The sequence below is a fragment of the Aptenodytes patagonicus genome, chromosome 7, assembly GCF_965638725.1.
Source record: "Aptenodytes patagonicus chromosome 7, bAptPat1.pri.cur, whole genome shotgun sequence".
Classification (NCBI taxonomy): domain Eukaryota; kingdom Metazoa; phylum Chordata; class Aves; order Sphenisciformes; family Spheniscidae; genus Aptenodytes; species Aptenodytes patagonicus.
Genome location: NC_134955.1, coordinates 54,984,321 through 55,055,759, shown reverse-complemented (window position 1 = coordinate 55,055,759; position 71,439 = coordinate 54,984,321). Strand labels below are relative to the sequence as shown.

General features: G+C 39.7%; 3 protein-coding genes across 9 annotated transcripts; 2 read left to right on the top strand and 1 right to left on the bottom strand.

The window, feature by feature from the left end:
• Positions 1-33,507: 33,507 nt before the first annotated feature.
• CPSF2 (cleavage and polyadenylation specific factor 2) lies at positions 33,508-49,087 on the bottom strand. Its single transcript, XM_076345314.1, has 15 exons — positions 49,008-49,087; positions 48,156-48,341; positions 46,516-46,675; positions 46,319-46,424; positions 44,457-44,586; positions 44,014-44,129; positions 43,306-43,493; positions 42,606-42,896; positions 40,929-41,029; positions 40,386-40,586; positions 39,551-39,703; positions 38,752-38,977; positions 36,565-36,864; positions 35,449-35,583; positions 33,508-35,343 (listed from the first exon to the last, which is right to left on the bottom strand). The coding sequence occupies exons 2-15, from the start codon at positions 48,302-48,304 to the stop codon at positions 35,251-35,253; spliced, it is 2,349 nt and encodes a 782-aa protein (XP_076201429.1). The 5' UTR covers positions 48,305-48,341; positions 49,008-49,087; the 3' UTR covers positions 33,508-35,250.
• A 123-nt stretch (positions 49,088-49,210) lies between these two features.
• On the top strand, positions 49,211-52,040 carry NDUFB1 (NADH:ubiquinone oxidoreductase subunit B1). 3 transcript variants are annotated; one of them, XM_076345315.1, is made up of 3 exons: positions 49,211-49,291; positions 50,332-50,476; positions 51,700-52,040. In XM_076345315.1, exons 2-3 carry the CDS (start codon positions 50,337-50,339, stop codon positions 51,734-51,736), a joined length of 177 nt encoding a protein of 58 aa, XP_076201430.1. In that variant the 5' UTR covers positions 49,211-49,291; positions 50,332-50,336; the 3' UTR covers positions 51,737-52,040. The 3 variants fall into 3 exon arrangements, with proteins under 3 accessions (XP_076201430.1, XP_076201431.1, XP_076201432.1); XM_076345316.1 differs by having other exon boundaries at positions 49,217-49,291; positions 50,335-50,476; XM_076345317.1 differs by lacking the exon at positions 49,211-49,291 and adding an exon at positions 49,298-49,345.
• Positions 52,041-52,689: 649 nt separating this feature from the next.
• ATXN3 (ataxin 3) lies at positions 52,690-70,234 on the top strand. Of its 5 annotated transcripts, none has more exons than XM_076345308.1 (11): positions 52,690-52,741; positions 56,528-56,692; positions 57,211-57,255; positions 58,615-58,700; positions 59,116-59,182; positions 61,530-61,617; positions 61,870-62,002; positions 63,118-63,293; positions 63,718-63,841; positions 64,598-64,677; positions 65,334-70,234. In XM_076345308.1, the coding sequence occupies exons 1-11, from the start codon at positions 52,718-52,720 to the stop codon at positions 65,426-65,428; spliced, it is 1,083 nt and encodes a 360-aa protein (XP_076201423.1). In that variant the 5' UTR covers positions 52,690-52,717; the 3' UTR covers positions 65,429-70,234. The 5 variants fall into 5 exon arrangements, with proteins under 5 accessions (XP_076201423.1, XP_076201425.1, XP_076201428.1 ...); XM_076345310.1 differs by having other exon boundaries at positions 63,722-63,841; positions 65,334-65,398; XM_076345311.1 differs by having other exon boundaries at positions 52,710-52,741; positions 56,532-56,692.
• Positions 70,235-71,439: the final 1,205 nt, after the last annotated feature.

Genomic DNA, 71,439 nt, shown 5'->3' with positions numbered 1-71,439 from the left:
AAGTCCAATGTTCCTAAAATAAGGTCCCAAAGTGTCTTGTTTGGGCTAGCTCTCAAGGTCAAATCGGAAACTTGTTGAGACTGTGTTCAAGTTTGTTACAAAGTGAACTTCAGGCTCCACTGTCCTTTAGCACTGCCATGCTTGTTATTTCAAATCTCAACATTAGAAGGTTTCTTTTATGCTTTCATGATTTCATGTAATTGTAAAACTTAAAATTAAGTTTTCATAACTGTGGAAAAAGCTGATAAATGTAATTCAGATTCAAAATAACAGAAATGCCCGTTGGAAGAGACCCCTGGACAGCTCTTGTCTAATCTCTCACTCAAAGGAGGATCATTTCCAACACTGGAACAGGTCAGCCATGGCTTTGAATAGCTGGGGCTTGAAAGCCTCCAAATTTGGAGATTGCACAACCTCCCTGGGCAGCACGTTCAGAAGCCAAAATGCAGACATAAGAGAACCCAAACCATATATTTGCCAAGCCTGATTTATGATTTTTAACAGAAACACCTGGCATGGATACCTTCAAGAAGAGTTTTCTAGTATAGATAATAGACCATAAGGTCAATTTTCTGTGTTATCACTGTCTGTGGACTTTCCTTAGGCCACACAGTTGTTAGGATACTCAATCAACAAATATTAGATCAAAATAGCCAAAAAGAACGCTGCACATGAAGGCAACTGTTAAAAACTAAACTAATTCAAAACTTGAGTATCATTTTTGTAGGAGTCCAGAGGCTTTCTAATATTTCCAGTTAGCTAAACTGGAAAGCCACTGTTATGAGAGACTTTCAGTCAGTTCTCAGAAGTCTGACAGATTTTTTTTACCCGATTATCCAGAGGTGTTCTCCAAGCAGCAGTGCATTCAAAACTAATCTCACTTAAATAGCAGTTAACTGTGTCCTGAAATGAAGAGGGCATAAAACTACTGTGAGATACCACACCAGTGGGCAGTACGGTGCAATGGTCCACCATTGCTTTCCCAGTTTCTGGTCAGGATTTAAATGGGTGAAAGCAAGGTACAAATGTTGGTGAGTGACGTGGGGCAGAACGGAAGCCCCCATGTCTGCTCGCACACACTTACAAATCCAGGGTAGTCCTACTGCAACCAGTGGCACTGAATTTAGGTAAAGTGAGCACAAGAGTGGGACAAGCCCTCCCATCTTACTTCCACTGATCACTGAGAATGAAAAATGTCTGTGCCTGTGGCTATCAATGTCTTAAACACTACACACCTATTTGCCAGTCAGTGTAAACCAGCTTTCTCGAATGCCAAGGGACTCGAGCCTGTTTACATCAGCAGGGTGCTGAGGCCCACTATATTTTTAAGCATGAATGTATGTGCCAGACCCTCAAAGTACAGGTGAGTAAAATGACACAGGTATGGATTGTGTATAGCATGGAAAAATCTGGCCACCTTTCCCAGGAAGCGAGGGAGTCCTGCTAGTGCTACTTCAGGGCACAGGCCTCAGGACCACTGGCGTGTAGCTGCAGGTCCTCGCTGCTACTGAGAAAGCAAGCACCCGAGTTGTTGAATAGCTACGTGGCACCCACCAGGTTCAAGACTAAAAAGCAGCAGATGACACAGCAAGAGGCATTATAGAAACAAAAAGCTTTTTTACTTTTTCCTGAAACTAATAAGGTTTCCTGAAACTATAACAAAATGAAGCCTTGTACCACTGGGAGCTAAGACATCTTTCCCGGACGCTGTGCCTCAGGGCAGCGCTGCAGTGGGACTCACCTGCACTGTTGGGAGCTGCAAGCATGGGGGCCACGCACCAGCCATTGCACTTGCAGGACACCGGCAGACATGGGGACTGCTTGTTTTAGGGATTGTTTGTATTTACTATATAGACAGGAGCGAGCAGATTAAGAAGCAACTAGGTTTAGCCTGAAGGACTTTTTCACAAACTTCCCCAGGCCCTGGAAAACCACTATAATTCCCAAACACTGCTGGCTTCCCACAGTCTGCGCTGCCTCACCTACCTGGCGTTATCAGAACTGATCCTGAAAATCACCTGCCAGATCAATCACATTAACTTGCCAGCGCAAGTTCCAATTTTGCGCAGTAAAGATGCAAATCCCAGGCTGGCTTGAAAGCACGCAGATACAATGGGAGCACAGGGTTTGGCAGGGGGGACACGCAGTGAAACTGGCTGGGAGCTGCTTTCTCAGTAGTCAACATAATGAATGGTTTGCAACTAGGGACAGAGCCATGGGAAGCAGCTACTGGCAAAGAAAGCTTCCCATGTGTTTAGAGCAGAGGAGGGAGGCTGTGGCCTTTGGACAGATGCTCTCCCTTTCTGCTGCTTCTGTGCTCAGTGCTGCTGCCGCCGGATTGCTTCCCTCTCTGCTCAGCCACCAGGCTGGTTGTGCTGGTGGGCTTAGAAAAGTCACCGTTCAGTGCTGTTATGGACACTCTTGAGATAGCTGACTGTGCACACTTATGGTAGCACACCCAGTTTGTGACAGGAGGAACAAAGTGCTCTCCCATTCCTCCAGCATCATCCAGTTCCCTCAATTCAGCTTTACTGGGCCTATACACAGACATATAGAAGTAGCACAGTCCGTGGACACCTAACACAAGGATGGCCAGCATTAGACAGCAAGAACATTTTCCAGCCTCATCTGCATTTGTCAGGCATCTTGCAGCCAGGTCAGCAGAGTGGGAACCCAACAAGGAAGGGTTTCAGACTTGGCCAAGTGTTCAAGTAGAGGGGAAATGCTTTCATTTCTTAACTTTCCCTTAAAATGATGCGCACGATCTGTTCTGGGAACACCCACCCAGTGCAAATCCCTCCGGAGGCTGCCTGCCAAAGCCTGTGAAAATCCCTTCTGGGAGCTGTGTCCGCTATTTCAGACACAGCCTGTTCATAGGAACATAAATCTGCTGTCCTCACTGATGAAGATTATTTGAGCTGGATTTAATGTGCCAAGGCACATCTTTCTTAACTTGGCTCAGACAACCACCTGCTACTTCACATGCATTTGTTGCTCAGTACAGATCTCTTAACAGAGTGACCCATGCTGTTGATAGCAGCTGCAGAGGGCTGCACACTTACCTTTTCCCCACTACCTAGCACAGTCTATGCATATAACTGGTGCTAGCGAAGAAGCCATTGCTCTCGCTCTGCCTGAGTATTTTAGCTTGGGATTCTCTCCAGTTGCAGCATTATTCCAACATGTTGTCAAATCTGGGGCAGAGAATACCTGACGTTTAGGAAAGAAAGTAATAGAGTATGGCACTACTCCCTAAAAACATAATAGAGATGATACTTATGGAAACTTAACAACATCTGTAGAAAGTTAGGTGAGTATATATACAATTTACAAGAGAGTGGGTTTCTTTTGCTGAACCTCTGTCTGGAAGTCCATACCAGCGACAAAGTGTCTCCTGTATTTCACTAGGTGGTCAAAACCACTGGAGGAGGATTCTGAATTCTATAGGACGTCTCTCTCCATTACTATAATTCCTATAGTAAAGAAGGGAGGCAGGGGGAGCAGGAATAAAACCCATATTTTAGCACTTCTTCTGCTGGCAACTTGTTGAATTGTTTAAAACCGAAGGAATCCCCACATTTTTTGGGACGTCAGAACATTGGCACACACAGACTTTTGTAAGATTTGGCATAAGACGACACTGTTTTCACCCATACCCAAAGAGTACTGCATACTGCCAGCCACTCCAAGCACAGTGCCATTTCAACATGCTGCTGGCACCAACTCCACCTGCTGGAAATAACCTGACACCCCAGCTGCATTCGAGTTTTCCGAGTGCAATTGCTGTATTAGAGAACTTGACTCTGCTAACATCCTTGGGTGATTTCTCAATATTACCCCCCCAGAATCAACGAGTTCCCGGTGCTTTAAGGTTTCATATCTTTCTGAATTAACTGATCAGAAGTCAATCCTTGTTCTAATGCAACGGTTTAACTCTGTCCATGTTCTTTATAATTTATCCATGTATATCAGAAAAATAAAACATATGTCAAAAATAGAAAGTTTATCCTACGCTCGCAGTTTTTAGCTAATTTTAAAGGCAGAATCAATTCAAACTGATTTAGTTTATCTATTTTGATATAAAGTAGATGAAATAATTGCAACGAATGATTATTTGTATCTCTCAGCCAAGGCTCCTGGAACACATTACAAGCATTAGGCATAATAATTCATGTTCTCAATTCCCTACCAAGGGATGATCACATACCCACATTACCATCATCTTATGTACAAGTACTCAGCACAGAAGATTTCACGTGGTTGTTCCAGTTCTGAATCCACTATTTATAAGGCTCAGAACTTTGAGTTGAAGCAAGCCTTCACAAGATATTCAGCTTCAATTTGAAATCCTACCCAGTGGGGAAACTACCCTGTCAACTGCTATTGCGCTCAGTTGTTAATTACCTTCACTGTTAACGTTCTGCATCTTACCTCCAGTGTAATTTCATTTCCAAGAGATGATGGGCTATTATCATCCCTTCAGCTGCCAAGCAAAGCACACTCTATTAGTAGAAGTGTCACAATGTGGATGTTTATCAGCCAAATAAATTATCACTTAACTTTCCCTTTAAGCTAGCTGTATTTTTATCACTCTTGCATTCCTATTTTCCAATTGACAAAGAGAAAAAAGGGAATGGTTGAAATCTAAACGAGGCAATAGCAGAGTCAAGCATGCCTTGCAGGATCTTGATGCTCAACCTCTGTCCCTGACACTACTTTCTTCTAAGAACAAGCTGACATTTCTGCTTCTCTCTCAATACTGTTTAACAGCAACACAACAAGCTGGTACGTGTTGGAAAGTCTGAGCTTGCAGAGAGCAAGATGATAGAAGAATACATACATTATAAAACCAATATTTTAAACAACTAGGAAACTGTTCACTCAGATGAACTAATACAAAGGTATCTTGTGATTTAAAGGATAAGAAATGGTCATTATGAGTTTTACCGCATATTATGGTCAAATCAAAATTAATTATTTGCAGAAACAATTCTTTGATTCATCTAATCTGAGAATCAGCAGTAACATCAGGGTTTTTTAAATCATCCAGTGTGCTGGATCCACAATTTGCTACGTGTCCTACAACATATTTGCTGAAATCAAACACATTCAATCATTGGAAGTATCTGGAAAACACGTAATTTTATTTTTTGTTCTGAGCTTTTCAAAAGAGACTAAATGAACACTCAATGCTCACAGATAAAAACAGGCACAGGAAGGTTCATGTAATGCTGTGTTACTTAGTTCACTAAATTGCTTGCATTTTTCCCAATAATTCGGTGATTTGATTTTCCTAGTATATTTTTTTGCAATAGACAGATTAAACTCATACTTTCTGAAGATACCATCAAAACACCTTCATTAGCATTCTGTATGATTCTAAGTTTTTCTCATGGCCATATACCACTGCAGTAGCTATGATGGCCTAACAACATCAGAGGTAAAATTTGTTGGTAAAAGCAGAATCTTTTATTAGAAAAAAGATGTATTTATGAAAAAAAGGTTTGTATTTTCAAAAGATATCACTTAATCTAATAAAAGAGCTGCTCTCTTTCCAGCAAATCTTCAAAATGTCTTGAGTCAGGTTTAGATCATTCAAATATCACAAAACTTCTTTGCAGTAGTAAAATGGAAAAGTAGTTGCAAACATATTCCTCAGAACATTTCTACCTCTGTATACATCAAACTTTGCCTTCCAAATTATACGGAAGTTCCTCTAACCTTATACTATTCTCAATGTGTTATGGTTCCTAGAAGATAGAGGCTGTAAGTTTGACTCAATATTAGGAAAAATTCTCTACAGTTGCAGCACTCTTTCATTGACACTCAAGATGTCACCCATTTACTATGTGAGTGGAACGACTAGGGTTTTTTATTTTAAAAAAACCAAACAAGCAAGCATGAAATCTCCCAAGAAGAGCTTTAAAAATAAATTTCCTTTTGATTAGTCTGTCACTTTTAGAAAGGCATTTAAGCTTTATCAACGTGTGTCAGGTGATCTCCTCAGATGTGGCAATCAACAGCAGGCACAACTTTGATGCAACACCTCACATAACACAGGAAAAGGGCTTTTTGGATTTTGTTCCAACAATTAAAATCTTCAGCCTTTTGCAGGAGCTGAACTGCTGTGTGAGTAAGCTCAGGACACAAAAGACTCAACAGCTGAAAGTGCACTTGAGTGAGATCTTCAACGAGCACAGGTTTCACATCAAGTCAGGACTGTCCAGCTTATGGTTTTGGCGAGACCACTGTACCAACGCTTGCATAGTAGAGTCTCTGTTATTGCCTCTCTTTTAGTGTGGGCATGAAATAATTATGTACATTGACTGCTGGGACTTCTCCCGTCTCTGGAGTTTTATCAATACCGAGGAAATGTTGACAATTTGATAATGAACCATTATCATTTGGGAAAAATGAGAGGGAGGTTGAAAGTAAGCATCTGGCAAATGGCATTAAACATATTCTCTCATCACACATTATATGGGCTCAAATCACACAGAGTATCTGCTGCAGGTCTGATGCTCAGCATACACATTTCCATCATGGGTTACAAAACTTTTTTTCTCCGTTTGTATCAGCGTTTATTCTGACGCAACTCGGATAACTGCTCCAAAATTACTTGCTTACCAGCCACTGCAATACTGCATCATAGGTATGTCAAAACCCTAACATCCTGTGGCACTGGACATTTTTTTCCTTCACATCTTTTACCTCAAAATCCTTTCCCCCTCCCTGCAATGCTCACCTAGTGACTTCCTTTTATGACTCCAGCATCAACTCCTCCCCCTAAAAAAGGCCAAGATCTTGAGCATAATGAGTCGTACTTTGCGCCTGTGGAAATTCTGTCAGCTTATTCATATCATACCTGCTAAAAATCAGTCTGCAACCATATGAGGACACAAGAACAGGCATTCATTGAAAAGACTTTAAAGTATCTACTTTTGCACCTGAATATCAGATTGAATTGTTTTGTACCATAAAGACAAGTTTTTGTAGTCCTTTTCTAAGTTATGTTTATCAACATTATCTGCTAGTTAAGTAAAAAGGTCTATGTAATTTTTCAAACAGCTGCTTTTTGCCAAGCAATGTGCTCAGTGAGTTTTAAGTTAGTTTATTTATGGAACTATCATGAAGTATCCACTCACTCACTTCTTTAAGAAGTCCTTAAAAATCCCTCAAACAAACAATAAAGAACAGAAAGCAGCAAATTTACATTTTTTCCCCTCCCATTTTTCCAAGGTAACCTACCTGATAATAAGCTTCCATTAAACATTAATAAAACAAAGGTTACATAATTCACTATCCAGCAAGGACTAAGCAGGATAAAACCAGATACTAATGATGGTTTGTCTGGGATTAATGGTAAGCGTTGGATTAGTTGAGGACTTCTTGGTATCTGCGTTTCCCATCTCTCAACAAAAACTCCAACTGCAAAAGACTAGTGCCACCTTTGGATGAAAATTAGTATTAGATCTCTCAGTCAGTCTGATTTTCTGTTCTCTACAGACATTTTTTGATTAGATATTTTGTCACACTTTCAGAAAGTTTTGTAAGATTTAATCAGAAAAGCCTTTTTTCCTTCTCTCTCTCACCTTCCTTTTTCCTTTTGCCTCCCATTCAACTTCAATTTTTAAGCAATAAAGAGAGAAAGAGTCCTTCCCTCTTCTCAGTGCTCATATGTTACCTTATCTCTTTGGAGTTTATCCTTGGAAATGTATTAGAAAGTGTCCTATTAATCATCATGATATTTGATTAAGGCCCACTTGTGAGCTATTTCCACAAAATTGTTAAGCATTGGGGGGGAGGGAATCAGTGAAACTTTTAACCTAAGTTTATGTAGTTTACCTAACTTTTTGAGTCTTTTTTGGTACTTCACTGATTTCCAGACTATCCTTATTTTACCTTGCTTCAGATAGCCAGAAATGTTAATATCCTCATCAGTCATCAGACCTGCAGTACCTAATTCATCAAACAAGGAAGGACTGCTTCATTTTGAAAGACAGTATCCAGATGTGGTGTACTGGGTCTGGCTGAAATAGAGCTCAATTTCTTCATAGCGGACCATGCCCTGCTGTGTTTTGAGTTTGTGACTAAAACAGTGTTGGTAACGCACCAGTGGGTTTGGCTATTGCTGAACAGTGCTTGCACGGCATCAAAGCTTTCTTGTCACTCTGCCTCCTCAAGCAGGTAGGCTGGGGGTGGGCAAGGACTTGGGAGGGTACACAGCTGGGACAGCTGACCCAAACCAGCCAAAGGGATATTCCATACCGTATGATGTCATGCTCAATGACAAAAAACTTGGTGTAGGGGGGTGGAACATCTTCCATCATAGCCATTGCTCAGAGACTGGCTGGGCATCAGTCTGATCATGAGAAATGGCAAGTGCACCTTTGCAGCACTTTCCCCCTACACTCTTTCCTTCACTTTTAAACTATCCTTACCTTGACTCAGGCATTTTCTTGCTTTTGTTCTTCCTATTCTCTGCCCCACCCCACTTGGGGAGGTGGTGAGCAAGCAGCTGTGTGGGTGCTTAACTGCTGGCCGGGGTCAACCCACCACACCGGGATTTGCAAAACTTCTGTCTCCGAAATAGGCACACGGAAGCATGCAGTGTCTTATTTCTTAAGGCAAAATGGTATACCATTACCGACAATCAAATCTACTTTCATGTTTGGTATTAACAAAGAGTGGAGATTGTAAGCTAAAATCCCAGAGAGAGGCAAATGATGCCGTTTGCTAATTGGCTTTGGTTTTCCATCTCTGTGTGGGTTTTATAATTACATGTAAGCTTCATTTGATTTCAAGGGCTCTGCTTTTATTTCTAACAGTAGCACTTTCCAGTTTTTATTGGATGATCCCCTGGAGACCTTGCACTAAGAAAAAAAAAAATGTGATCAACCAAATGCTTCACTTCATATGTTCGGGCATACTTCTACAGCAAAACGAAACAGATGCCATTTAATCTACCACACACAGAGGCAAGTGACAAGTTGAGAAAGACAGTCTGGAGTGAGTCAAATCAAAAGAAGGGACTTTTCTTGAAGATTTCCCAATGCAACCAATTAAGTCCACTCCCTGCACACTGCGTGGTCTTGCTTTTCAATTTTTCATGATTTCTTTTTTCCTAACAATTTCCCTTATTCCCTTAGGGGTGAACGGACAAGTGTTTGCTTTCTGCTGAGGAAATGCTCTGACATCAACGCCCCTGTATGGCCATTCTAGTTTTAAAGCCTCTGATTGCAAAGCTGAAGAAAGTTTGGCCAGCTGACTTTTTTTGCTCTCTACAAGTATCTCCTACCACTTTAAGAGAAAATTCAGGTTCATCTGCAAAAAAATTGTTTCACACATCCAACACATAATTGAAGTGGTATCACTAATACCACGTGAGCCATCACATAACAATTTATTGGGGAAAGGGCTCATGTTCCCAGTTCAGTTCTTATGACTGTTCTTCATCTCGTCTACATGTTTGGCTCTAGCCACGAGTTGCAGTGAGATGTCTGCTTTGTCAGAGGCTATGCCTTTGAACTTACCCATCAAACCTAATTGTAATTCCCTGCTATGACAGGAGGAATCAGGGACAACAGTTATATTCTAACCTTACTGTAACTCATCCATGAGGGTCCCCAGTGAATGATTCGCTGCATAGTCACTTTAACGAGGTTTGATAACTTGCTCCATCAGAATGAGTATCTGATTTTAAAGTCTTGTGGAAAGAAAAGTAAGGAAAGAAATTAAGAGAGAAAACAGTCCATTTACATGCTAAAAAAATAAAAAATACGCTTGTATCCCATCACTATAATCACTTTGATCAGGCTACATGTTACATCATCTAACATTTTTTCTGTCATCATTGTAAGCAGCTATATTTATGCTGCACTATCAAATTGCTGATTTGTGAAGGCCATTTACAAAGGCCATGACTACACAATTTAATACACTCTAAAAGTCCAAAGTTTCTCCATATGCCCTACACTAATGCATGAGTGCCTGTAACTCCCTTACCACTTGAGTCCAGGTCAGGTGAATATTAGGACAGCGTACGTCAGAAGATTCCTGGAACTCCTGACATGCTGGGAAGATTTAAAGAGTAACTAGAAATCACATCTAGTATAACAGCATCTCTTATTTACGTTTTATTTACATCAAAGTCGGTCAAGGAAGTAAAGTATATGTGCAACTCTTCTACTAAATCCTATTTCCCCCATTACTATCCAAACAAATTTAGTACATATCCCAGAAGGAACTTTGGAGCTGCAAGCATGTCTATGTACATTTAATAAAATGAAAGAAAACCAAAGTAGATAAGAAACACCAAAACAAACAGAAAATGCTGCTCTTTCTTCAGTCCAGGCCCTGTTTCTTGGCCCATCTGGCACTTAAAGCCACCTTTACACTTCCACCAACCCAGGGCCATATAAGCCCAGATTATATCCCAAGATAAAAAAGAAGTTGAACAGCTCCAGACTGTGAAAGCTAGATTAAACTTCATCCCTGTCCTGCCAACATAAAATGCAGCAGCAAGCAGGCCCTTTCTGTCAATACGACCCATTTATTTTATCACTAACCCACCACAAGTCTGCAGTTCCTGTCCAGTTTGCTTACATTAAAGCTGACATTCACTCATACATCTTGATCACACCCAGCTTTAGTGTCGTGGTGGGACATAGTCAGTGACTGACAGCTGACCACATTAGCATTCACAGCAGCATGGACTATCACTAGTAGTTACCTTTATGACTGCAGCCAACTAGTCTTAAACGTAGTTAACTTGTACCCAAGTCAGAATTTTAATGCAGAACACAAACCTCGGCAGAGGTTGGAAAATGCATCCAAAAAGGTGGGTAAATATTTGGCCGGAGGATCCAGCTCTGACCTCCCAGACTGGCTAGTTTAAAACACCAACTGCAGCAACAGAGAAAAACATCTGTAGATTCTCATCAGGTAATTCATCAGAGCATGTAGCTCACAACCAATAGGCAATACTCTACTAGACTTACAATACCTCAAGCCTAAGCATATATGATACCAACATGATGAGCTTGTGACCGTATCACAGTATCTAAGTTTCTGTATTACCTTGCCCAAAAAGTCTGACACCATCTCCCCTAGCTAGGATGCTAATATAGGGAGAAGCTAGTAGGCTGACTGTGGGCCTTGCCCCTCTTTTTTCTCCCTGACCAGGTGGGATTCTTCCCTTTCTTCAGCAAACTGCTAGAACTGATGTGACTGCTCTGCTATGAGAAAAGGTAAAGGAGGAATTTTGTTCCGATTGGGGGTGGGGGGACTCTGTCACAGCCAGCACCACCTCACCTTGCAGTCTCCCTGGGACAGGTTCTGGCTGGAACAGAATCTGGAAACAGCAGCCAGATTAACACCTCCCACCTCACGTAAACATACTCTCTCCCCTATCTACCACCCCAGGAAACCATTAGGCCTTTGTCCAACAGTTTAATAGTAGCACAACTGCAAAGGGTATAACAATACCAGAGAGAAGCATCAGTATCATGAAAGATGCAAGAGATATGTAGCTAAATGTATTCCTATGTTTAACAATACGGTAGGCAATGCAATTCTAAAAAGTCAGTAAGACACACTGTAATACAAATCTAGGCACACAGAAATGCAAGTGGACTCCTTATGTCGGAGGCTGTAAGTACCAGCTGGAAAAAAAAAAAAAAAAAAAAAAAAAAAATCTTTCTCTTGCAACACTCTCAGAAATCCCATGTCTCCCAAAACTTCAGCGCTAACTCTGAACTTTCAGTGCTGTGTTCTAACTGTTTGCCCCAGCCAGGATCTCTCCATGTGCCGCCTCCAGAGCACACGGTGCACCGCAGTGCTCAGCTCGACAAGAGCAAAGAGAAAGTCACGACTGACACCGTAAAGATGTTTGTTCCACATATGGTTGCAGCTCACACTTTGTTAGTGTCTGTTCCTAAATGACAAGTTTATCTGTTCCTTTGATGCTAGCTGGCTCATGCCTGCCTAACCATATCGCAAGCAACACGACTAACCCAACAGCAGTTTGGCTCCAAGAAATTCTACATTCTATGCAATTTACTTATCTGGTGAAAAATCATATACTGCATAAGCCTTTTAAAGGTGTCCATAGCAAATGGGATGTTTGATGAGGTCTGTAATATTGCTAATCAATCACTAATGGCTGACACCATTTTGAACATTTACACAAGCCTGTCATCGACCCTCCCACTTGCCAGGTCAGTGGGCCTGAAGGGACCCTCTCAGGGTGGGCAGTCACAGGCAGAACAGCCTGGGGACTCGGGGATGTTTTCTTAGTGTAATTTATTGCCAGTTAACACCAACTTCTGATTACTGATCTGAGTACTGGGGGCAGGGACGGGACAAAAAACCAACGACCATAAACACACCCATGAACAGCTCTCCTCCCCCTTTCTAGTCTCAACTTCTCCTGGGTCAACAGCCAGTTATGGTCAGCCCGTCCCACCTCCCTGTTGAGGCGATGGATGAGGCAGGCGGTCGGGGTGGTGTGGTAACAGTCTCGCCTGCTGCTCTTTCCTTCTTACTGGTTTTCCGTTGCCACTCCACATCTTTGTGTCTCCAACCCAGTGGTGCACCCACAGCTGCTGTCCCTCGGGGTGGGGGGTCCCCGCCCTGGTGTGGGACGCCCACAGCCGCCGTCCCTTGGGGAATACCTCCTCTGGCGTGTGTCGCCTTCTTCCAAGAGCAGCTGCCCCCTCAGCATGGCGTCTCCGGCCCTTCGCTGCTGCCGCTCTTGCTCAAACGTGTCAGTGCTGATGGCCATGGGCTGCCCATACCGGCCGGAGCCGGCTGGCACCAGCATGGGGCAGGCAATGGCTGCCTCCCAGCCAGGGCAGCGCGCAGCCCCCGCTGCCCAGACACAGTACATTGCCACACAGCAACAAGCTGCTCTGCATCACACAGCTTAAAAGCGTTAGAACCAAACTATTAAAAAAAAAAAAAAAGTAATCTCAGTCTGCCCTTGCTCTTACCCCACTGGATAAGTCAAAATATTGAAATAATATTAAAGTAGAACAGCACTAATACTTCAGCAGTCTTTGACATGAAATTGTGGAAAATCCTCTCGTGATTTACTTTGGATTTGTTTATCTGTTCTATATCTGGGATATTTTTCCACCCCCTGCAGATTTCCATTCTTTTTAGCATATATACCAAAACTGGGCTGCTATTGCTATGCAAATTGTTTCATTCAGATTTCTTTTTATAGCTGCTTTTGTTTCAAAGGCTTGCATAACTTGCTAAGGAACTCATGTTTTAAAAATATACATAGTGAAAACAAATTAACATTTTCTGCAGGAGGTTTCGAATATCTGTACAAAGGGGAATTAAAAAAGAAAAAAATTAACTACCCTTTTAAGTGGGGTATCAGAAGTGAGGCTTTTTAAGTTACTTGAAGATTATAATGGAGAAGTTTGTTCAGACACAGAATGCAATTTCAAACACAAAAGTATCATTGGTTCTAATTATGTACTTTCCCGGAAAGAGACTTTATTTTGGGCACAGAGACACACATACATCCTGCTTTTCCAGAGAAGCTTCTTTATGACCACACTGAGCTGCACCATTGATGTCTCACTTTGGCCTTCAAAACTCCAGCCTCAGACCACTGCTGAGACACAACACGTGCCCTGAGCCTGCAAGAACAGGCTTTGCGTTACAGTGCCCTATGTACCATAGCGCAGAACCTGAAACTGAGGAGATGAACATGGCAGGCAAGACATCACCCCCAGACATGGCATACGGACAAATGAGTTGGGTTTGTATGACAAAGGATTGGTCTTCACTAACATTAGCCACACCAGTTTTTATTTCTGGACAACTGCAGAGTTGGTATCACAACTGCTCTTCCTTTTTTTTCTTTTTCTTTTTTTTTTTTTTTTTACTCAAAATGACTTGCACTTGCAGTCATTTATATTGGGATTTCTTTTCAAACACAGGAAAAGCACAGAGGAGGTTGTTTGCACTGAAATTCTTCAGTTACTTTCATCTGACTGTGGCAAGAGAATGTACTTTTCATCTCTGAACTACAATGCCTTCTACCATATTCTTTAATGATGTGGCTAGTAGTAACTAGCAAAGAGGATTCTGAAATGAGTTATTTCTTCAGCTACTGGATATCATGAAGAGCACTCAAAAAAATCCTAGAACTTCCTTGATATTTTATCATTCAAGACGGCAAAAGAAGATTCCACATTATCATTAGGAATGCAACGTTCTGAAAAGACAGTGTTGGTTTTAATAGTTCTGCACATCAAATTTCACCAGAAGTCATGGAAAACAAGACATGTTTTTTCCTCAGTTATGTTTTTCTAGGAGTTAAAGACTTCATGGTTCAAACACTGCATGACAGAGTCTTTATAACTTCTACAGATTTTGTGACTAGATTATTGGGATGTTAATTCCATGAATTGCACTAGTTTAATCAGACAGCAAGGTTAAAGAACAAGCAGCAATGCAGAGGTAGACAACTTCCATTAGCCTAATATCCCATTTCTTGACTGAAGAATTCAAATCGAGAACAGCCTTGCCCCGTACAGGTATCCATACACCCCTGAAGAACAGCAACTCCTCTCTCAATAAAGAGTCAATACGCCACAAGTGTTACAAGATAACCCCCAAACTTTCTGAGCTACTGAGACTCTAGATCCTAATTTAGGCTTGATTTCAGAACCGCAACTTCCACAAGCTGAAAAGCCTAGGAAAGTGGAAACAACAAAGCATTGTTGGTTGAGTAAAAGAGTTCACAGAAAAGACAAAAAGCAGAGCTGCCGAGCATCCCAAAGGAACCAATGAGATGTCTGAAAAAGCCAGAATGTATGGAACTGTAAATTGGAGTAAGAAATTCAAGTATGCTGCTTTAATGTACTCTTCTCTCAAGCTTAGTCCCCCTACTAAAAAAAAAGCATTTTAGACAACCGTTCATCCACTGTTTCCACGAGCAAACAGACACTCCTAAGGGGAAGAAATGCACAAAGAACTCAGAAGACCTGGTGCAGAAACCCAGTTGATACCAAGGGAAGGTCTCGGGTTGTCATGTTCTGAATCACATCCTCCAGTTTCCATAGCCAGCATGGGAACACTAGGCTCCTGTTCACCTAAATAACATACCTAGTGTTAGTAAAAGAATAACTGCTCTTCTCCCCACACTGTAGCAAATCAAAGAGTGGAAGACTTGTACAGATCCAATGTAGAAAAGAGAAAAAGGCCCTGTGCTTGAGGAGATAGTTATGCTAAAGCGGAGTATTATAAACGTAAGCCACAAATAGGGTGAAGCTGATGATCCAGAAAGTAGCTCTTAGGCATATTCCACAGAAGTATAATTAGACAACCAAGTAGGAATCTGCCTGGTTTCACCACTTCCATCTTTTCCCCCTTGTCTTCCCTGAAGGATACCATTTTGTCAGCATAGACTGATGTCCAATCAGACTAGACGTTAAAGGTGCCTTGCTAGCTAAATCTCAGCTGCTTGCTTAGGAGTCATAAGCCAGTTACCAACTCCAGGGCTACAAATTTGCTAGACAATGAAGAAAGAGACCTTCAAGTCAAGGCCACACAGTTGACTTGACAGTTTGCAAAGTAACGTAAATAATGCTGTACTTAGCAGTTCTCATCAGTCACAGAAAGGAAGTCAAAGCTCTGTGCAATAAGAAGTGTGCTGCAATGTTGATAGGAGAGAGGTTTTACACTTGTATATACACAAGTAAGCAGCAGACTTTCAAAGTGTAATACCCTGTTCAGAGACTTCCATGCATCTGCCCTTTTACCACAATACACAGAAGATGTGGCAGAGCACTTGCAATAAGAAATCAAGGCTTACAGAACTATACATTTAGGAAATTAGTATTGTTTTAAACACAATTTTAGAAAGCTCAAGGAATTAAAAAAAGAAAAAAAAAGTCAATATCATATTGAAAAGTCATTGAAAACTAGGAAGATTTTTCAATATTTAGGAGCCCAACTATAAAAACTCCCTTTAATTCCAGATTTCATAAAATTACATTGCATATGATTGAACTATCTAATGAATTATTAAGCAGCAGAATGGTATGATCAATACAATGAAACAAAAAGCAGAAGTAAATATCATTTAGTCCAACAAGTTACACAAAGCCGTGTATTCAAAACCTTACAGACCAATGCTTTGACCAGTGACAGTGAATAGAGTGCTGCGTATATTAAAAGTTTATGAATAGACAAAAATAAGTCTTGTAACTTCTTGTTGGTGTCAACCCAGTATCAGTTGATAAGGCATAAGTTGCCAAGAATACCCATGATTTGCCTTCAGTGCTCTACTCCATTTGTATTATCGATACCTAGTTTCTCTCACCATAAGACACTGTACAAAATTTAGATTTGTAACCCTGGTGCCCCTAACCCTGTCCTTAGCCATAACCTAAACTATAAATCAAATAAGCCAAACCACCCAGCACAGAACATTTCAGAAACCGCTTGCAGCCATCAAACCTAGACCTGCAGACACTGCTGTGCAATCCATGAATAAGTCTAACTCTTCCTGATGCTGTTCATGATGTAAGTTTGCAGGAGGCTGTCATTGATTAATGTGCAATTATTTTGCCCAATGCTTTCGTTAAGTATTCAAGGTCATTTGAAGTGAATGTTTAACGTGGGATCTAAGGAAACTGTGCCACAATAATCTGCCTTGCTAAGTGAAATCTCTGTCAAGAGAAACCTCAAAGAATGGATGGTGGCGATCAAAGCCTGAAATAACCAATTTACCAAGGCAGCAGCAGGAACTGAGCAGCAGCGGTTGAAACATGAAGCTAAAGGTGAAGAAGAGGTAATTCTGGCGGGGGGAGATCATGACTCACGGCCCACCGACTCAAGAAACCCTCCGACCCAAATGCGGAGAAAGACTGATCATGCAAACTAATTAGCATAAGAGGCGAGAAGAGCATTTGACAGAAACTGTAAATAGTGAAAGGTTTTGATAATCGGGGAGCTAGTCTTTTGTGGGCTACCACCTAGCTCCCTACTTTGCGCAAACTAGAATAAAGAAATGGAAATACCTCATCTCAGTGTGTAAATTGGCATTACGCACCAGGCAATGAGCCCACATTTGGGAAAACAGTTTTTGGCAACCCAGATGGGACCGCTATTTTAAGCCTTGCCTCGATTGTCCTGCTGCTCTGGACGAGAGATGGGATTGGGAAGGACTCCAGCACACACTGACCTTTTGCTCAGGGAATCCACCAGTTCCTCTCTGCGGACAGGTGACGGGCAACTCAACAGCGCAACGCTGCATAGAGGTATTTCTCTCACAAAAGGCAGGGGTGACCGGGAACTTGCGAGAAGTAATTGGGTTTAGGTTTTATTGAAGCTCTGCATAAGTCGCGTCACAGAGATACGCAGCAGTAGCATATAACTGTTTCTACACTTTGGTAGATGCGCATCTTGGTTAAATTGTTGCTCACATTAGGCTTAACTGTGTGCATTGGGATAGTGTATGAAACATTGGATTAGGTTAAAAAGGGTTCCTCTACTTCAAAGGAAGTTCCCTGTTGTTTGCCTCTTGGGTGCATCCTAAAATATTGGGATAAATTTGGGGGAGATCTGATGATGAGAGAAAAGAAGAAAAGATATTGTAATCAGTGGTGGCCACAATATGATTTAGACGATGGAGGAAAATGGCCAGAAAATGGAACCTTAAGATACAATACAATCCTTCAATTAATGTTATTTTGTAGAAGAAATGAAAAATGGGATGAGGTACCACCATATGTAGATGCATTTTTTGATTTAAGAAATAATTGTGATCTGAGAAAGAAATGTGGGTTAATAGATTCCAAACACCAAGTGGGGATCTACTCAGTACAGAAGGATAAAAAAAGGAAAAATGAAAAATCTTCTTGTGTACGGACTGATGACACTGAAGAAAATGTACAGCTGTTAGTAGCTCCGCCTGGGAAACCTGAGGATTCAGACTCAGATGATGAAGGGAACTCAAAAGGTAGCCTGATCTCCAGAAGAACTAGGGGAAAGAATAAATCTAATAACCCAGTGTTGCAGGCTCCCTTAAGGCATGCTGTACGACCTATGGGGGAACCGGTGTATGTGCATGTGTCATTTACTACCTTTGATTTACTAAACTGGAAACAGAATGTTGGAACTCACCGTAGTAACCCAGACGGAATGTACAGTATGATTAAGACCATAATGATGACACATAATCCCAAGTGGGGAGATATCCAAGCCTTATTGGAATATTTGTTTACATATGAGGAAAGAGGGGCAGTATTGGAAAAGGCAAGAGAAGGAATGAATGGGAAAATAGAAGGCTTACATCAAAAGATGGGGGGTGTATTGAGTCCTGATAACCTCCTCCCAAAAGAAGATCCAGGATGGGATCCAAATAGAAGTGCGGGGTTGGAGAAAGTAAAAATATATCAGATGGTGATTTTGTATGGAATACAGAATGGGGTTGAGAAACCTAAGAATTTGACAAAATTATATGAGGTAAAACAAGGGGAAAAGGAAGCCCCATCAGCCTTCTGTGAAAGATTGTGTGAAGTGGCCCGCAAGTGGACAGATCTGAACCCGGAGGACGAAAGTAATAGGATGTTGTTTAATATGCTTTTCATTGCACAATCAGCTCCAGATATTAGGAGGAAACTACAAAAGGTAGAAGGGACCGATGGAATGATGATCTCACAGTTAATGTCGATTGCTTATAAGGTATATAGAAACAGGGAAGAAGTAGAAGAAAAAGAAAAGAGAAATTGGGCGAGACTACAAGCCTCCCTACTAGCACCGACTAATGGTTTGGGAAGAGGAAGAGGTTCTAATGTTAGGCGAGAGGGATTTAGGGGCCAAGGAAAGGGAGGCGCAGACACCACCTTGCGAACAACGCAATGTGCATACAGTAGGCAGGAGGGTCATTGGAAGAGAGAATGCCCACTACTCTCTAAGGAGCCGAGGAAAGATACCAGAGAAACTGTAGGAGTAATGACAGAAATTGGATTAGATTGAAGGGGACCGGAAGCATCTATTAAAGTTTCCCCAGCCGATTCTCTGGTTCCAGTATGGAACCAGATCCAATTATGGATCCCTAATTTTGGTCTAATTGCTAAGTCTTTATATGATGCTACAAAAGGACAAGAGACAGTGCTGGAATGGACTCCAGAATGCCAAAAGGCATTCAATGAGATCAAAAGAAAACTAATGGAAACTCCCGCTTTAGGACTTCCTAACTTACAAAAGCCATTCCAACTGTATGTACATGAAAGACAACAAATGGCTTTAGGAGTACTCACTCAGAAATTAGGGAGCTGGAAAAGACCAGTGGGGTATTTTTCTAAGCAACTAGACGAAGTAAGTAAGGGCTGGCCTGCCTGCCTGAGAGCAGTGGCTGCAACCGTGACAGTGATTGAGGAATCTCGAAAGTTAATGTTGGGCCAACCCATCACTGTATATGTACCTCGTGCTGTAACTTCCCTCTTAGAAAATAAGGGACATCACTGGGTATCTCCAAGCCACTTGGCCAAATACCAAGCTGTGTTACTAGAACAGGACCCTCAACCCTGCTACTCTATTCCCAGTTTCCGAGTCAGGGGAATTACAACACGATTGTTTAGTAACTATTGAACAGCTGTATTCCAGTAGACCAGATCTAAAAGATAACCCCCTGTGTGAAGCAGATACGGAACTCTTCACGGATGGAAGTAGTTACATGCTAAATGGAAAGCGAAAAGCAGGATGCGCAGTGGTAACAAACACGCAAGTATTAGAGAGCTGGCTGTTACCAAATAACACCTCTGCTCAGAAAGCTGAGCTGATTGCTTTGACTCGTGCTCTAGAACTTAGTGATGGAAAGAGAGTTAACATCTACACGGACTCTAAGTACGCATTTGGAGTGGTACATGCACATGGAGCAATTTGGAAAGAAAGAGGACTGTTAAATTCACAGGGAACTCCTGTGAAATATGGAACTGAAATAATGAAATTGCTGCAGGCAGTCCTTAAACCAAAGGAAGTTGCAATAATACACTGCAAAGCTCATCAAAAGGGAAACACAAAGGTTATACGAGGAAACCGAAGGGCCAATCAGATAGCCAAGGAGGCTGCATTAAAGGACCCAATTTTGGAAGGAGCCTTAATCCCAGGGCCCCATGTAGAACTCTCACCACCAAGATACACTGAAAAGGAAAATCAATTGGCAGAACAACTAGACTGTACTAAAGTTGAAAAGGGGTGGTGGATAACACCACAGAAACAATTGTTAATTCCTGAAAATATGATGGAAAATTTGCTTAAAAGATTACATCTGGAAACACATGCCAGAGCTGATGCATTGATATTAATGGCGAAAAGGAATTTTTTTGGACCAAGAACGCAAGCCTATGCTGACATAGCGGTAAAGAAGTTGTTGTGCCAACAACCTGAAGGTAGATAAGAAAATCACAGGACTAATAGGTGGAAGTGTTAAAAGAGGAATAACTCCAGGGGAAGACTGGCAAATAGATTTTTCAGAACTGATTAGATGTAATCAATACAGGTATCTGTTGGTAGTAGTAGATACCTTTTCTGGTTGGCCAGAGGCTTTCCCCTGCCATACCAACAAAGCAAGAGAAGTTATAAGGATTTTACTGAAAGAAATAATCCCTAGATTTGGGGTTCCAGAAGGGATCTCCTCTGACAATGGACCTCATTTTATTGCAGAAATAGTACAGGGACTATCAAAATACTTGCAAATTAAGTGGGAATTACATACCCCTTGGAGACCCCAGTCTAGTGGCAAGGTAGAAAGAATGAATCAAACTATTAAAAGACAAATTTCCAAATTGTGCCAAGAGACCCATTTAAAATGGGTAGAAGTATTACTTTTAGCCCTTATGAGAATTTGAATAACTCCTAGGGTAAGAGAAGGAGCTAGTCCCTTCAAAATAGTATATGGGAAAGCATATCCTTCCAATCTCTTAACAGGCAAAGAGGATCAGATACATATAAAAGGACAGGCAGATATAAAAGAATATTTAATTTCTCTCACACAGACCTCGTCGTCCTTGCATAGATATCTTAACCAAAGAATTCCTCTTCCTTTGGATACACCAGCTCATCCTTTCCAGCCTGGAGATGTAGTTTACATCTGAATGTGGAAAGATGAACCACTACAGGAGAAGTGGAAGGGTCCGTATGTTGTATTGTTAAGGACATATACTGCTGTAAAAGTGGAAGGAATTAACTCTTGGATACATTATACTCGGGTAAAGAAGGCACCACCAGAGAAGTGGGATCTTAAAGAACTTGGGCCTTTAAAGATGAAACTCTCAAGAGTCTCATGAATTGTTCTCAGTATGTTGAAGAATCTTATGCTAAATTAGATTGTATTCAGGGTATCATTTTGTTAGGAGGAATATTGATAGTTTGTAGTGTGTGACTTTTAGCGTATTTGTGCTTTTATACTGACTCTTTTAGGCCTAAGAATGGAAACCCAAAAGAAAGTCATATTCCTCTGCTATTTATTGATGCCAGTAATGACCGATGACACCAATTTAGTGTTAAAACTGATTCAATCATTTGGGAGAATCCATAATTCCAGTAGTATAACAGCACGCCTTCCCCTACCAAAGTCAGCAGAGAATCCTTTAGACTGGGGAATTTTAACAATAAAGTTAAATGAAACCTTTGCAACCATGGTAAAACAAAAGGGCATACTTCTTATGCGCTATAACAATACAAAGATTGTCGGACAAGGTTATTGGTCACCAAGGCAGATGGGAAACTAATAGAGAATATCGGGATACTCGAACCTTAACAATAGGAGTGTCAGAAGGTTGTGAAAAGTTCCCATGGGGAATTACCCTACCTACCATCTGGAAAGAAGAAGTAGAAGGAAAATGGACACATATGCAACCTACTTCGTGGTGTTTTGTGTGGAAAGGAAAGCCTGCAATGAATGAACCTGAAAGAGTAACAAATTTTCTCTAATTTAACTGAGGTAAGGCAGGAGAACGAAAATGTACATCCACAATGGAATTGTTCTCAGATATTTTATTGCAACTCAGTGGAAAAGTCAGTACAAGTCATAGCTCTGATAGCTAGGACTCTGAGATTAGGGTGTATCTGTAGGAACTTTTCCAGTGGAATGAATGACACCTGGATGGGAATGACTATCGGAAATAAAAAATTCTATTGTGAACGTGATACCCTACCTATGGGTCACCTTGTTTGGGTAAGTGAAGATGGTACCTGGATGTCCAGATTACCCTTGACGAGTAATACAAAAAGGTGGACTCTGGGAATGCTGACTCTCTGTCCTTTATGGAGGCAAAGACCTCTAGATGTTAAATGGTGGGGAAGAACAAAAATGAATGATGTAGATCCCTGGAGACATCTATCTACTGGGACAGTAGCCGATTGGGTATTAGAGTCAATCTTTTTCCCCCAGATAAAATTCTTTACAAAATCTTATGTAGCTATATAATTTGACTGGGCAAGTGGAAGTCCTGGCAAATGCCACCCGAGCTGGGTTAGCCCAGCTGAATACTCAGCTACAGGCCACATCAAGGATGGCATTACATAATAGGTTAGCCTTAGATTTGATGTTACTAAGAGAACATGGAGTGTGTGGATATTTAAAGCTGCGAAATTAAGAATGTTGCATCCATATTCCCAACGTAACAAATTATCTAAACCAACAGTTAGACAAGATTAAGTTGGTTGCCAAAGATAGCAGGGAATTACAGGATTCAATTGCTGAGGGGTGGCTAAACAAGTTACTGCATGGATTTGGATTCTCCCTCATGGGGTGGCTAGCAAGTTTGCTTCAGACTATAATTGTATTCATTATAATTCTGATTATTATTTGCATTGCTTTAAGTTGTATCAAAAGGTTAACTGTACGATCAACAGTGGGGACTTACGTGATGGTAGCAAAGAAGCAGAGTGAGGCTTATGAGTCTCGTCAGAAAAAAGTCTCATAGCCTCAAAGGGGGGAAATTATGTAAGTTTGCAGGAGGCTGTCATTGATTAATGTGCAATTATTTTGCCCAATGCTTTCGTTAAGTATTCAAGGTCATTTGAAGTGAATGTTTAACGTGGGATCTAAGGAAACTGTGCCACAATAATCTGCCTTGCTAAGTGAAATCTCTGTCAAGAGAAACCTCAAAGAATGGATGGTGGCGATCAAAGCCTGAAATAACCAATTTACCAAGGCAGCAGCAGGAACTGAGCAGCAGCGGTTGAAACATGAAGCTAAAGGTGAAGAAGAGGTAATTCTGGCGGGGGGAGATCATGACTCACGGCCCACCGACTCAAGAAACCCTCCGACCCAAATGCGGAGAAAGACTGATCATGCAAACTAATTAGCATAAGAGGCGAGAAAAGCATTTGACAGAAACTGTAAATAGTGAAAGGTTTTGATAATCGGGGAGCTAGTCTTTTGTGGGCTACCACCTAGCTCCCTACTTTGCGCAAACTAGAATAAAGAAATGGAAATACCTCGTCTCAGTGTGTGAATTGGCATTACGCACTGGTTAATGAGCCCGCATTTGGGACAACATTCATAATGCTAACCTAATCTTATCCTGGAGAAAAACATATACCATTCTTTTCTCCTGACACGATAGGCTTACAGACACTGAGAGATCTGCCAGTAAAACTCTCCCGTTCCCCTGCCAAATCTTAAACTCATGCCTAATTCTACGGGGAATAGTTGACAAGACATCCACAACCCTCTCAAGCAAAGCAGAAAAACATCTCCCCAGAAAAGTCATCACAGTTTTGGTTATTTCTCCTTACCTTCCACATTGTCTAAAGCTCTTTCTTCACTCCATCCGTATCTTATTTCCAAACCAAGAATACCAATGCAGATATCCTTCCCCAGTCTCAAGGAGGTGGTTAGTTTCTTTAAGCAGCTCAACTTAAGAAAACTTATTCCCCCCGTAGCTAGAAGGGTTATTTTAGAACAATTTCAAAATTGTTAGAGCACATGTTCTGAAAAGCAAAGGAAAATTCCACTCACAGATCAAAGAAATAACTATGTAATTTGGAAGCTATTTCTTTCTTACAAAACAATCAGCTGAATAGTCCTGCAAATGGAGGAGTAAAATTACCAGAAGTGTGAAACACTCAAGTTCTGTACTCTTAGGTATGTAACTACAGACTCTCGTATATACAGCTTACACAAGGCAGTCTCTAGCTGGTTTTGAGATCATGCACACATGCATTAGAAAAATAAGCTTCAAGTTTGTATTAAAAAAAATAAATTGTGTTAAATACCCCTTTCTGTTCATCAGCTTAAAGGCACTCATTTTTATATATAAATAGCAGCAAGACTACTAGTCAAATGTTCAACCTTTCCAATGGGTTCCTTGAACACAAAGCTGATGACTTCCTTCACTATATATTCTAATACCTCAATTACCAATGCAGTCTTTTTTTCTTTCTTTTCTTTTCTTTTTTTTTTTTAAAAAAAAGCTGGCTTTTTACAGCAAGCTGCCAGCTATGACATAACATTTGTGCACATGTGAAATTAGGACCACGCATCTTGACTGACCAAAGGCAATGCACAATATTGCAGGAAATAAAGTCATTAATATACGATGGCATGACTTTATGGCTTTTTCATAATAATTAAGTTGTTAAAACAGTAAGAACAGACTACACAGAATGAACAAACAGGTGCAGTTTTGCAGGATGAGACTGTCATGCAGGCATTTTACAGCTATTCAGTCTAGAAGGTACGGACTACATACATGGTTTCTACTTTTTCCAGTTTAACATTTCTTTTTCTTTTTGCCTCTCCATACAAGAACCAGAAGAATTTAATGTAAGTTAAAATATCAGCAGTCCCCTCCTCCCAACCAATGGAGCAGTAGCCTATGGGCTACTCAAATCATATTTTAAAAAGTCAAGAATTAATGAAAACAATGCCCAAAAGTAATTAAAATGCTATTTCACACAAGAACAAAAGTAGTATTTTGACACTTCTGGAAGAGAAATCAGAACTATGAAAAGTCGCTACTGAATTTCTATGATAAACACATGTTAACTGTTCAAGTCATCAACACACAGAAACACAGAAGCTGTGCTGAAGAACTGTTGCCATCAACTCCAAGAGGAAGCAGATTAGGATCATGGTTTGCAATACCAGTGTTTTTTGACTGCAACAGAAACTAAATTTAGACCCAGTTACATAAAAAATACTAATAGCCTTAACACTTTTAATCAGCATAAGAGGTTTAGAGATACCCAAATGATTTGAAGTCTGTTGACTAGTTTTATACTGCATTTGCAATATTGTGCATTAGTAAAATCAGGGAGATTATGAAAGAAATACTGAAGCATAATAAAATTACATAAAACATGAAAAGCAGGCTATACAGAGTGACTCCAAACTTTGACACTAACAGAAATTTTACCAGAATACATCAAGAACATAATTTCTTTATAAATTCCTGCAGCATGGGGGCTAACCTACCCAGGTAATGCAACAGAAGTACCTGGCAGGTTCAGAAAACAGGTTGGACCCTTTATAAATGCAGTATTAGCTCGTGTGATCCTACAAAGGGCAAAAAATAAAACTCTTACTATCTTCATACTGTTGCACTCTGCTGATCCATGGCTAGCGCAGCAGCACAAAGCAATCTGGCAGGCTTTCAAATGCCAAGGCTGGCATGGTGATGGGCAATATGCTCTGCCAGCTGTGCAACTCCTTCAGGAGCTGCAAAATGGCAAAAAAATAATTGCCTGATGATTTTTAAGGATAGTTCATTATTATGGCTTGCAGAGCACTTGCCAATAATTTATGAAGTATTGATTACATCATGCTCAGGGTTTTTTCTCCATAGCAGCTAAACAAGTTCCCTGAAAACAACAGAAGACACAACAGTATCATCCTAATACAAATAATTACCTGGATAAGCTGCAAATGTTGCCCCAGGCATGTGGTAAAATTGCAAAATAGGTGGCAATGTTATCATATGTCCCATCTCCCACTTTTTGATATGTAATCTACACCATGAAAACATTTTCAGGTTCACATCTTGGAAGCATATGCAACAGGCCAGTTAGTGAAATGTGGGTAACCTATTTTTTTTTTTAATTGAATAGTTCATTGCACAATGTCATCAGAAAGTATTCCTTAAAAGCATGTTCCTATCACTGCATACTAGTAGATACGGTAATTAACGTCTGACAGTTAGTCCTACTGAGTTTTAGTGATGGCTAAGTTCTACCTACGCTCCATTTTTTTCTTTCAAAGATCTTTCAAAATCCTCTTCTACAATTTTTCTATACAATTTGAGTGTTACTACTGACAAAGATGTATTACCTACCCTCTTCAGAATTACTTCTGAGAAACACTGGTAGTAACAGCTGAGATGACCATACTGTAAAACTTATCCAGATGGATTTAAAAGAGAAAAAAAAAAGACGACTAACTTTGAAGCAATTACTGTAAAATATACCTGAAGGCAAGTATTATCACTGATACCTGGCCAGTCACTTCTGAAGCCAATTGTCCTTTCTACAAAAATATAAAGATCTGGAGAGGAAGCAGTAGTTTCTCCAGATTAGATTAACTCCAATGGTTTTACATAAAACTACAACTTTAAACAAACCCCAATAAAAGGCTAGCTTTCAACTTCTACGTTATTAATCATTTTTTCTTCGCAGGAACTCATTCTCAGTGATGTAAGCTGGCTCACTCTAGATTAGTTCTTGTTCTGATTTACATAGGTGTAAAGCGGTCTAGAAAATGACTGTGCTCTGTGTCACAACATTATGGTTTAGAAATGGTGAGACAACTAAACCAGACTCCTTGCAGACAGGGCAACTGAGTTAAGTGACAACTCTAAGAAGGTATCGATGAAACCACCGGCTTGAGAAACTGTTCACTCCAAGTGTTGTTGCTTAACAATTGTGTTGCTAAGAGCTCGTTCTTCATAACTGACACCTAAATATTCCTATAAACTGATTAGCCACAAACAAAGGAAAAAATAATGTTGGTCGTATCATAAAAAAAATCCTCTAATACCTTGGAGATGGAATAGTTACTTAGCTGCAAAAGTTATGACATTGTTACTTGACATTAAATATTATGCTTTATTTTCCACATCTTAAATATCAGCAAGGGCACTATAGCCACTACCACATGATGAACTCTTTCCATTGATTTCCCTACATAATTTTCCAAAGTCAATTTTATGAAAACTGATATCAACCTTGGGCTGAGTTGGACAGAAAGTTTGTGGTTTGGGTTTTTTTTTTTCTTTTTTAACTGAAATCACCATCATTGCAAATTTCTTTAGAATCATTTGTCAAAAATACCTTTTAGAGAAGTTTTTAGCACTTCAGAAAAACTGCACTGAAAATGGGAAATATTTAACAAAAGCCTACACAACTGAAACAATGTATTTGCTCATTATCAAAATTTGTGAATACCAGATTGCAGTTACAAACTATACTTTTTGGCAGATGCTTAGCACATTATCATTCAGCTGTTGAACCACAGATCCAGCTTGCATCACCTAAGAGGATTATGCAACAACAGGCAGGTTATTACTGCTTAAAGCTCACATACCGAACTTGCTTCTTCGTAACATTTTGAGTTTCTATGGATCCTTCTTTTCCAGGAAAAGAGCTACATGGCTTATTGGCAGTTCTACTCAAAAATGCAGTCTTTTTTTTTTTTTTTACTTCCTATCACAGTGGTAATATATAACCTATCAAGGAGAGTAAAATTTAAAGTGCACTGCATGAAACAATCTAGTTCCCCAGTATCTTTGTATCTCCCATATTTATCAAACTTCCACACTCTCACTATGCATAAGAAAACATAGTTGTCAATTAATAGATATTTTAAATACTACTTCTATATTCCTCTTCTACCACTGCAAGCACGCGTTACTGAGCTGAAAGGAGTGATCAGTTCACTTACCACAGAACTGCAACCACTTTTCAGAATTTCTCTGCCAGAAACACTAAGACACCTTTTAGGACAAGGAATTACGAATTTTACTAATGTAATTAACATAATTTAGGTCGATCCAAAACAACGCACCCTTTCATCCCTTGGTTAATACTGGTCAAGCAGTGTGATGTACACTAACAGTTCACAACATATACCGCTTATCATGCAGGGAGGATGCAGTTTTAGACCATCCAAAACATTCAATGAAATATTTGCCCTGCTGGCATACTTCATGGAAGATGATTTTCCACAAAAGCTTGTATTGTTATAATGGAAGCTTTCAACTTCACTGGAAGGAATAAAAGTACTCTTTTTTAAGAGGAATACTGCTCACATCAACTTTCGCTAACTACCCTGTTCTTTATGTGCAGAAAACAAACCACGCAATGGACTCCCATTTACAAAATAAATTCCAGTGATGCAAATTTTGATCTTTGCGTCGTATCTCTTTTCCAATCAGAAAGAGTCTCAGAGAAGATAATACTTAAGACTGTTCAAAGTATTTTTAAAAATAAATTTCAACAGGCAATTTTAAAGATTCTTTTGATCCCATTTCATTAGCCCGAACTACCATCGGTTCCTTATAGAGTTTTCAGATCAAGACCTAAAATTCTGTTTGCTGGATAAATTTCTTTATCAGATTTGACTCCGAGATCACCTTCCCCAGCACCACCTTTTTAAAACTATGAAAACATCTGTACAAGCCATGAAACAGAATATTGTGCAATGTTCAGATCCTTGCAATAAGATTTCTTTTGCCAAAGTCTCAACAAATTTTAGTGGTTTGTGTTTTCCCCAGGCAATACACTTCCCTTTCCTAACTGAAATATTAATACATGTCATGCCTTATGAAAGAAATCTTGATTCTGCACAATGTAAGTGTCTTAGGGTACAACCATCTATAACAATTATTTAGATTGGGGGGGTGGGGGTGGTAGGGTGTCTTTTTGCTTTTTTATTCTGAATGGTGTTAGACCGCCATTAAAAGCTAGTACAGATACAGGATAATTCCTACCTTTCCAAGCAAGTTTTACCAGCAAATAGATCTCAAATGCTCTCATGAGACTGTTACTCTGATTGCACGCAGGGCACACTACATTTCCATTAACAGCACGTTTTGAGAAGTGGATCTGGTTAAGTCTAAATATTGTTCAGGGAAGGAGAAGAAGAAAGATTTTCAGCTTCACCTCACCTCCAGTACATACTGTCAAAGGAAAATGATTAAAAATGAGACTGTCACCCACATTAAGTTATTTAACTTCAGGGTAAAGCTATGTTTAGACAATGGGAACAGCTTAACAACTAATTCTAGAATTATTTTTTTATTATTAAAGAGTTCTGCTTCTACATTCCCTTAATCTTTTGAAATATGTCTTCATATTCTACTACATAGACACAGGAAGATGACAATACAAAAGCTAGGATTTACCCACAAATACTACAGACTTTGGGGATGGGGGAAGGCAAGTTTCTGCCTTTCCTGTGTCTCCACAGCCCCTTGGCTCCTCTTCGCTAAGGAATCCAAATTATCCAAGACCCTTGCAAGGAAATATTGTTAAATAGTCAGTAAGTACCAAAACTAGGTTTGACTTGAAGTTAGTATTCTTGCCCTCAAGAACAATAGAGCAAAGAATAAGAAATGGTAGTCCTTATCAGATTTTTACTACTGATGAAGAAAAAGCAGGTCAGAAAATAGAGCGTACAGTCCATGGCAGCACCAACATTTTGTGAAGGTAAGGGGAAATAAATCTTTCATTTCAGATACAAACAAGAACCAGATTAGTAACTCTGAAAATTACACAGAGAAGTTCAATTATTGTTTAAAGAAAATCACAGTTAAGAACAACAACAACAAAAAACCAAATGGAAAAGAACAATAATAATCTATCAGAGAACTGATAGCAGATTAGGCAAAATTCATAGAATCAAAGAATAGTTTGGATTGGAAGGGACCTCTAAAGGTCATCTAGTCCAACCCCCCTGCCGTGGGCAGGGACAGCTTCAACTACATCAGGTTGCTCAGAGCCCCGTCCAACCTGACCTTGATGTTTCCAGGGATGGGGCATCCACCACCTCTCTGGGCAACCTGTGCCAGTGCTTCACCACCCTCAGCGTAAAAAATTTCTTCCTTATATCTAGTCTCAATCTACCCCCCTTTAGTTTAAAGCCATTCCCCCTTGTCCTGTCGCAACAGGCCCTGCTAAAAAGTTTGCCCCCTTTAGGTACTGATAGGCTGCAAAAAGGCCTCCCCAAAGCCTTCTCTTCTCCAGGCTGAACAACCCCAACTCTCTCAGCCTTTCTTCATAGCAGAGGTGTTCCATCCCCCTGATCGTTTTTATGACCCTCTTCTGGACCCGCTCCAACAGGTCCATGTCTTTCTTATGCTGAGGGCTCCAGAGCTGGACGCAGTACTCCAGGTGGGGTCTCACCAGAGCAGAGGAGAGGGGCAGAATCCCCTCCCTGGACCTGCTGGCCACGCTGCTTTGGATGCAGCCCAGGATACAGGTGGCTTTCTGGGCTGCGAGCGCATATTGCCGGGTCATGTTGAGCTTTTCATCCCCCAGTAGCCCCAAGTCCTTCTGGGCAGGGCTGCTCTCAATCCCTTCATCCCCCAGCCTGGATTGACACCAGGGGTTGCCCCGACCCAGGTGCGGGACCTTGCACTTGGCCTTGTTAAACCTCATGAGGTTCACAGGGGCCCACTTCTCCAGCTTGTCCAGGTCCCTCTGGATGGTGTCCCGTCCCTCTGGCCTGTCGACTGCACCACTCAGCTTGGTGTCATCTGCAAAATTGCTGAGGGTGCACTCGATCCCACTGTCTCTGTCATTGATGAAGATATTAAACAGTACCAGTCCCAATACGGAACACTTGCAGGACGCCACTCATCACCAGCCTCCATCTGGACATTGAGCTGTTGACCACTAGCCTTTGGATGTGACCATCCAACCAATTCCTCACCCACCGGACAGTCCACCCACCAAATCCATACCTCTCCAGTTTAGAGAGAAGAACATTGTGGGGGACCATGTCAAAGGCCTTACAGAGGTCCAGATAGACGACATCTGTAGCCCTTCCCATGTCCACTGATGTAGTCACTCCATCCGAGAAGGCCACTAAGTTAGTCAGGCAGGACTTGCCCTTGGTGAAGCCATGCTGGCTGTCTCGAATCACCTCCCTGTCCTCCATGTGCCTTAGCATAGCTTCCAGGAGGATCTGCTCCATGATCTTCCCAGGCACAGAGGTGAGACCGACTGGCCTGTAGTTCCCCGGGTCTTCCTTTTTTCCCCTTTTTAAAAATGGGGGTTATGTTTCCCCTTTTCCAGGCAGTGGGAACTTCACCGGACTGCCACGACTTCTCAAATACGATGGATAGTGGCTTAGCAACTTCATTCGCCAGTTCCTTCAGGACCCACGGATGGATCTCATTGGGTCCCATGGACTTGTGCACCTTCAGGTGTCTTAGATGGTCTCAAACCTGATGTTCTCCCACAGTGGGCAGCTCTTCATTCTCCCAGTCCCCGCCTTTGCCTTCTGCGGCTTGGGTGGTGAGGCTCGAGCACTGGCCAGTGAAGACCAAGGCAAAAAAGTCATTGAGTACCTACACCTTCTCCATGTCCCAGGTAACCAGGTCTCCTGTTTCGTTCTGGAGAGGGCCCACATTTTCCCTAGTCTTCCTTTTATCCCCGACGTACCTACAGAATCTTTTCTTGTTGCCCTTGATGTCCCTGGCCAGATTTAATTCTGTCAGGGCTTTAGCTTTCCTAACCTGATCCCTGGCTGCTCGGACAATTTCTCTGTATTCTTCCCAGGCTACCCGTCCTTGCTTCCACCTTCTGTAGGCTTCCTTTTCGTGTCTGAGTTTGTCCAGGAGCTCCTTGTTCATCCACGCAGGCCTCCTGGCGTTTTTGCCTGACTTCCTCTTTGTTGGGATGCATCGCTCCTGAGCTTGAAGGAGGTGATCCTTGAATATTAGCCAGCTTTCTTGGGCCCCGCTTCCCTCCAGGGCTTTGTCCCATGGCACTCTACCAAGCAGATCCCTGAAGAGGCCAGTCTGCTCTCCTGAAGCCCAGGGTAGTGAGTTTGCTGTGCGCCCTCCTCGGTGCCCTCAGGATCTTGAACTCCACCATTTCGTGGTCACTGCAGCCCAGGCTGCCCTTGAGCTTCACATTCCCCACCAGCCCCTCCTTGTTGGTGAGAACAAGGTCCAGCATAGCACCTCTCCCCATTGGCTCCTCTACCACTTGGAGAAGGAAGTTATCATCGATGCATTCCAGGAACATCACGGATTGCTCATGCCCTGCCGTGTTGTCCTTCCAACAGATGTCGGGGTGGTTGAAGTCCCCCATGAGGACCAGGGCTTGTGAGCGTGAGGCTGCTCCTATCTGTCTATAGAGGGCCTCATCCGCTCGGTCTTCCTGGTCAGGTGGCCTGTAGCAGACCCCCACCCTAATGTCACCTGTCCCTGCCTTCCCTTTAATCCTGACCCACAAGCTCTCGGTTGGCTCCTCATCCATCCCAGGCAGAGCCCCATGCACTCCAGCTGGTCATTGACATAGAGGGCGACACCCCCTCCTCGTCTCCCCTGCCTGTCCTTCCTAAAGAGCCTGTATCCCTCCATCCCAACACTCCAGTCATAGGAGCCGTCCCACCACGTCTCCATGATGCCAATAAGGCCGTAGCCCTGCAGGCGTGCGCGCGTCTCTGACTCCTCTTGTTTATTCCCCATGCTACGTGCGTTTGCATAGAGGCATCTAAGTTGGGCCCCCGATGAAGCTGTCTTACTGGCTGGAGTTCCTTTGTGCTGCTCTTCAGGCGCTCTCCTGCTGACCTGTGATCCTTCTCCAGGCTCTGGGCACCTATTGCTGGCCCTGGCATCAAACTGGTAGGAGTGGGATGGATTGAGGTTCCCCTCCCCCGGCATCTCTAGTTTAAAGCCCTCTTCACCAAATTCATGGGAATTTGTAAGCGGTGTGGAACCAAAGCAAGTAATGAATGCATAGCTGAGGAGCACACCTGCCCCACAGTGCAGCTGCAGCCTGTGATATGTTTAGTACAGATGGCCTGTATTCCCCTTCATCCCTCTCACCACCAGAATTGTCCACAAACCCAGCTTTCCCCAGTCCCAGCACTCAGATGACTACTATCGCCTTGCGTATCAGCTTTCTAGGTCTGATTTCAAGCCACACTCATGCTGAATAGACTAAGAACAGTTAGCTGTTTTGCTCATACTTGAGCCTTTTCCTTAAGTGATGGCACTAATTTGGGGTTCTCCTCGTTACCAGAACACACAGGAATTTAGTGACTGATAACACTAAACTTCTGTTAAACTTAGCTGAATTTGAATCAATAGGTTTAAAAAAACAAACAAAACTGATAGAAAGCTTTATGATCACACTGTCTTGTCTTCAGCCCTTTCTTAAAAACAGCATTATTTTTAGTTTGATTTCCTAAGGGGTTTTTTATTAGCATATTCCATGCAGGCATGTGTGATCTCTGCCCACCCTAAGCCCTCAAGTTAAAAGTCCTAAGGCCAATATGATTATGTACAAAGTAACTCACTTTATAAAAGTTCATTAGTATCAGCAACAATACTAATACAATAGTATTCACCAACAAGCATCCAGTATCATATAGATTTACATAGCATTGCTACAAAACAGCTACAAAAACAGAGCATTTCTATGAAGTTCTGGCTGTCAATATAATGGAAAGTTTTTCTACACTTTAAAAAAAAAAAAGCATGGAGCCCTTCAGTCATTCCTAGCCAAGATTTTCTTTGTGTAACATACATTCTCACTCAGCATTAAATTTGCAAGTTTTTTACATTTTTAGTATATAGTTCTAGCAGGTTTGTTTTCTTTTTTAACATGGTCTTTAGTTTTAAGTTACTATTTTAAACAGAATAAATAGTCTGTAGATCAGATAGAAAACTATTTGTCAAGAATGAATTGCAAAGTAAATTATCTTTCCATTGATAGCCCACAGGGCTATTTTTTGCCACTGTTTCAAAAGGTTTTATTTAAACATACACAGAGAGCGCATATTACATTGCTGCTGCATGTAAAAACAAGCAAGCAACCCTCCACTGCCAAAGCTGGTGGTTCACACGTGGACAGGGGAAAAAAGGATTAGATAAACTCTCAAGAGGCCATTTGTTTGCATAAGTTAATTTCTGAGAAATTAAGGCGCCCAAAACTGTACTCATCTTCACCTAAAAAGTAAGGTCAATTCTGAGCATCAGCAGCTACAGTAAGTCCCACTGTCAACTAGAATGAAAAATAGCACAAAACATGCAACTGGAATGAAACATGGCACAAAAGCATTAAATACATCACATGAACTCAGATTTCAAGATAAAGGATCTTCCTGAACTTGGCTCATGGCACTCTGAACAAACAGCAGTGCATGGATAAAGGCTTTAGACTTTGAAAGTATTAAAGTCTAAAGAACTCAGAAAAGGTTTTATAGTTGGCATAATTTTGCAAAAGCTAGAAGTTACAAATTCTGTAAGTTTGTACAGAAGTTACTCTGAAGCACACAATTATTGGATTTTAAACTGCCTGGCAATATTATCCAGTCGTCTTAGAGTACCTTTCCAAAGTAATTTTTTGATCCTGCAGATTAATACTTTATATAGAATATAAAATGCTGTTCTGGAACAAATCAGTAACATGGAGCAGATACAACATTAAGATGCAGCCAGATTAACACTGGGGGAAAGTTTGGGTAGTCTAGCTTTAAGTGGGCTATTAAAAATGTACTTTAACTAACCTCCATTAAAAAAAAAAAAAACCCAAAAAAACAAACCACAAAAAACTCAACTGTCCCCTAAATTGAAGTTATTAAAAAAAAAAAAAACACCAAAAAAATCAACCAAAACCAACCACACAAAACCCAAAAAGAACAAAACCAAAGAAACCCACAGTTCCCTATCTAATTTTATTTTAGAACAGAAGAACGACTTCTATATATTTTGTACTCTTTGGCAGAGAATCTATGAAACCAAAACATCTCCTGACAAATTGAACCTTTCCTGAGAAGGGTTCAGAGTCAAACTCATTTATAATGTGTTATGTGGGAGACAGCAAGTCATGACAGTTTGAAAGTTAGCAACATGGAATGTACCAACAGATTTATGAAGAACGACAGTAGCAGTTATTTACATGTTCAGGGTAGTTAATTGTTCTTTATGAATTAGGTTTCCCCTGTATAAATTAGAAAACTACAAAAAGTCAGAACTGGGAGAAATCCCCATTGTCTTTAAAAGTTCAAGTAAAAATATCTTTGCAGCACTTTCCTTAGACAATAGCGTATTGCTCGTACAAAAGGTCTCTTATCCTATAGAAGTCCTGACAGAGACAGCCTTCTAATCCAATGCGCCCCGTTTCAGTCTGAAACAAAAGACATGTTTCAATTTATTATCTTTACACTAATGAGAAACTTAATTTTTATTTAGAATATTATTTAGCAAAGAGTTTAAGATGCAGAACACCTACCCTGCGAACAGCCACCAGGTTGTTGCACACAAGCACTCCTCCTACAAATTCAGCTTGTATACCTTCTCGCAAGAGAACTTGCTTGAAGTCAGACAGTCTCGGCTCATTCATAAACACAGACTGATGTCCAAGAACCTTTAAACAACACACACAATTTTAATACTTCTGCTACTTAATACCTTCCATTTTTCCAAAGGTCTCCTCATCATTGTGTTGGCAGCAGCGTGGCCTAGACTACAGGACTATAAATGATAAGATTGGTTCTATTTCTGTTCACCTGCAGCAAGACATTTCCAGGATAAGAAGGCTTAGAAGTTATCCATCAAGTAAAGGAAAGGTTTCCTTCTTTGCTCACACATTGAAGACAAATGGAAAGCTGTCATTGAAGATCCCTCTTCCAAGCCACGTTGTGCCAGGGACAGAGCTGCAGTAAGCTGTAATGCTGATCAGTACATACTTCTATGACAGTTGTCATGAATCTGAACAGACTTTAGAGTTGTCTCCGCATTTATCTAGCTCCTAGAACAGACTACATTTAGGACTGTGCAACAGTATCTTAAAAAGCAATTCTAGGATTTGAGTGATTACAATGCCTTCTATGAAAAGATAAAATAGTATCTACTCACATGCAAAGTATTTTAATTTAAGAGTAAAGATAAGTTTATAGAAAAGATTAATTTAATGAACTCTCAAATCACTACTATAGAAGCAGACATATGAATTTCAAAGATCTGTATCTCAAGTATATGAAATACTTTCCATAGCATCAACAAAACACAGTAAAATCCAAGAGTGACTAAACACCAACTAATTTCTAAATCTGCAAGTACTAACTACAAATATGAAACATGCTAATTAAAATCTTATCTTCACAAATAGATGGTACTGTATGCTAGGCACTGTTAGTGGACGCAACAGATCATCCTTGCTGAAAAGCATAAAATCTGAACAAAGAACAGTACCAGGTTTAACAAAGAGAAAACCAAACATGAAAATCCAGTTTCAGTTAGGCTTTCATTTGAATAATATCACAGTATCAACATCTAAGCACTAGAAAAAGACAAACGAATACGGAGCTTTTCAAAAAAGAAGCCCAGATCAACATAATTTCTGTACCTCATGAGGTGGCAGAGGTTCCAAAGTAGGAATGATCTCGCTCTCCTCACACATCTCCTTGTCATCGTCACCGAAGAGGCTTTTCATGGCCTTCTGTTGTGCAATGACACTAGAGTCTGAAGAAGGCATATCCACTTGCATCTCTAAGTCTTCATCTTCCCTCAGCTCTCCCTCTTCCAAAATAACTCCAGTATCCACTTTCGAAACCCGCATGTCCAGAACACCATCTATCCAGGCCAACTCGGCATCCTTGGCTTTGCAGAACTGTAGGGAGCTGACAAGAGAATCTTTTAACCTGACCTGGGTTGCACAAAAATAAAAGTGCTATTAGTTTGATGGAAAACAGAGAGAGTTATTACTTCAAGCTTTACAAATTAGCAGTTTTCCTTTCACTGTCTCTCCACATAGATTTGATTCATACTCTTTTGGGGAGGGAAAGGAGGGAATTGGTATCACCAAGGCAAGATGCTCTATACTTTCAAAATATCATTTGTATAACCCTCATGTCACTACTCAACTTGAAAAGCAGTGGAGATCAATACCTTTTTTGTCTTGGTTAAAATAAAAAAAAGAACCCATGCAACTGCAAACGTGAGTTAAACTTACAGCAAGAGCAATCAATTCCTTTTAAAACATCAGAAACCTTTTTTGCAGCCAAGGAGTTCCTCAGTTGGCCTTAGTAAATGTAAGGAAAGTTTCTATAGGTACATTTAGGTTACTGAACAGCAGTTCCAAATTTCAATCCTCAAAAAAACCTTATAATTAGTATTTTATTGTAAAGGCTGCTGTAAATATCAGATTTTAAAGTGACAAAAACATTACCTTAATCCTGATTCCCCTGATGCATTTCAGGACTTTAACCCATTAAATAAAGCCCTACTCTGGAAGACTGTTATCCACACGAGATTGTGCATGATCCCCACAGCGGAATCAAGGCTGCAACTGTATGAAGGATACTGCAACTAACTATCCATCTGCAGCACAGTTGACTCAGACACTGGGATTCTGATACCCCACTCACATCTATTATTTTCTAATTTAACGTCTCCAGTGTACTTCATCTGTTCAGAAAGCTTCAAACAGAAAAACAAACCAAAGCTATGCAGAAGACTGCATTTCCCCTTTATATAAAAGAAGAAATTTAATACGAAGCAATTACAATTTTATTCAGATAAATATTTTGTGAAAAATCACAATCGTGTCATTTCTTACATGCTAGCAATCCTCATAGCTTTATTAAAAAAAAAAAAAAAAAAAAAAAAAAAACACACACCACCACACACAACCACCAACAAACCAAACACAGAAAACACCGCTGTTTTAAGACTGTCAGAACTGGGTAATTTTGAATAACTGGAACTTTCAACTTCCTACAGGGTAACAGATTTTTCTCTGGAAAGAAGCAGAAGTACCTCTTTCAACAATTCTACTCATGTTTTTCTATTAACTTTAAAAGGACAGAAGGAATAAAGGACTAATGCCTAAAGTGCATGGGAGAGACTTTCCTCTAAACAAGTTCAAAAGTTGAATCGGGACCATACACAACTTCCACATACTCCACACAAATTATCCAAGTTTTCTTATTTAGAGCTTAACATGAAAATTACATGCAATATATTAACACAGTGCAACACATTATCATAACCTCACTTTCCATGAACCATCACATTAGCTTTTTTGGGGGGGCAGGGGTATCTTATTTATTTATTTGTTTTTAACATTCACTTGCTCCTAACTTTACATATTCATTCTTAGGTTCTATTTAGGCACGAAGGATTTTTTTTTCCTCTTTGCTCTCTAAGGCTCCCCTTCAGATTCCAAAAAGAATCCTGAATTGCAAGTAGTGTACAGTGATATTCTAACTATGGGCATTATAAATCTATTAAGACTTGAGTAAAGCAAACTGATGTTCCTATAGACACGAACCTTGCCTTTTGCTCTACAGGTAAAAACGCACTGATCTCATGTTTAAGCTTTTAAATATGTCTTATGAATAATAAGCATAAGAAGAATGCTTACCTAGAAGACAGAAAAACACTACTATGTCTTGATCACACAAAACCAAGCGTACACATAGGTAGTATCGCCTGTCCTCTCCCAAAGAACGGAGGGCCAAATTAGAGTCTGCCAACACAGCTCTACTACAGTTCACAGTAGTTACACAACTAACAAATTCCAGTACCTTACCTGGTAAATGTGAGTTTCGCTGGTTGCATCTACAGTTTCATGCAGTTTTGGCATGTAAACTTTAATATCTTTTCCACCAAAAGCTCTGCAACATTCTGCAAGGTCCTGACTGGCCTCAGGTGGTCCATGGACAATGATCAGCTGTCGTGGTTTCATTTGGTTAATAATTTTTTTAATTGAGTCCCCATCTGAGCGTCCTTCATAGTCAATATATGTAACTCTGGCTCTAGTTTGAATTAAAAACCCAAGAATAACATTTTTTAGTTTAAAAGATTAAACCTTTGAGTGCTCCAAAATATTTCATTTAAAAATAGAAGATATTCTGAAATTATTCTACATCAGCAAAAGCTGTCAGCACAAGGTATCTTATGGATCAGTAAAATACAGAATTGTCAAATATCAGCATGTATGTGTATTTAACACTATAAATTCCCAAAATTCACTTACATAGTTATCCAAAACATGAGATAGGCATATTTGAATAAGTTGTTCTTTTAACAAAATATATATACATTTGAGTATCTATGCTAACATACTATCGTATTGCTTGTTCTTCCTCTTTCATTTGTCTCCATCAGAGAGGGAACAAACTGCGAATTTCTTATGAGTGAGGAACCATAAGACTCTGTACTGTGCTCCCAGAAAGACTAGCAAAAAACTAACTTTGATAGATTGGGAAAAAAAACCAAAAAGCAAGCCCTTTCCCACTTCCTTAATTCCAAGCTAGCCTTTTACCCAATTTGCACCGTACCCATGCCACCATTCTAGCAGAACTGACAACAACAACAAAGCCACTCACTTAATTTCCATAGATTCTGTTGCAGAAATACATTTGGTAGGAACATCTGATAAGTCCTGGTCCATAGGCTCTTCTCCATTTGTCAAACCAGATTCTAATTTGCTTTTTTCTTCTTCTGTTGCTTGAAGTTCTGGAACTAGAAAATCCTCAGGTCTAAAGAATGAAAGGCATTTTACTTTTAATAGTCTTACAGTAAAACCAAAGCACTACATAATATAAAAACAAACAATGCTGCCTATTACTACTGAGATGTTTTAGAATTGTTATTGCCAACAATTTTATTATACTTGCCTTCAATATTTCCATATTTGAACAGAGCTTATTTGGAAAATATCACCTTCCTATCTTAAAAAAGAACTTTGACATCTTGGGAAATACTAGCAAATTCAGGTTTTCTAGCAAGTATTTCTTATGCAAATAGGACAAGTATTGTCCTAGATTTTTCTAGGATGAACAATGTCCTTTCCCATCATTATAAGTTTATCAAAATTATGTGTAATTTAAAGCATAAAAAAAGTCAGGTTAAAAAAAATTAAATCTTCTATCTTATAAGATAAAAGTAAAAAAAAAAAAAAAGCCTGGAATAGAAACACATTCTAAGAGGTGTGAACACAGGCCAAGGATCAGCACTCTGCAGCTTCAATCCTACCATAAGTTATCATAAGCTTCCTGTGAGACTTAGCACAAACTGTCCTAACTGTTCAAAAGTTACTGCAGTTCAAAGAGTATGTAACAGTGTTGCGAAAGAGACAAAATGATGATTTTTATTTTTATTACTTCTATTTTTTAATTATTTCATAGCTACTACATGTTAGTATGCATTACTACCACATACTTGATAATCTCGCCATATTCATCCCATTTAATTCTTTCTTCCGGGGCTGGAAACATGGGATAAGATTTCTTTGCCTGTTTGAAGAAACTTCCTTTCCGGCTACCTTCACCTTTCATCATCAAATCGTGTTTGGTCTTATGTACAGTTGGCTGATCAATATCCTCTTCAGCATCACTCTCATCACTGGAATCGATATCTGCCCTGAAATGACATTCCAAAAACACTAGCACTTTCTTTTCTTTTCCTTCAGGTTTAATATTACATAAACACACTGACTGGAAAATAACAGTTGACATAACAAACTGCCCTTGTCCTTGGTTAGCGTATCTGAGAAAGAGTTCACAGTCAAATGGCGGATGAAACAGGTCTATCATAACAACAGATTAAAGACAATCATTCCCGATTCCTCGGTGCCCCTCAGACAAGCCTATCAAAACTATGATTTTCTTTTACCCCTGTAAGTGGTTGAAGCAGCAGAATGATCACATAGAAATCTCAACTCTGACCATAACAGCAGAATGCAAGAACAGCCAATATACTTACTCTTTAGACTGTTCTAACTTCTTAGCTGCTTCTTTCTTCAGTCTCTCCTTTTCTAGGTATTCTTCAAGTTCTTTTCCTTCCAACTTGACACGTTTTCTCAACTGCAGATAGAATTAAAATTAGTATTATTGTGAGTAGCTGACATGATTCTAATACGTTTCCTACATGCAGCTGACAAGAATATTTGTACTATAGTACCAAGGGCAAGTACAACTTGTATGTCATATATGACAAGATTATGCAAGCGTGTGGCACCTTGGTGTGTCACATCATGACAACGTTATCAATTAGTAGAGTCTACTTCAACAGAAAAGCATTTCTAAAAGTATTAAAATCAGTTAGCTTTACAAAAATTTCTTAAAACGTCTTCAGGAAATATCTCTCTAATAAGTGAACGCAAATACTCTGAGATGAGCAGTGTTTTTTTAATTTTTGTGTCACTAATATCAAACCAGAAGAACCTGGCAAAGTCATACTAGCAGGCAAAACAACAGTAAGTTTTGTTTCTTGTTTTCTGAAAATCAAATTAGAATACAGGTCACTTTGAATAATACTGAGTTCTAGTAATAGTCTAATACTGTAACTCAATGCTTCCAATCCAATCTTAAACTAAAATAAAGCTGCATCATCAGGATTGAAGTTACCATTGCAATCACAGGGGATTCCCATAAATTAACAATTTTTACCAGACAGAAGTAGACACAGGTATATAAATTATTGAAAATAATTTGAAAGCAGAGTAGTAATTAATTGTGTTCTAATTCCTAGCTTTCGCTTATCTTTCTAATTCTGGTGGGATGTTGGAGCGGGTCCAGAAGAGGGCCACGAAAATGGTCAGGGGGATGGAACACCTCTCCTGTGAAGAAAGGCTGAGAGAGTTGGGGTTGTTCAGCCTGGAGAAGAGAAGGCTCCAGGGAGGCCTTCTTGCAGCCTATCAGTCCTTAAAGGGGGCTTCTAAAAAAGATGGCGGCAAACTTTTTAGCAGGGCCTGTTGCGACAGGACAAGGGGGAATGGCTTTAAACTAAAGGGGCGTAGATTGAGACTAGATATAAGGAAGAAATTTTTTATGCTGAGGGTGATGAAGCACTGGAACAGGTTGCCCAGAGAGGTGGTGGATGCCCCATCCCTGGAAACATTCAAGGTCAGGTTGGACGGGGCTCTGAGCAACCTGATGTAGTTGAAGATGTCCCTGCCCATGGCAGGGGGGTTGGACTAGATGACCTTTAGAGGTCCCTTCCAATCCAAACTATTCTATGATTCTATGAGTTTGACTTGATTCTCCCCTCATCCAAAACCAGAGTATTTTCCAGCAAGAATAATCCATCATATATTGTGATCTGTACATCAACTGCAAGCAGAATTTTTTCTCTTATAACAAAAACACAAAGGAAAGTGTTGTCTAAAGATAAATATTTAAAAGTAACTTCATGCGCTTCTCTATGGAGTATTAATTTTGCCACACCACCAAAAAGCATTCTGCAGTTCCTAATGAGACCTATTTTTATGTAAGTTTATCCACAATTGGTTAAACATGCAAAATACTGACCTCAGATTTTCCTCCGCCACTAGAAGCATTTCCAGTAGATCAAAAAGGAAACTAAGTTCAGTTTTGCTCATATTCCCCCAAATGGCCCACAATAAAAAACTTTTGAGATATATATAGAGAGAACTCTTACCTCAATATCTATAACTTTTTCAGAAGGATTATCAATCAGGAATCGTGCTAATGTTCCAGGTGTAGTGCGGTACGTTAAAATTATAGAGTTTTTGGAATCCTGGCACCATTGAATGAAAAGATCTCTGGAAAACCCACACTCTAAGTCAGGTTGACTGGCAAGAACAACTTTTGGACTAGGCACTCGAGCCAGATCAGACAGACTGTGACATAAGGAGAGATGGCGGAACTGAAAAGGATTGTTTCTCTTGTCTTCAAAGCACCTCATCAACTTGTCACTCATCCATTCAACCTAAAATACGTATTAAGGAAAAGTTATCTATAAGAATACAAGTTCTACAATAATGTACAAACCTGATATGAAGTACAGGATGCAATATGCACATGATTCTGTCAATGCTTCTCAGCAATAATGCTGGGCATAAACAACACAGAAACAAGTACTTTAAGTCCTCTTTTTTAACAGCTATAAACTATGCTAACAGGTCTTGTGATAAAACCAGAAATGAGTATCAAGAAACATGCCCATAGCCATGACTGGACTCTGTGTTACTTGATCAAAAGATCTAAGACACAAACACGCACTACAGAATAAGGACAAATACCCAGTATTTAGCCATTTTTTACTGTTAAAAACAAAATGCTTTTGCATACATGTCCCATTATCCTCTTCAAAACTGCGTGTTAAAATCAAAACAAACCTGTGATTTAGAGAACTCCACTACATTGTAGCTGACGTTATTCAAGAGTGCTAGAGAGTAGACTCCTAATCCTGCATCTTTCGTTCTCCAGATCTGATCAAGAAGTTGAGCAAGTTCCAGAACTCTGCCTGCTGTATCCACGGCTATTAATACGTTTCCATCACCTCGTAACGTCTCCAAAACATTAGCTAAGAATTAAAAACAAAACAAAAACCTACTTATACTTTGAACCAAAATCAGAATGTTTGGGGCTTGGGTTTTTTTGTTTGTTATCTCACACTAGCAATCGTAATCAAAAGCAAATTGAACACAGAAATAAATTAAACTTCAAAAGAGATCCAAAACCACATTTCCACCAAAATTAAAGGGAGCTGGAGTTTTCTTGGTAGCTCTGAAGATCTCACTGCCTTGATACTACTTTTTCTTTCTTTTTCTTCTTTTATTAAAGAAAAACCCAACAGTAAAATGGAGCTTAAGAAGAGACTAATTGATACTGGGTAAAGTACACTGTTTTCAAATACAGTTCATTGTTTTCAGGAAACTGTTTAACCCACAGGATCAGTACCATAAGAAAAGAGTAATTCAAAATTTGCTAAATTTTAATAAAGGTTCTTAGTTTGGACGCTGATGAATTTCTCATAGAAAAACAATTTACAGTGGCTAATAAATCACATTACTGCTATTTTCGAGCCCAAACAGAATACATACTCAGTAGCTGTTCATCCCTTTGCTTCCTCCTGGGTTGTACATAAGTAGCATTAAATGAATCTGTAATAAGCAATGAAGGCCTGCTCAACATTTCCAAGGAACATCCATTCAGATGGCTGTGGAAAAAAGGCGAAATCTCACTTTCTGCATTTCTATTTTATGAGAAAAAACAAGCCAGCTAGCTTCCAGATGTTAGCATTTACAGAAATCAAACTCCTCAGTAGCTGAATGTTTCCTGCTTCAAACTTACAAATAAATAAAACGGAGAGGAATGAAGAAACCCAGCGCTAATGCTTGTTTCAAATTGATTAATCTGAATGCAAGTAAAATTAGTGGTCTTAGCGCTGGAAAGGCACTGCTACTTCCATACCTGTTTATCACACGCTAAATGATGCACACCTAACACAACGTCTAAGAAATATATATTGCTATGTTGAACTTACATCTCCCTCTTGTGGTTGAAATCAACTGCGTAAACAATTTCTTCCTCCCCATCCTTGACAATCTTCCAAATTGTGCCTCCTATCATGTGGCCAGCTGGCAATGGTGTAATTGACAAACCATGTCCTTTGCCTACAAAAGTTTTCAATATTTTAGGTACATTACATGTAATAAAATCCATTACTCTGAATAAGAGAGAGTAATTTTAAACAACTGAACTCCAGAATTATTACTATAATTATTATTATTATTATAAAAATCAAATGAAGTATGAAAAATCAGTAACATATCTGTCCTTCCCATCTAACCAGTAACTTCACAATTTTTTGCAATTCACTTCTATTTTGCCTCCAGAAAAAGAAACTAAAGTGAAGATCACTTCTTCCCTCCACCTCCCACCGGTACTCAGAGGCACTGCAGAGCTGTTGTAACTATAGGCCTAAAAACCAGTAAATTATATAACAAACATATCACATGGAAGCAAGCACACTGGTGAAAGGCAGACCCCTCTCTGGGGCAACACAAAATGTTTCCTATATCATTCACTGTCTAGGTACTTACAAAAACACACATAAATTACATAAACTGGAAGTTTTCCAGAATGACAAACATGCAAGTCAAACAATACCAGGAAAGTTGTTCACGTGCTGCAGTCAGGGATGACAGATTTTTTTTTTTTAATGCACTGTTACTCCTCTCACTGGTGCTAGCCTGTATCTTTGTCAGAGTAAAACTAGACCACCCATGACCATTACTGACTGACTTCGCTGCATTCCACCAACTTGAACAGAAGTGCACAGCCTTAATAATAATTAAAACATACATTATCTTCTTAGAATCATAGAATCATAGAATCATTGAGGTTGGAAAAGACCTCTAAGATCATCGAGTCCAACCGTCAACCCAACACCACCATGCCCACTAAACCATGTCCCTAAGCGCCTCATCTACACGTCTTTTAAATACCTCCAGGGATGGGGACTCCACCACTTCCCTGGGCAGCCTGTTCCAATGTTTCACCACTCTTGGCATCATTCTTAGATGCATCCATTGAGTCTTTTCAAATCACTTTCATTAAATATGAAAAAAGTAGGGTGTTTTAAAAAAGTTGCTCACTAAAATTACTTTTAAGATGTAAAAGTTGGCAGCACAGACATAGCCTTGCTACAAATATCTTGAAAAAGGGTCAGCAGCCTTTCAAGAAAGGCATCCCATTTCTATTTTCCAAATTACAGGGCAAGTATGCATGCAGGAACTGGGAGATACTGCATCTCAGAGACAAGCCGCTGGTGGTCACTTTGTATGTGTCTTTGTTCAAGAACTGGGTTTCCATTTCATTCTGATCTTTAAACTCAAGAAGAGTGAAAAGCTACTGATTCTCCAGATGCCACAGTTCCTAGCAATAAGCTACACTGAGTATCATTCAGAGTCGGTGAAGACCTCCTCAGTAAATCATCCACATGCTGTAACTTAATCTCTGCAACCTATTCATTCTCTAGAAAGTTTTCCTTTGTGTTACTCGTTACTGAAGAGTTCCGAGGTATCTACCACTAGACATGAGTAAATGCCTTTGAGAGACATGAGCAAATTCCAAGAAAAGTTACAAAAACACAAAAAAGAAACAATGTCTAAATATACTTTGGCATGACCTCCTCCTCATTAAGTGGAAATTCTACCCATTTCCACATAAAATTACTGAGGCAAACGTTCACCTGATATAGACTGACACAGGGCTATTGAATATCAGCCCTGCAAAATGCACATTTCAAAACTTACTCCCCTTAAAAAAAAGTTACTTTAACTCTTAATGACACTGTTGCCTTTCGCTAGAAGTCATTTATTGAAATTTTGGTGACAACTTTACCTTTCAAGTTCACAATCTGAGAAAACTTCAGCTGTTGTATCTTATCAAAGGCTGCATCTACATCATCCAATGTAAAGAGTGTGAAATCTTCAGTGTTATGGCGGGACTAAAACAAATAAGAAGTATAGAGCATTCAAGAACCTGAGCACTCTACCATACCAAAGATGTTGTGTATGAAAGTATCAACTTAAATATACCTGGTAGAGATCATACATAAACATCTGTCCCATTTTATATACAGGAATAGTTGCATAAATAGCACAATTCAACCCCATTTTTCCAACTGCATATGGAAGAGCACCAAGGTGTAGAGGGTCAGGATGAGAAAGAAGAACAGCATCAACCTGGTGCACGTGTCTACAAAAAGAGGGACAACAGAAGCTGGTGAAAAGAGTTCTGTATGGTGTTATATACTCCCTATTATGGCTACTTTGAGAATACATACACAGTCCAAATGCCAAACAAGAGAACTTAAATCCTTCCAGATTTAGAACAAGGTTTTAAAAATCATAATTAAAAGTTACAGATATTTCCAAATGTTCAAGTACTTAAAAATGCAAGTGACTTCTGAAAACATAATTTCAAGATCTGGAAGACAGAAGTTTTACATCAAATTCTTGATTAGAAAGACCTTAATATATACTTGGACACCAGAAAGTACATTAACTAAGGGGCCAGAAATATTATCAGTGCAAACATGCTACAAATTGTTTATACATCTAAAAACCTAAAACAGACAACTTTTCTTCTTATGAAAAGACCAAGTTACAGGACCAAAGACACAACAATCCTTAAATTGATAAGGATCAAATCAAAATATATTTCTCTAAGAACAGAAAAGGTCAAATATATCATTTAAGAAAAGTGGCACATAAGTTTTTTGTGTTTTATTCATTTTAAAAACAGAAGATTTTTTTTCTTGCAAAGTGTTGCATAAAATAAGAACTCAGACTAAAAACTTACTACCTATCATAACTGAAAAACTTGACGGCATGAAACATACGCAACAGGTGAAAATACAAGTTGGGCTGAAAGCTGTTTGTTCCCTCACATAGTAACTGGGGCACACACATTCTTCTTGATGGCTGTTATTAAAAAGGGGATTTTTATCTAATTGCCTCTCAGATAAGACACTTGAAAAATTTTATATATTATCCTTAGTACATAATAATCCTCAGTGAAAAGAATTCAAATGCTACAAGTGTGTCAATGCTAGAAAAGTGAATCTATAAGAATAGCATCACAAAGCTTAGTTTCTTTCAGGAATTTCCATGTTTCAGTCCTAACCTTGCATCAGCAAAGCTCCTTGCTGTAAACCTGCAGAAGTTCAGTATTAAAGTCTAGACAGGTTTATTTCTTTGCAGGGCTGGGATAACTAACAAAAGCTGTTTTCCTGACTGACAGTCTATTCAACTTGAAACAAGAGGCAAGAGTTGAACCACTTTGTATTCAGCCTACATACACTAAGGATTCTTTCATTTAAAACTTAGTTAACCATTCTAAATTAGTTTAGAGTCGAGGTCAGTCTCCCATAAACTCTGCTCTGTGTCACGTTTATGAAAAAAACACAAAACATCCAAGCCAAAACAAACACAGAACAATTTGAGAATTACAGTTACTAAATGTAACTCATTAAACTCACAAGAAAAAAACCCAAGTTTTTACTGGAAATGTTTCAGCAGCATAATTCCCTTCATATAAAACATACTTAAAAAAATAAAAAAGGAACAATTTTGGATTTATCATCACCATACACATACCATTGCACAGTATTCTGAAAACTTTCAGAAAAGGACAAGACATTAAAAAAAAAAACCGTATGAACTGAACTACTTACTTCCTCAGAGAATCAATAATATCCATAGAAAAGTTTTCATCCCAGCCACAGTCCAAAAGAAAACGAAATTCATCTACTTGTAACAGATAGCAAAGGGCAGATTCCTCCTGCACCCCTGAAAGCGTAGTCAACTTGATTATCGATGTCATTTTCCTCTCCAAGTGTTTAATCCCCAAAAGAACTAATCTGAATGGGGGAAGAAAATGTCTCATTGACTAATCCAAAGGAAAGGTCTATTTATTTAGATTAACTTCATACATTTCTGAGAATACACAGGATAACAGTTGTGAATACTGTTCAGTACAGCTACTGGATATCAATTAAGTCTCAGATATTAACTTTTGATCGTTGTAAGTCTTTTGTTATTAAGGGGGGGGGGGGGGGGGGGAGGGATTACGATAAAAAAAAGGATCACTAGGAGCAGTGCAGTTAACAGCAGCTCCCTCCGGGGGCCGGATGGGGGCACCCGGACATGGAGCCTCCAGGGCCGTGGTCCCTCAAGCCCAGCGACTGCCCGAGGCGGGGCCCAGCACGGGCCGGGCCGGGGGTTCCGCACGGCGGCTCCAGCACCCAGCCGGGCCCCACCGCCGAGACAGCGGCCCGGCCCTGATGGGGTGAGCCTCGCCGGCCGGGCCCGGCGTAAAGGCGGCGAGCCCTGCGCCCACTCCAGTCCCGAGAAGAAGAAGAGAAGGAGGAAGAGGAGGAAGAGAAGGGCGAGCTCGGCGAGGACGAGCCGAGCGCTTCACGCCTCAGCACCGGGCCGAGCCCGGCTCCCCGCGGGGAGGAGAGGGGCATTCCGCGGCGGGCGCTGAGGCCGGCCCGCAGCGCTGCCCCCCGAGCCGCCGCCGCTACCTGTCTCGCGGGCCGCCCGCGCGCCGGCCTCCCTCAAGCCCACCGGGGCGCGCGCCGGCCACCTCCGCCCCGTGCAGCACCCTCCGCCATCTTGCGGGAGGCGGGGAGAAGGAGGAGGGAAGGTGGAAGGGTAACGGACGGCACCACCGCGAGGCCGCCGGGGGTGAGGGCCCTCCTCCCCCTCTCCCTGCGCAGCCGGTGGGCTCTCCCGGCCTGCTCGCGCCGCCCGTCGCCCGTTGCCCTTGGTGTGGCCGCTGCGCGGGGCCCGGCGGCAGCGAGGAGCGGTAACGGCTGGGGCCCGCCTGGGGGGCGGGAGCAGCCCAGAGGGGCTTTCCGCGGTACGGGCGCCAGCCTTCCCCGGGAGCGCCTCGCCCTGTCCCCAGTCCCTTCGGCCGGGACACGGGGCCGGGGGGGCCGGGCGGGAGCGCCCTTCGGCTCCGGGGCTTTCTGGCGCTCCTGCCCCTGCGGGCACGGGCGTGCGGGGGACGGTCGGGTTCCCGGGCAGGCCGGGGGCAGCGGTTCTTCGCGCCCGGCGGAGCCGAGAGGCTGGCAGGGCCCACTCGTGGGTCAGTACCGTGAGCGCCGGCCCGAGCCGCCATCGCGGCCGACTGAGGGAGCGGCCTGGAGAGGGCGGCGCCTCCCGCCGTGCTCTACCACACCGCCTCAGGTGCTCGGTGTGCCGCCGGCCCGCAGCGGCTGTGAGAGGAACGGCGCCGTTTGTGTCTGCCCTCTGTAATTAGAATGAGGTTTTGAGCTCGCAGCTGTGTGACTTCTTAGTGTCTCTTACAACTTCCAGCACGACGCTAATCTGGAAGGCTTTGGTTAGGTTGGAAAAAGCTCGCTGGATTTTAGAAGTGTCCTTTCTTCCTTATCTGTCAATCCCCCACTGAATGTACAGCTTATCTTTCAGTCTTGTTACAGGTAATAAAGCGTCCATCTGCAGAAGTTTAGGTTATAAATGCATTTGTAATGTTTTATAGAACAGCAAACTTCTGTATCGTTAGAGTTACTTTAATGGGTAAACTACTCTAGAACATTTAAATGGAACTATTTCACCAGGGATATCTTAAAAGAGATGTTCTATTTCTCTCCCATTTTAGGACAAAATCCTATTTCCCAGGGCCAAGAGATAGTTAGGTTTATTTCTCAGAAACCTGTGTATGGATTTGAGAACAGCATGTGTCTCGCAGGAAGTGTTTGATGGCCCTCAGGTTTATTATGCCTTTGTAGGATCCTAGTAAGTGAGATTAAAGGTGCCAGGTATGCAGCAGTTTCCATATACAGATTTATCAGTAACTCTTACCTGTTACGCTTTTCTTTCTAGCAGTCATGGTGAATTTCGCCCAAGCTGTGCGTGATCACTGGGTTCACATCCTTGTTCCCTTAGGATTTGTGATTGGATGCTATTTGGACAGAAGGAATGATGAAAAACTGTCTGCCTTTAGAAACAAGAGCTTATTATATAAAAGGTCTGCTTTATGATGCCTCTTAAATATATATATTGTTATTTTGCAAAGTGCTTCTCTGTTCTTTTTGGGAATCTTAAGTATGAAAAAAAAATCGGTGATGCAGTCAAAATACTAAGGGAAGAAAGCCCTAAAAATTTCAGCAAGCATTCATGAAAGGATTTAGGTCACTAATGCCCTCCGAAAATTGGGGCCTTGGGAGCTATCTTAGTCGTGAAAGAAAGGATCATTAACTGCTGTCAAGTTCTTAGTCATGAAATGCGGAAACCGTTATTTTGTCTCTCTCTAAAACTTCAGTGGGAAACAGCGCTTGAATTTTAATTTTCAACTTTTCAGTGGATTATAGCAAACTTCTGTCTTAAATTTAAAATGATCACAGCACTTTTTAACTAAATACTTTTATAAATCTGTGTCATTTAAAAATAATAACCGAGTTTTTGAAAGTTAACACAACATTTATGTTGGCAACTGCTGTATCTTCACAGAAGGATGTGATTATATACATTGATCAGTCTGGGCTTACTGGCTGACTTCTCAGGGAGAATTTAGGTTAACTTCATGCACTGCTTCATCTATGGCAGTTCTCCTAATTCTATATTAGACCATAGGGTTACCGAAACAACAGGGAAAAAAAAAATCATGCTGCATAGCACGAACTGATAGTAGGAATCAGTTATCAGTTGTTATCAGTTTGCAGGTGGATTTTTTTTTTTTTTTTTTACTCTGGTCTCACCTAAATTAGTTCTGGGTGAGAAAGTAAGCTTATGACACAATCCACCCCACTGTTACATTAGCACTCTTCTTACTGCCGTTGCTGGTGAAGTTGGGCTGGTACTTCAGCATATTGCAAAAATCCCCTCTGCTTTCACACCTAGTTCTCTTCCCACTGAAGTAATGAATTTTTGTATTTGAAAGAAGCAGAATTTTTCCTTTTGGATCCCCTTATGTAAAAAGTCTGTTAACGCCTTAGAGGTCGGCTGTTTTGTGCTGCCGTTTAAATGAATGGGAGTTAAGAGGTCTCAATCCCTTGAATCTTTGGAAAGAAAAGAGGAAGCTTATTGGTATTGAAAGATTTTTAACTGACAACGATTGCAAGGAAAGTTAAATTTATACCTAACTCTCAAAATTAAGGTATTGTAGAATAATTAATTACATTTATTAGTAATTATTCTACAACAAATATCCTAATTTTAGTCTCTTCCCTCAATTTTTTTCTTTCCACACAGAGAGTTGAAGCCTGGTGAAGAAGCTACATGGAAATAAAGGCTGCTGATGAAATGGAAAATATTTTCGTTTGATTCATCACCTTATCTCGCACGTTGAAAGAATAGGATTACGGTTTTTATCTTGAGAGAGTATGTAGAGCTACAGAAAAGGACACCTGCAGTTCATCAGCGCTAGTTCAATTTCCAGTCTTACCTTTTGGAAGATGATTTAATTACATGACTAATATGTGTCCAGGAATTCCATTAGTCCGTAAGCGTTGAGAAACTTTTGTTCCCAGAAGTCATGCTCGGGGGGGGGGGGGGGAAGAATTACGTAATAAAGAGAAACTATGCAAAAGTCATTCACGTTGTTACTGACCGTGGGGTGTGGAATTCGTGTATGTACAGCTCGTTTATGAACTGGCCTTGCAGGGAATACTTAACAGAGACCCAGAAGGTGGTCGACGGTTGTTTGGGTTTTTTAGTCGACTCTGAACACGTTTCTTTCCGGATTTCCTCTGCAGGCTTGTCTGTCTGGAATAGCGGGAAGCGGGGCAGTGCAGCTGCCTGCCCGGGCGTGGGACGGGAAGGTGGGAGGGACGGGCGGCGGGCGAGGACGAGGAGGGAGCCGGCACTGCGGGCCCTTTGCTAAACGCGGTCACGTAGGGAAATCCGACCTTCCCGAGGGAGCAGGAAGTGCAGGGTGTTCCAGAATTCACGCTAGTAACGTGAGGAGAACAGGCGGTACGCGTTCCTCTAACGCGCCGAGGGCGCGGCCCCCCGCCGGCCCCGCACTGAGTAGGGCCGCAGCGCGCGGCCCCGCCCGGCGGCGGATCAGCCCGGCGGCGGATCAGCCCGGCGGCCTCCTTGCCGGCAGGGGGCGCCGGTACGGCCGCCAGCCCTCGCGCCGGCCTCAGCCCGGCGGCCTCGCCCGGCAAGGGGCTGCGCCGATTGGCTGCAGCCGGTCGTCGAGCAAGGGGAGGTTTGATTGGCCGGGGAGGTCACGTGAGGCGGAGGCTGCTGGCCGTTGACAATAAACATGGAGTCAATCTTCCATGAGCGGGTGAGTGAGGGGCTGAGGGAGGGTCCCGCTTCTCGCGGAGGCTTGGCGGCCGGCGGGGGGGGACGGGGACGGGGACGGGGACGGGACGACGACTGCGCTGTCGGTTGGCCGTCCGGGCCAAGAGCGCTTTCTCTGAGGGTCTCCCGTCCCTGCGCTGGCGTCGAGGCAGCCCCCGGTCCCCACGGGGTGCGCTTGGCCTCTGCCCTGCCCTGCCCGGCCGGGCCGCCTTGCTGCTCCCCTCCCCTCCCCTCCCTTCCCTTCCCTTCCTCGGCATCCTTCCAGTGGCAGGATGAGGCAGCGGCTCGGTTTCTTCTGTCTCGGGGGAGAGCTGGGGCCCCCTCGCGCGGCGCGGCGATGCTGGTGCCCGTGGCCCGGCCCAACTCGGCTCTGCGAAGCCTGCCGGCTCTGCGGGGAGAGGAAATGTTGCTGGAGATCAAAGAGGGTCAGGGCTGAGCCTCAGCGTTTCCTCTCGCACGGTGACTGCTCTTCTTGGGCCTTTAAAAGTAGATCTCAAGTATGGGGAGGTGTAGGCTGCAGCTGCTTCCGTTTCTTGAGAGAGAACTTGCGTGGCTGAGAAACGAGCGTGAAGATGAGCAGCGGCAGGCAGGGCTGTTTCTGTGCTCTCAGACACATCTCTTCGCCTAGCCTGGTTTGATTGGGTTTGTGTAATGAGCAGGGAAAGAGAGAGCTCTTAAAGAAAACCGAGTTCATGTACTGTGCTTCTGTGTGCTGAATGGTGTTTCCTGTTTTGGAGGACAACTGCTTTTATGAACTGCTGGGATTTAGCTAGGTTCCCAAATATGACCTATTTATGCTTTAATGCTATTCAAATATAATTGGTTTTTTCCCGTCTACTTTGCCAATGTCTCTGCACCTTTATTGTGCTAAGATTAACACTAGTTTTTATACACTGTTCTCGTGCACAGTGGTTGGTTTACTTAGCAAATAAAGCAAGATAGGTGTATAGCTTTCCTAAAAAAAAAAAAAAAAAAAAAAAAAACAACAACCCACAAAAATTACTGTTCTGAAATCCATAGAACCTGAGGAGTGTTCTTTCAAGCTAGGTTTGGGTAGCAAAACTTGGCAAGCATTGTGGTGTTAAACAGCTGCTGTTTGGAGGATGAGTGTTGGATTTCAGCCGTTATGGCCTCTGCTACAGTGACTTTGAGTTCCAGTCTAGATTTGAAAATGAGTTCAAAACAAGCGTACCTTTCTCTTATGTGGCCTAGCATATCGCATAATGAAATGATAACTTTTTTATGACTAAGTTGCTTTGTAGTTTAATAACAAAACTCCACTGAAATTGAAGTGGCAGAGCATAATACATTCAAAGTTATAAGCTGATGGTAACTTGTAGTTGCTACAGGTTTTTGGGGGGTGGGTAGCGGTCTTGGGTGTTTCACATGTGAAACATAACTAACTTAACCAGAGAACAGTTATGCAGTTACAAAGTTACACCTGAATGCCTGTTTCAGATTGGAGTACTAAATATTTTTATCTTGTTGTTATTATTCTAGGGAAAATTTAACTGACCCTCTTTTTTTTTTTTTTTTTTTCTTCTAAGGGGTATTTTTTTACCCCCATCAAGTGCCCTATCTCAGTTCCTGTCAAAATATTTAGAGTGCTGCATGTACACGCACACCCCCCGCTTGAATCTGCACACCTCAGATATTCTAATAAAAAGGCACAAAACCCATGGTATTTATAAAGGAATTTAACAAAACAAAAACCTAAGCAATGTAGCATTTTTAACAGGGGAATGACAACTGCAGAACGTAGGACTTAAGGATAGGGCTTAAGGAGCCCCTATCTTAGAAGTTGGCCCTTTCTTTGATAAGATACAAGTGGTTGAAAACACTGAAAGCGGGGCAGCGGTTTATATCAGGATAGGTTTCAACGAGGGGATTTCGTATTATGGAAAGATGCAGTATGCTCTGCACCAAAAAAAAATTGAAGTTAATGTCCATTAAAAACGAAGATCAGTTTTCTCTTCTGCATTTTGAACTTAATATGCACAATCTGTACGTACCAAAAGTAATGTTTATTACTTTAAGATAAAACTATACAAATACAAAAAGGTCCTTTTAGTGAAATTAAGATTTAAGCCTGTAATACGACTCATTTTCAAAGGTATTTTAATATCTCTTTGTTTCCAATTCAGTTTCATATAATTCTGTTGGAGAAACCTGTGATTCTTGAGCAGGTTCTTCTGTTACAGTTTTATCATATGACCAGCAGCAGGGATGTGGTCCCAAAGGGACAGGAGCTGTTGTTTAGTCTTGAGTTTCTTGTTGTGGGAAGGACATGAGCTGGAGGAGGCTTCTGGATTGCGTTGAACCCCGGCTGTACAGCTAGTCTAGCTTTAATAACTCATTGCTCAATTCAGTGATGAAGCCCTAGGAAGACTCTAATCTGGGGTAAAGGGAATTTTTGAGGTTGCTGCTGTAAGGGAGATCATGGGAGATTTGTGCATATGATATGTATGAGGCTTTCGTGGAAGTTTAAAGAATTTTCCTCCAAGGCACGCTCTGGTATTCTTAGTTTCTGTGGGTTTGGCAGGAGGGAGGGGTGTTCTTGATTTTTGTTGAGGGGTTTTAGTTTTGTTTTTAATAGAGTACATGCACATTAGAGTTCTTAATGTAAATAAAAACGAGGACTGATTAAAACAAAAGAGAAAAGCAGGGTTTTAAAACTGATGTTAATCTTGTCTTGTACTTGTAGTTTAGTTATTTGTAAAGAAACATTGCTTTTCATGGGAAACTAATTTGGTTGGTTTGGTTTTTTTAACAAGGCAGTATTTGATCTACACTTATGAAAATGATAGTGTGACATGCATTCATTCAGATCAGATATTTTTTAATTTGTGCTACAAAATCATGACTGACATTTCTAATTTACTCATTTTTAATTTGGGTTGACAGTCTAAAAATGTTATATTACATTTTATTGTCTCCAATGTGGTGGATATGTAACAAAGTTATCTGAAGTGTTTTCCATTTAAATGGTTTATCAACAAAACTTATTTTCATTGTTTAATATGCTGAATTTAATTTTTTTTTCTTGTCACCTCATCATCGTCATCGAGATTTTAGAACCAGTAGTATTAGCTTCTTTTACCTAGTTCCTATACATAAATTTCACGTGGAAAAGGAGCTTTACTGCTCCTCCAGCTCCTAATCGCTTTCTCGGCAATAAACAAATTGGTTATAAACTGAACTGGGTGAGGAACCTGAAATGAAGGAAATATTCTGTAGGTGTATACTTCTAAATCTCTCCAAAGTCCTAATGGTCTGCTTTTCTTTAACCACATGTGGAGAGCAGATTGCCAATAGCCACACCTGGCAGGGAGGAAAAATTAAAAAGAACAAGAGCATCTATTGCAGAAAACACTTGTTACTTGGAAGTAGACATCTAAACCATTTCATTTTCATGTGGTGGTGATTTGGAAGAGGACAGAATCCATTGTCCTGATGGTTGCAGAGTCCTTGTGTGATTTGGTCAGGCCGCTAGCAATTTTTACAGTGATTTAAAAAATAACATTTTTACATGAAATTTATTTCCTTTGAGGAAATAAAGTAGTATGCATGTTGGTTTTCCCCCATCAAATTGATGGAAGGGTTGTATTCCCTATCTTGCAGTGTAATATATCCAAAAGATAGATGGCATTCTGGGTGAGTGGGGAGGGCAGGAAGCTTGCCAGAATGAAATGGCTGAGTCATTTTACAGAGTAAAACATTAATGTGATTCTTTTGTTGTCTTTGGTATTTTTTTCTCTTCTAATGTTAGCAAGAAGGCTCATTGTGTGCTCAGCACTGTCTGAATAATTTGCTACAAGGGGAATATTTTAGTCCTGTTGAGTTATCCTCTATCGCACAGCAGTTGGATGAGGAAGAAAGAATGAGAATGGCAGAGGGAGGAGTGTCTAGTGAAGAATATAGAACGTTTTTACAGGTAAAATCTTCTTAATTTGAGGTTGCTTGATATTTGCCTGAAATCTAATATTGTGTAGCACAGACCTACTATTCTTGCATAGCTAGAGAAGGTTAATTTCCTAGTGCTAAAACTTCTTAAATTTATAGGCCTTTTCATTCATGCATCTTAAATTTGGCATTTTCAAATGTTACTAGTACAGCTTTATAGTAATTCTACAAAAAGCTATGTCATCTTACAGGTAGGAAGGTCAGGCATGGCGAGAAGGAGGATCAGCGATTTGCCTTTTGTTTTTTGTAAGCCAGTGGCAGAGATAGCAACAGAAGTTCCCATGCCTGTCTGAGCATTTCTAATTTAAAGGTTTGAATTTTTAATTAATAAGCTTATTTGGGCATTGTAATCAGCCTTACAGACTGGGACACATTTAGTTGTTGCTTTAAGTATGTGCAGTTATATTTATTTTCAAAATTGAATTATTTCTGACCTTCTATGCTTACACCATTTTTCCCTTTTTTCCCTCCCAACCTCACACTGAGCAGCAGCCTTCTGTAAATATGGATGATAGTGGATTCTTCTCAATTCAAGTAAGCATGGGTCTATACTGACAGAATTTTTTATTTATGCAATATATATTCTCTCAAATAATTTAAATGACACCAAGCTTTTTCATCTAGTTTCCAGTTTATAGGCTTAATGGGATTAAGTGCTGGACTTCTAAGTCTTCAGAGTGTTTTCCATTAAGAGCAGTGACTTGCAGTTCTTCAGTTCATGGCCCCATGGTAGAAGCATGGACCTCCTGAACTGTGAAATGACACCTGCTGGCAATAAGCTTGATTTCTAAGTTGCTTCTTATGGGCACTTCAGGTGTAGACCTTGGCTCCCATAGACTACAAGTGGAAAAGCAGATGAGATTGTTTTCTCAAATTATAGACTGTAGAGCCCTTGGCAATGGTTACAGGGTTATCACAGTGATCTGCAGAATGGAAAAAGCTGCAGTATCTGCATTCCAGTTTTTATAATACACTCCAGACACTTTAGAGCTGGGTTTTTCTTTTTTTTTTTTTAAGGACCATAATGGAAAAGTAATTAATAAGAAATACTTAAACCAGAACAACAACAAAAAAAGGTATTGCACACTGAATTGGGGCTTGTGTCTAGACTAGAGCTGTAGGCAGTGCTTTGCGCCTTTGGCTGTCTCCCAAGCTTTCAGAGGTGCTTGTCAATGTTCCAGAATCACTCAAGAGCCTCTCTTCCTTATGGCAGGACAGGGCTGTTTTTCTATTCAGTGAAAGACCATTAACAGTTTGGCATTTCTTGTGTTCTTGATTGTGCTGCTTCAATATTGAAGCTGAAAAAACAATGCTTCCTCATATTTTACTTTTTGTTGTCCTGGCATTGCTTTGCTCACTTGCTGCATAGTTGGCTTGCTGAAAGGAAGATGAATTGTTAATTTAAAATTTCTTACAGCATATTTTCAGATAGCTTTAAAGAATTGTTGTAAAAGAGTTTGTGCTAATGTACCTGACTGATCCTGTGACAATCTAGTGGTGCAAAATTTCCAATAGTTACTGTGGGGAAGGATGATGATGTATTGGGGGGGGGGGAGGGCGAGCAGAGCAGTACAATGAGAGCAGAGAGATGACAACTTAGGAAGTATCTGTGGGAGGTGAAGGTACAGCTTTGTCTGGGGGAGTAAGCTTATTCACACTTTTCAGTTAAATCCTAGTTTTGTTACTTCCCCTTAGATATAGTATGTGTGTTATGTTTGCATGTAGATTGATGACAGTTGCATTTTGAATAACGTGATTCCTAGGTCTCCTAGCAATGTTTTGAAATCTAAGTTTTATGAAAACAGTATAATTGTTTATAGCAGCTAAGATGATTGTATTGTTTAAATTTAGATTTAACTGGTTTGACTCATGAAAAGTGCTATTTTTTGACAGGTTATAAGCAATGCCTTGAAAGTTTGGGGTTTAGAACTAATCCTCTTCAACAGTCCAGAGTATCAGAGGCTTGGGATCGACCCTATGTAAGATGTGTTTTCCTTAGCACCCGCTTTCATTTTACAGAAAAATAATACTCTTAATCTATGATTTAAATCTTTCTTTAAAATTACTATTTCAAGCTCTGTTGCATTCTGATGTTTTTCTTATCCCCTCTGTCTTTAATTTTTTCCTTTTGGGGGTGTATACGAGCATCTGTCCTCTGTGCCTTCATGATATCTCAGTATCTGTGGCATCACAGGTATATGGAGATTTCAGTAATGTTGACAACTTCCTAAATGTTACAAAAGCAGTAGGAGTACTCTGTAACATCAACAGTTGTATTACTGAAATTTTATTATATAAGTTTAAATTAGTGGTAGCAAAGAACTTAAACATTAATATGCGCTCCAATATTAGAGTATTTAATTTTATCTATACCTTTTGTTTTTCTTTTTACAGAAATGAAAAATCATTTATTTGTAATTATAAGGAGCACTGGTTTACAGTTCGAAAGTTAGGAAAACAGGTGACATTGTCTTTTTTTATTTAAAAATTGACTTCAGAATGGGGGTGGAAAAGTGGTTGCGAGTAGACCATGTGTTGGCCTTTTGCAAGCTTTTGCTGCAGTTTGCTTTAATAGTATCCCATATTAAAAAAAAAAAGTAAGTGTGTGTTATATCACAAAAATGTCAGGCAGCTTTTTATGAATGTTAGCCTGGGGAAAGACCCTAGGATCAATTCCCCAGTGAATCTGTCCTCTAGGGAGCTGCAGCTCTGGTAGAGTCTGTGTGACGTCTTAAGCTCTTTTCTTTCTTTTCTTCATGAAAAATAGCAGAAAAATTGTACAGGGGGAGGGGGGAGTCCTAGGCAAGGATTAGAATCCCTATAGAATGTAAACTTATTTTAACGCACTGAATTATTGACATTGTAAAAATAATTTTGCTCATTTAAATGGACAGTAGGTATAAGAAAAGGTTCAAATTTCAAATGTGTTAATATTTATGATTGCTAGTATTTAAGAGTATCCATCAGGATAAGGTCGGGAAAAGTAGAATCGCAGCTTTGCACTTGGAAAACTTTCTGAAACAGTTATAATATAGGCAGGAAATAGTTATTAAAGGTAAGGGATAGCCATAGAAGTATATGGTACATAAATAATAACTCAAGTCACATCCATGTCCCTTGTAACGCCAGTGCAGTGTTTTATTTCAGTAGCCAATCATTGTTCTGAATCATACTGCATAAGCTTTTATACAACATAAGCTGGTTTGGTGTTTGTTTTTTTGTCATAGAAAATGTTCATGAGATAAGCTTTTAGATTCTACAATAGTGAACAGGAGTCTCTTTACCCGTTTGGTTCATTTTGCAAGTGGTGGCTACCTATGTTGTCATTCAGATTAAAAAAAAAAAAAAAAATTTTAAAAAAATTCATCTGTGAGTAAACAAACTAAACTGCTGTTCTGCTTTAGTCGAAAAGTATGGCTAACGTTTACAGGCAATTTCTGTGCATTTGATATCAAAAAGGCTGAATGGTCTCTTAAAAGTAAGGGAATGTTCCTTATTATATATACAACCATGTTGGGTGGAATTTTGTGAGATAGAATTCTAGCCCAAAATGTTTTAAGTTGGAGGGGGGATGTCTTTTGCTTGTACATGTGGCTTGTAACCATATGAAGACAATACTAGGTGTCTGTTATCTAGAGTAATGAGAAAAGATAGACAAAATAGGTTGACTTAGATTTGACCTGCTTCTCTTCTGTTACAGTTAAAGCAAAATTAGTTTACCAAACCTTCCTACTCCATATTCCCCTTTAAAAGTTTGTCAGTAATCTGTCCATTGTATTTGTTTACATAACTCTTTATTCCCCACTCCTACACTGTTGGTCTTCTTACCCTTTCCTAGTGGCAAAGGGTGTTTTTGACAAGTTAAGTGACTGAATGACAGAATGGTAGATAGTTACTTACCCATATTCCAGGTGAATTATAGTATGGGCCTGACTGCAAGTGTATGACTGCATATATGGAAGTTTGGGTAAATAAATGCGTTTTTGTGAGAAGGGAGATAGAATTCTCCTTCTATTATCTGAAATGGTGCTTCCTGGTTAAAACTGGATAATATTGAATGAGTATGGTATAAAAAAGGTTCTTCAGATTGATTGCGATATATATGGGGTTTTAAAGGTAGAATATTTTGTCATCCATGTTGAATATATTTTTCTCTCTAGAAGAAGTATTATAAATGACTAGTTGTCTTCAGGGAACTAGAAATGATCTGTGTATATTTATCTCGTGTCCCCTATTGTAATATTATGCTGTACTATCAGCATATTAAATTTGAGTTCATTTTTCTTAATTTTAAAATTTAAAAATTATCTCAGAGAGAAGTAAACAATAGTTTTCAGCTATTAAAGGCAGAACGTTTAATGAAAGTATTTCATGGAAAAAATTCAACTTCTGTTTCCTGTATCTATTAATTTCTTAAGATACAGCATTAACTTGTGAAGGGTTTCTTCCTTCATTAATCTCTGAACAGATTTAAAACTAGGATTAAGCAGAATTTTAGAATGATGTCTGAAATAATTCTTCTACCGTTATATTTTGATTTATCTGTTTGCCTGATACCAGTGTTCAGTAATGGGAGAGAGCATGCAGTAATTTCCCCACTTCAGATCTCCTGTTAGCTGAAGAGTATTTGAAGGGTAACCTTTAGCAGTATAGGTATTGTGCTTCAAAAGACTTTTAATTTGATAATTTATTTTACTAGATTTATTCGGATATTCCATCATAGAAAATGACCACAATGTACAGAAATGGATTACCAAGTAATCTTTATGCTAATTTGTTCTCTCAAACCTTTTTTTTCTTAATTACAGTGGTTTAACTTGAACTCTCTCTTGATGGGTCCAGAACTAATATCAGATACATATCTTGCACTTTTCTTGGCTCAATTACAACAGGAAGGTAATAGTAACTTGCAGATGTTAAATCTCATTAATTAAAAGTAGGTAATAATCATTATTTATTAGAACTTATGTATTCAGTTAACTACCCTTAGTTTTATGATTGAAATAGTGAAATAACCCAAGTCCTTATAATGAAAGGTAGAGCCTTACGTTGTAATAAATTGCACATCATTGTGTTCCATATAGTGTGCATTCTAGAGTGTTTATGCGTGCACCTTAATGCTGTAGACTTACGATTTATTTTTCTCAGGTTATTCCATATTTGTAGTAAAAGGTGACCTGCCAGACTGTGAGGCTGATCAGCTATTGCAGATGATTCGGGTACAGCAGATGCAGCGACCAAAACTAATTGGAGAAGAGACGGCACAGTCAAGAGATCAGAGGTAAGGTAAATAGAGATTTCACTTTAATAATGTTCAGTATGATTGGTTTCCATGATTAATGCCTACATGGAGACAACCCCCTTAAGAAGTAATTAGAAGTACCTTTAGTGCAATACGCTTACTACTGTTGCACACAGTAAAAGCAAGTTGGTAGAATACAAATGGTGTCTCTTTAAGTGGGCAAAAACTACCTTAAGGAATCAATCTTTCCATGTGCATGTGTTGTATAGCGCAGATCTTTAACTTCATGATTACGATATTTTTCCAATTATAGTAAAATGGGCTAGCAAATCTTACCGAACTATGGTTAATAGTAATCCATCTCTAATTAAGACTGGCTTGTGCATTCTGTCATAAGTAGAAAAGAACGAGAAACCCATATCTGAATTCCACATCATACAAATCATACAGCATTCCCTTTTGGAATAATTTTACTGTAAATGTGGTGCTGCTCTGTTGTGATGCATACTGCTAATATAAAACATCCTTGAAAGCATGTAAAGTACTACTTCTGTGATAATTTTATCACATTTTTATAGTGAATAAATTGCATACTGATAAAAAGGCTTAAGGCCTTTCAGAGGAATTAATTCATTATTATTTCTTCCACTTTGTAAAGGTAAACTGGTATTGTAAATTGATGGAATAAAAACAAACTACTTGGCAGTAACATGGAAAGTGTGTATAGTTTACAGAGGATCTGTTGCTCTAGTGTGGTCATCAAAGCTTCCTAAGAAGGAGACCACATGCACTATTTTCTGCTGGTGTGACTGTTTAAATAGCAATAGGTTCGAATAACATGTATTGTTGCTTTTTGTGGGCTTATTGTTTTTGAAGTTTTTCCTATCAAACAGATTCTTATCATCATGTGCATGGGTTTAGAGTTGCAGTATTTTCATTTTTACAGCTGCAAGCTCTGCTTGCAGCCCTTTTGTGCTTTTTCATGCAGAAATGAAAATCTTAGTTTATATAACAGATTTTCACAATGGAAATGTTTTTTTCCAAAGTTAAAGAAAAGTAGAGTTAAATCAGCAGAAAATATTTACTTTAAATCTCACAGTAAAAGTTAATATAATTTCTGTCTGAATTCTGCCATGAATGTATCAATTTCACAGGCTACCCAGAAGTGATATGGACCAAGCAATAGAAGTTAACCATCCTTTTGATGGAACAGGCATGTTAGATGAAGATGAAGAGAATTTTCAGAGAGCCCTGGCTCTAAGTAGGCAGGAAATTGATATGGAAGATGAAGAAGCTGATCTTCGCAGAGCCATTCAACTCAGCATGCAAGGTGCAGTGCTCATCTAAATTTCTATTACAGTGTTCATGTTGCTTATGCTTTAGGCAGCTACTCAAATCAGTTTCAGTCAGCTTTTTCCAGCGTGTGTCAAGCTCTCTAAAAAGGCTGGCTTTGAGGCATGGAAGGGCAATCCAGAATTTACTGTAGCTATCTCCTTTCTGCTTTTTGAAAAGTTAACTTTCATGTCAGCATTGATCATTAGGAAGCAAGAACAAATTGGGAAAGGGTGGCAGAAGGGAAGGGAAACAGTCCTATGGTGAGGAGGAGAGATAGTATCAAGTGAAGTTAGCCTAGGTGCTTATTTCTCCAACAAGTCTTTCTTCCTCTCAAGTTTGAAGACATTTTCTTAAGCTGTATTTCATTTACTAACTTCATTTTACTGTAATTAGTAGGATATGGCATGTTCTGGTTTTAGGTAGTCGTCGAAGTGAGTTCTCGGACTCATTACCACAGAATGTTCCTCAGTCACCTCACACCAGTCAGACAGACTCCCTTTCTTCAGAAGAACTGCGAAAGAGAAGACAAGCGTATTTTGAAAAGTAAAGTAGTTGATAAAAAAACTGCATGTGGAAGTACATGTCGTATTTTTCAGTGCTTTGGGGCGTGGATGGGTTTCTCACTGAGGTCCAGCTTAACTTTTCTCTCTTAACATGTTTTCCTAACAGTACCTGAATTTTGCCATTTCCAGGTGGTTCCTACGAAGAAAAGAAACCTGTAAATAAGAGGGGAACTGTTAGTAATGCAACATCAGGCTTGTGAAGAAAGAAAACATACATGTTATAGAAGTATTTTAAATGAAATCCTGTAAATTTCTGTAATTATCTTCCTGAAGAAAAGTATTCTTTCTCTAAGACTGCTTCTGGTAATGATGCCTCTAATGTGCATCACATGAAAGCGTTCTAGATAATATTTTATGTTGCTCTTCTGGAGTACCTTCTTAATACATAGTTGGGGTATTGTTGTAGCTTTTCCTTATCTCTGTCTCCTAGTGATGGAGGAAATAAAGACCAGGGAGAAATGCTATGGATGGGAGGAGTTAGACTTTGCATGAGAGGATAAGAATGCAGAACATCTGAATTCTGGGAAAATAGTAAATTGGCTTGGAATGTAATGTTGGGAAGATAGGTGTCTGAAGGTTAGCAGGGTGCAACAACTGAAGATACCTTAGGTGCTGGGGTGTTACTGTATCAAACAGCTTCTACTTCCCACTCTTGGCCTTCCTTACAATGAACTAGATGATACAGGTCTCATACTGATGTTAATCTTATTCTCTTACAAATTTGTAACACTTTCAGGCAGCAACAACAGCAAGATCGGACCCCAAACCTGCATGATAAGCCAACTCTAAGCTCAAGCACTCCAGAAGCTGACCCAGGTATTGTTTTTCAAACTTATTTCCAGCACTGAAATATTTGTCTTTTTCACCTTTGTTCCTAACTTTCCTTGTCTGCCTACTTCCTCACTCCAGCAGCCATTCAGACTATGTATCACAGCCATTACTCTTTTTGGCAATGAAGGAAAGGATCAATTTCTTGAAAAGCCTGTTCTGCTTTGAATGTCAATATCCTGTTTCAAAGTGAAGAGTGTTACTATTAGACCATTTGAGTTCTGGCTTTGCATTTTGTTTTGTTTGGCTTGAGCATTACAAATTGTAATCTTTGGGATTTGTGCCAACAATCTGTTTTCCAAATGACTTTTGAAGTTGTATGACAATGTAATAAACTTGGAGTAATATCTGACAAAATTACTGTAGCCAGTTTTCAGTAGAACATAAGTATGTAGGCCTTACCAGTATTAGGTATTGGTGATCCCCCATTAATGTGTATTACTTATTACAAACTGACTGTTGTGGATGGAAAGCTAAGTGCAAAATGTTCAATGATTTTTTTTTTTTAAAAAAAAAAAACAACCAATTTTGGGGGTGGGGTGGAAACAGGTAGGTGTGGACAAAAGGAACAATGAAAGCATTTTAACTGCAGTTGAGAACTAGCTCTGCGTTTATTACAACTTACATGCATTTATTTTCTTTAGGAGGTGATATGAGTGAAGAAGACATGCTTCAAGCAGCCATGAATATGTCTCTGGAATCTGTTAGAAACCACTTGAACGCAGAAGAGGAGAAATGACATAACTTTTCTTCCCTCTTATTGTCAAAACACTAAGTCTCCATTATAATTTTACTGTGTGGGTGTTGCACAAGCAGGGTTCATTTCAGAGTTCTGGAAGCAGGAATGAAAGGGGGGCTGGAGGTCAGAGTTTAGAGGGAATCTGCAAATATAAAAAAGATTGCACTAATTTAGAAAACTGTAGCACTCCTACAGAATATCTGTTCACAAGAGTAGCTGTATTAAAATTACTTAAACTATTCACATGAACAAAGTTAGATGTGTAGCAGCTGTAACTTGCATTTAAAAAGCAAGTTTAAATTGTTTTGAAGAATTCTATAGAAAATACAAAAGGTGCTGAAAACCAGCATCAACTGATTTGCTTCAGTGCTAATGGGAAAATAGATACAAGTAATAAGTTGTGCTCATAAATGACTAAGTTCTTTCTAAGAAATCACTTTTCTGTTTGTCTTAGATAATTTATTTTGTGACTGTTTATTCTGAATGACTTAATGTCAACTTTTCGATCCTGCTGTCCACTTTTGAAATGACCCATTCTGCAGGAGAAGCATGAATCCATAAATTTCATACTTTGCAATTCAAGAGAAAATCTTCAGTGTATTGTTTATTATGATGTTACTCCTGAATCTTTCAGTGACTTTGACCTTATAACACTTTCTGGTTTTACTTTCAGTTCCAACTGTAAAATCTTCAGATCCATGTTTAAAGTAGGATTTTTGCATTGCCCTATTGTCTTTTGGCAGACAACTTGGTTTTTTTATTTGTTTTTGTTTTCTTATGCTCTTTCTAATTATGCCACTGTCTTTACTATAAAAGTAGCATATAATCAGTTGGGTTAAACAGGTTTTCTTTTCTACCTCTACTGGAGTCTTTTTTCCTCTTCAAGCTCAACCCTTCATTCTGGCCTTTCAGTATGAAAGAGCTGTAACTGAGTCTAGGAGAAAGGAGGAGGGGGATTTAGGTGCCATAAATCAGTGCCACACACATAAGGTGCATTCCTGCAGTCTGAAATGACCCCTGTGCAAGTAGCTCTTTTAAGAATGAGTATTTATGTCTGTGTGGATGTTCTTTCTGAAATGCTTTTTATGAGTGTCTGTCAGAATGTTGCAGCTTTTTCAGGAATGGCCTTTATTCACGCACCTTACAATTTTTTATCATGCTGTTTCTGATCCTGAGAAAAATTGAGGAACAAAGTATGTGAGATGTCTTACAACCAATAGCATAAGCTATTTGCTTTGATATTCAGGATGAATGTGTAACAGGGTGACCAAACCTGACTTTCAACTTCAGTACAACAATTGATATGTTTCATTTTCCTAAATGGTGCTTGGAAATACAAATTCTGTTTACATATAAATTATATGGAAATATGTTGTAGATAGAGTATGTAAGCTGTAGTCCACTTAATGCATTAACAGTTGGCACAGGTATTCTAAGAATCTTTTGAAGATAACCCCAAATTTCTTTATCAAAATATTCTAAAGTTATATCATTGCACAATAGTAATATCTAGTTAAAATTAGTATGAAATGAATGGTAGCTAGATGAAAATACACATTCAGCATCAAGTAGTACTGTACATGAAAGGGCTCTTACCTCTCAGTAAAGATTTGTTTACAGCAATGGTTTCTTGATAGCTTAGGATATTATTATATTATACATAATTGGGCTAAATTCTGTTTTCCTTACCTGTGTGCTGAACTTCCACTAATGTCACCAGAACCACTGGTATGTGTAAGACAATATGGATTTTGACATGAGACAGCACTACTTTTAAGAAGCGGATTTTAAATTTTGTCTTTTTTAAATAATCCTGTCATGCACATTATAATTAATATCTGCAGTGTCTCAATACAGCTAAACAATGGCTTTAAAAGTCCATGTGTGCGCATGCCATTTTGAAATGCTATATTTTTCAGGATGTAAATTTCTGCTTTCAGTTTAAAACTTATATGAAACTGAAAACAGGAATCTCTAAAGCACTGAATTATTTCTTTGCTTGTCTGTAAATTATCCACAGCTTTAATTTCCCTTCTTTTGTTGTGCCATAAACTGATTCTGAAATAAGACACTCATTTTTATAAATAGGTATAGGCTGGCAATTTGATACCAGTACTTGGAACTTGGACCTTTTATCCTCTATTATAAGAATATAATAAAAATGTATTCTTTCTATAGCTATATAGTGTAGTAGCCCTATAGTAAACAAAAAAAAAGCCCCTTGAATTGACTTAACTGTAACCTGTGACAACTACATCTTTTTATAATTGCTAAAGCATAGAGGTTTGCGTTTGAACTTTCATGTCACTTTGTAAGTTACTTCATCACACAAGTGTTTTAATATGTAAGGAATATAAAGTAACAGTGCCTGAAAAGCACAACTGTGTCAGTCATTACAGGGCTAACCATATTCCTTTCTGTGTAGCAACATTGTCACTCTAGAAATACCAGTCTGATTTTCAGAGGAGTGTCAAGTTTAATGAAGTAGGCGTATCTGCCTAGTCAAGCAGTTAAGAGGTAGCAAATTAAGCTATGTATGTTAATTGCACCAAAGGGAAAGACTAATGCTAATTGCTGACAGTACATATTTTATAACCCAGACCTAAAGTTCAAAATGTGTGGACCTGCCAAGAAGCTGTCAATAAAAAACCGATCGCATTTTTTGGTGTGCGTTCTTTCAGTGATAAACAGTTCTCAATGTGGCTGAACTATGCTCATAAGGTGTTTACTAATTTAGAGCCTATTCTTAGTGTTATCTATTCTGTCAACCTGAAGGGGTTTTTTTTCCCCATGTTGTAGCTTTAGGCCAAAGTCCATTGTAAAGGAGCAGATTTTTTTTTTATTGCAGTATGAGGTTTGAAGGAATTTCAGTCTTCATTCATCCAACAGATTTTTACTGTCTTCCTCACAGTGAACGGTCCATGTGACGTCATTTGTGTTTTTCTGCCTATAAAAATCAAAGGGGTAGGGGGAATGAGTGATACTTACATTAAATATCTTCCAAAATTAGTTTTGTAAGTATAATTCCGTAAACTGCTTTCATGGTCTTGTAATGAGGGCAGAAGGAAAAAGTGTTGTAATGCAGTCATGCTTGAATGCAATTCTTGTTAGGCACAGCAGGTATAAATATGAGCTGTTTAAATGCTCCCATTTTTCTGGGCTTGAAACTAATCTGATACAATACTGGCTTACTCTCCAACATTTGGGCTCCTTGTGCCTGTCAAACGACTTCAGCAAGTGTAAATGTAATTTTCAGCTAAGGTACTCTTACTATTTTTCATACTTAATTACTTTGCAGACTAATTAAAAATAACCAATACAAAGTTAAATTTCCAATGTGTTTTAATGTTGGACTATTGCTTCTATTATAAATCTATAAAATGGTGGGGAGTTTAAAATGGCTTCTGCACATGTCTAGTAAACAATTCTATTTCTGTATCTCAGACAAATATTGTCATTTGCAACTGCTTTGTTTTATTACAAAACTGACAGGCTTTTAAAAATGAATGTGTTACAGTTCTAAAATGTCTGAAATTTTCTAGAATTATTGTTTCAAATAATGATGAAAATGTACAAATGGTGGCCTTTTTACTGAGAAATATTATGGGGAATGGGATTGGAGAACTCTAGAACTCAGACTTACAAAGAAGTATTACTGTAAAATTCATGTTACCAGTACATACTTTTAAAGGAATCAAAAAGAATCCAAGGAAAAGAAAAATTGAAATGGAAACTTTAAGGGCTTAGATATCTATGTTGTTCACTTGGTAAGCCATTACTGTCTTGCATAAAACAAACAAATCCTGGGAAATCTTCATAGTTACTCATAAAACATTAAAAAAAAAAAGTCTAACAGGTAATACATATATACCCATTCCCCATGTACATGTAATCAGTTGTTCAAGTAAGAACAGTACTTAATGCATTTGAACTGGCCCAGTCCAAATATTCAATTCTTTAGTTTCAAATTAGTAGCTTCCTTGTGTTGTATCCAGGTTTGCATCTTAAAAGCATGAGCTGTCTTGCAATAAACTTTTTTTTAACCTGCATACACACATTTTGCCTTATTTGCATTTCAGACATGGAGGGAATGCTTTAGTATTTAACCTGCCATAGTCACCTCCTTCCCCAATTCAGAATGTTAAAGTACGTGTGACTTTTCAACTGCTTTTACCAAATCAAAATGTTTTTACTGTATTTTCTTCGTTAAGAAAAGCAAATAATTGTTACTACACTTAAATATTTTTTTTAAACACACCACCCCTACCCCCAGTATAGCCACTGTGTGAATTCAGGAGGGGAAACTTATAAAAGGGTTTGAACAGAAAGGGATGTAATATTTAAATGCCACTGTGCAAAAAAAAAAAAAAGGGGGGAGAAAAACCTTGATATTGTCTTTAAAGCATGCAAGAAGCATTGATAAAATTTTATTTTTTGCTACATGAAACCCTATGTGTACGAAACAGTGTAGAGATAGGATTTTGTAAGGGAATAATTTTTTCATCTCTTGCCTAATAGTTGTGTATTTTAGAAATCATTTTCAGTAATAGATTTTTCGTCTTGAGACTCTGCTTTCAGTATCATGTCTTTGGCTCTGGATTCCTATACATTTTTTGTCTATTTTGTGTATATAAAGCATCTAATACTGAAAAGATTTAAAAAAGGAAAGCTGAAATGCTTTGTCATTGTTTTGACTGGAAAATGGCAGTGCTGTTTGATATTTTGAAAATGTTCTCTAAATAGGCACGAATATATATGGTTGTATTTGATATCAATTTTTTAAATAAATATGATTATAGCTTCTAATGTTTCTCTCTTGACCCGAGTATTTTCATATGTGCTTTACTTCATATGTGGATTGGGCACAGAATCATCAAACATTAAAATCTCACCTTTGATATCAATGGGCTTTGCACCAGATGTTGTGTATATACATGAGCAGTGGCGTAATTTTCTGTTACTCATAACTGACACTGTCATCTCTGACGAATGTCTTTTCATCTGTCGATACTCCAAAATTTATGTAAAGACACTCCTGTTAGGAAGAAAGTTGGTGCTGACTATAGTTATGCTACATCTTTAAAAATTGTATGCTTTCTAATTTTAAAATAAGCTAATGCTTCCTGTTTTGCTACCAGAACACACATTCTTTTTGTGGCACAATGCACTGTTTTTGTAGCTTAGTCAATTCAGAGTATATTGGATGATTTCTGTGTACCTTTATCAAAGGTAGATGAAGCCAGTCAGCTAAAAAATTAGTTGCAATGCTAAATAGTCAGTTTCTAGTTTTTCACAAGTAGCAATTAAAATAAGTGGGGAAAAAAAGCCTTCTGTGCTACTTTATTGACTTCTTGCCTTACTTGGCAGCATAAAATGAACCACAATAGGAAATGTTTTTATCGTCTCTAAATATTTTTAAAAGTCTGGAGGACATCCCTGATCTTACTTGAAAAATGCTAAGACAGTTTTCCATAGAAATTAATTAACCAAACACTATTGGAAAAGATGACACATCTTTTATCTCCTGTGGACCCATACGGGTTTTGTTAAACTATGGTATAGGGTGTTCTGAGCATTGTAAACTTCTCATCTCCATTAAATCCGATGTTTCAAATTAAAATTTGTAACAAAACAGATTAAGATACGTTTGTTTCATGGTATATCACAGCACTAATACTTCCTACTTACTCTGGTTTGTGGGGTTTTTGGGGGTTTTTGAGCTAGAAATGGATTTGAAGTAGTGCACAATTGTTTTTATTATGGATAATTGGAAGGGTGGTAAATATACTATTAAATTTAAAAATTGGTAATATATAAACCTGATGGAAGAGGGAAAGCAATCTTTATTAGAAAACTGTTGAACCTGACCCCTATTTCTGTTACTTTTAACTTCTAAACTCCGGGACCACAAACTATGCCCAACCTCAGAGTTGCCTCTGAGTGACAGTGGACAGTAAAGCTAAAAAGGCAATCCAGTATTGCAGGCCAGCTATGAACCCTTCACCAAGGCT

Excerpts from the sequence above, each read along its gene's own strand:
- CPSF2 (XM_076345314.1), bottom strand. The coding sequence starts at position 48,304 with ATGACATCGATAATCAAGTTGACTACGCTTTCAGGGGTGCAGGAGGAA. Across the intron at positions 41,030-42,605 it reads AAAAAGTTATAGATATTGAG|TTGAGAAAACGTGTCAAGTT; the intron begins GTAAGAGTTCTC and ends TTCTATCTGCAG. Across the intron at positions 38,978-39,550 it reads ACAGAATCTATGGAAATTAA|AGCCAGAGTTACATATATTG; the intron begins GTGAGTGGCTTT and ends AATTCAAACTAG.
- NDUFB1 (XM_076345315.1), top strand. The coding sequence starts at position 50,337 with ATGGTGAATTTCGCCCAAGCTGTGCGTGATCACTGGGTTCACATCCTT. Across the intron at positions 50,477-51,699 it reads AAGAGCTTATTATATAAAAG|AGAGTTGAAGCCTGGTGAAG; the intron begins GTCTGCTTTATG and ends CTTTCCACACAG.
- ATXN3 (XM_076345308.1), top strand. The coding sequence starts at position 52,718 with ATGGAGTCAATCTTCCATGAGCGG. Across the intron at positions 52,742-56,527 it reads AGTCAATCTTCCATGAGCGG|CAAGAAGGCTCATTGTGTGC; the intron begins GTGAGTGAGGGG and ends TTCTAATGTTAG. Across the intron at positions 56,693-57,210 it reads AATATAGAACGTTTTTACAG|CAGCCTTCTGTAAATATGGA; the intron begins GTAAAATCTTCT and ends CACACTGAGCAG.